The sequence below is a fragment of the Typopeltis vanoorti genome, chromosome 3, assembly GCF_054136105.1.
Source record: "Typopeltis vanoorti isolate ZY-2024b chromosome 3, IOZ_Tvanoo_1.0, whole genome shotgun sequence".
NCBI lineage: Eukaryota > Metazoa > Arthropoda > Arachnida > Uropygi > Thelyphonidae > Typopeltis > Typopeltis vanoorti.
The window spans coordinates 82,102,181-82,174,269 of record NC_143551.1 but is presented as its reverse complement, the minus strand read 5'-3'; the positions used below and the strand labels follow the sequence as shown (position 1 = coordinate 82,174,269).

General features: G+C 34.2%; 1 protein-coding gene across 1 annotated transcript; it reads right to left on the bottom strand.

The window, feature by feature from the left end:
- Positions 1-17,423: 17,423 nt before the first annotated feature.
- On the bottom strand, positions 17,424-64,579 carry LOC150108321 (uncharacterized). Its single transcript, XM_090390447.1, has 2 exons — positions 63,398-64,579; positions 17,424-18,181 (listed from the first exon to the last, which is right to left on the bottom strand). Exons 1-2 carry the CDS (start codon positions 64,452-64,454, stop codon positions 17,424-17,426), a joined length of 1,815 nt encoding a protein of 604 aa, XP_090246573.1. The 5' UTR covers positions 64,455-64,579.
- Between the last annotated feature and the right edge of the window lie 7,510 nt (positions 64,580-72,089).

Below are 72,089 nucleotides of genomic sequence, written 5' to 3'. Positions count from 1 at the left end.
ATTCTACTTTTTTTAAAAAAACAGTTGTAATTAATAATTCTTCCCATCCATTTTCATCGGCTGAAGAAAATGTACTTGCTAAAGGTCCCAATTTTGTTTTTGCTCCTACCTCTATACCTAAAGAATTATTCTTAACCAAGACAGAAAAAGCTGCATCCTTATTACCAAACCAAGAAGCTAACCTTCTTCGTATGGAAGCTATATTCACCATAAATCATGCAAGACCGCCTTCAGATAACATTTCTCATTCTGAAAGATCAGCCATTAAAAACTAAAGAAATAATAATGACATCATTATTCTCCCTGCAGACAATGGGAATGCCACTGTCATTTTAGACAAATCTGATTACCATAACAAAATTTTGGAACTACTAAACAGTGACACTTACTCTGAATTAAATAGTGACCCTACAATAGAACTGCATAATAGGACCAACAATTTACTGAAAACCACCTCAGAGTTACCAAGAAACATCCGTCTTTCTCTCAGATCGCTTCATCCACTAATCCCACGATTATATGGACTCCCTAAGATCCATAAATTAAACTCTCCGCTCAGACCAATCGTTGAAGGCATACACTCCCCTACTTACAACCTATCTAAATACCTCGCATCCCTTTTAAAAAGCCTATCTGGAACTTCCTCATCTCATATAAAAAATTCGGCTGATTTTGTATCAAAAATCAAAGACATAGAACTTAACAAATCAGATTTAATGGTAAGTTTTGATATAGTTTCTCTCTTCACGAATGTACCTACTCAAGAAGTCCTCCATCTTCTCCAGAACAGACTATCCAAGAAATTCTTTTCCTTACTGTCTCACTGTGTAAATTCAGGATACTTCAAATTCGAAAAAAAGATCTACAAACTAAACTTAGGATTGGATCTGGCAGTCCGCTATCTCTGATTCTTGCCGATATATTTCTTAAGGATTTTGAAGAAAAAGCAATTAATTCCTCTACTCTTAAACCAAAAATTTGGTATTTATATAGACGATATATTCCTCATCTGGGAACACAGTATCAACAACCTCAATTTATTTCTAAACCACCTCAAAACGTTTCATGAAAATATCATGAATCATGATATTTTCAAAAATCATGAATCCAACGACTATCTCTCCTTTCTGGACTTCAAACTTACCAAATGCGCTGAAAATATCAAAATCTCAATTTTTTAGAAAACCGACTCACACAGACAGATACCTTCATCCTTCTTCCCATCACTACCCTCCGCAAAAATTTGGTATTATTTCAACCCTGGCACATCGAGCCAGATCTTTACTTACAGATGAAACAGAAATTGAAAATGAACTCCATTTACTTAAAAGGACTTTTGTCAACAATAGTTTCTCTCTTAAACAGATTGATAAATTTTTCTCCTTCCATCGCATGAAGATTCTTCTCCCCAAAGAGTTTTTATTTCATTGCCATACATCAGCTCTCTCTCTCCCCAAACTAGCAAAAATTCTTAAGAAATTCAACATTAGAACTTGCTTCACTACGTTTCCAAACTTTGCTCCATACTAAGTAAACCTAAAGTGAAACATCTCCCTACTCAGTATCCAGGAGTCTACATGATTTTGTGTGAATGTGGAAAACCATATTACGGCCAGACAACTAAATCCATCCTTTTGCGTATGGAAGAACACCAGAGACACATTTCGTACAATTGGACCAGAGCCAGCGCTCTCTCTAGCCACGTTCTCTTCTCTATTAACATGGATGAAGGCCGCCAACACCTCGTAGACTGGCCAAAAACTTCTAATATCCATGAGTGTTATGATGAACTCGAAAGAAAGAAAGATCATCAAATCTAGAGAACTTTCACTAGATTCATCCCATATTAACACCAGCCTAAGCTTTCTTCTCTCTGACGCACACATTGCCTCTGTTCAGTATTGGCGCACTCGTGGCAGCTCACGCACGTAGTCAACTTTAATTGGAACTCAAGCTCGCATTCTTGTTTTTAAAATGTACTATTGTCTTTTATACTAGATCTGTTGATGTAATTTTATCATGTCTCTGTCATTTTTTTGTATAATTCTTTGCCTGTGATACCTGAAGAAGTTGAATCATTCAACGAAACTAGTTGTATCTTAATATTAAACCTTGTTGTTTTTCATTCTCGGTATATAGTCATTCAAACAAATTTTTTATAATATTTTCTACCGAGTAAAGATGTAACAATAATATATATATAATAAAATAAAACAGTGCCAGTCATGAAAAATGTAGTCTAATTAACATGGTTTTAGTAATAATGATAATAAATTTGATTATGTAAAAACAGTGCAATTCTATAAGAAGTATGTTTATTTTATTTTTTAAATAACATTTTTTAACTTCACATCATAGTTAGTTGTATAAATAATTTGTAACTCAGGTAGGTCAAAATTATTTTTCTGCGGCTGAGATCAGAGTCAAACATGCCTTTCGTCGTATTCTGTGATGAGGAAAAATATTGAAAAATGATTAAGAAATTCTGTTCTGATGTAATTGATTTTTTTTTGTAAGAATAAGGAAATGAATCACAGTAAATTTCAATTTAGCGTTTTATTCACTAAGAACTGTACATTTCTTTGTTCACATACACACAGTTTACAAATAGCATGCACATCTATAATAAAACAACTACAATATGTACACAAGTACAGAAACTTATAATTAAACTTAACCGGTTAAGAAAGTAAAGCATAATTTCAAGCTAAATGTAAGAAAAGTATCTCAAAATCTGTACATATTTATATTTTATTGCATACCTTTTATGAATATTCAACACATTACTGTGCATTTCTCATACAGAATCTATATTTCATAAGTAATGTTTGTTTGCTTTTTATGTATAAGTTGGCAAGACGTTCTGGCTTTACTTGCATTAACAACGGGCTGCAATTTATCCAGATCCTAAGTGCATTTGCCTTCTATCATTTTCCCTGTCATTTTATTCTTATTATATATATTTCATTTATGAATACATTAGTATAAAGATTCCTTTTATCTATAACGAATAATAGATATTAAAAATACTCAATCTGACTGGATGGCTTTGTATAATGAATAAAATTTTAAGAGTAAAAACATAGCACACGACTATATAAATAACCTGGATAATACATGAACTGAATGAATGTCAAGGGGAACAAAAGTTCTCCTTTTACTTCGCTTATAAATACAAGTATATTCCTATGGCAATGAAGTCCTGTTATTAAATAGGTATGCAATGATCAAGTCCCCATGACCACTGAACTGTTACAAACTTAAATAGGAAAAATAAAAATAAAATCAAAATTGGGAGGAACAAATATTGTGGTGAACAATTAAAACTTTTCTTGAAAGTGAGGAAAGAAATGCTTCAATCCATCAGTGTTTGTGTGTGTGTGGGGGGGGGGGTCCTATTTAGGAAGAATCTGATAGCCACTTCCTTGGGCACGATATGCGATGAAGCAATATTAGTATTTTAAATTACCCTGTCATATATATATATACATATATATATACATATGTATATATCTACGCCAATAATATGAGGTGGAAGAAATAAAAACAAAAATGAATATATACGTATAAAAATTTGTTTATACCTGATTTATCACTGAGAGGTAGCTAGATAGGCATGATGAGAACTTCAAAAAAAAAAAAAAGATAAAATTAATTATATTCTCCATTCACTGTTTTTCTTCTTTTGAAATGAAATCCAATATAATTCTCATCCATATTATTATATTTCTGTATATTTGTACTCTAATTATAGAAAATATGCTTATTTGTATTAGACTCTATCGTATATAAGTTAAATCGCAAAATGTAATACATAGGTTACCCGTCCAGTAATTCTCTTCATAGCATATTTGCAAAAAACACAACCGACTCAGAAAACCTCTGCAGTTTCACTTCGTTTTCGATACGGAGTGAAACGGGTAAAATTGTCTACTCGGCAGCTGCATTTCCAATATGTTCCTCGAATCCCCTTCCCCCCTCCCATAAAACCGGTAATTCTGACACAACTCCCACATTTAAAAAATAAATAAAATAAAACAAAGAATGCGGAAAAGATCTAGTGGGCAGCCAGTTGCAATTTGTAACAGACTGTTTCATTGCAATTTATATTCTTTTAAATTGTAAGTATAAATATATAAAGCATAAAATATTTCCTTTTATATGTAATACACCCATATAATTTCATTTTATCTGTAATACCTCAATATTATTTCAGCTCATTTCTAACGCTCTGATAGCCACTTCTTTCTGGAAACTGTTGTTCTAATATTCAGTGCAGGTTTCAGGAGAGGGTAAAAAACTGTTTGCCGAAACACAAATTGAAAAGGCCCACACTTTACACCAGTTTTACTCTATTTTTATTTTTATTTATTTTGTAAATGATTATTATTATTGATTATTATTTAGTTCAATGTGTAATTTAGTTTGGTTTCTTACTTCTGACAAATTATTATTATTATTATTATTATTATTATTATTATTATTATTATTATTATTATTATTATTATTAATGAGAGCGCTGTGTAGGCATACGAACGGGCGCACGGTGATATCGCCGCTCCAGTTTTTTATAGTTTTAAAGTGGTTCCAACTTTTGTTTTAAGTTGAAAGTGTTCCCAAGTAACCCTACTTATCACGCCGAATACAGTGATAAAAAATTCAATGAGATCGGCTAAGAAGAAACCAAATTTTAAAATATTGAAAAGTGAACAGAGAGGACCATGGTCAACAACGAGCGAAGAACAAAGGACGTCGCCATCTTTGCAATCACGCCATAGCTGCCCGAGGGAAGAAAGGTGAGTCATGAAGTGTATCAAAATGCCTGGAGGGATTTATCGTCCGACGGAAATAATATAAATTGTACGAAATGCAGTAGGATTCTACACTTAAAATGTGCCGGCTTTTCAGAAACAACCGGGCAACATAAATATAAATCCGATGTAACACGCGAGGAACGGAAGTGCGTATTCTGTAGGAAGAACAAAGAAACGCACCTAAAACAGCCATCTAGGACGCTGCCGATTACACCGGAGGAAAAATCAGACGACGAACTGAACAGACAAAAAAAAAAAAAAATGCAGGTGAGTCCTATAATTTCAACTCTTTAAATATACTAATAGAAAACGGTCTAGAGACCATAGAAGCCAGCTTAGTAGACCTTGTGCAAGAACTCTTTAATAAACAGAACGAACAAATAACAAAAAAATCTAGCGAATATGGAGATTTGGTAAAACATAATAATTTAGCAGTGATAGAAGTATTGCAAACGGTAAAAGACACTAAAATGAGCATTAACGCACTAAATGGGCAACACAATTTGATGAAAGAGACATCTGAACTCCGTCAAGAACATCATTCTCTAAAACTACAATACGAAACGTTTAAATCAGCAACAACATAAAGAAGATCTTGTCATAAACGGTCTTCCTGAAACAGCACCTACAGAAAACCTCAGAGACGTGGTTTTAAAATTAGGCCGTGCAATTGATATCCCCTACAGCTTAACAACATTCAGACTGTAAATCGGATTCCTAGGAAGAGCAAAAACCAAGACTTGCCACAACCTGCACCAGTCATAATTTGTCTTACGAGCAAGTCCACAAGAGACAATCTCATAAAAGCCAGCAGGCAGAAAAACCAGTTGCCAAGGACTTGAACGCACAGCAAGACAATACACCAATATTCCTATCCGAATATTTAACACCATTCAACCAGAATCTGTTGTACCAAGGAAGGAAAGCAAAAATAGAAAACAATTACCAATTTTTGTGGACCAGAGATGCCAAGATATTCATAAGAAAGTCACAAACTTGAAAGCCGATACAAATTAAAAGCTCAGAAGACATAGAATGGCTGCAACAGTGAAAAAAAAGCCTCCTAATTAGCTCAAAAAGAAGCCCACAATAAAAAAGAATGTGAACCATCAAGACAGATGCAATAATACAGGATATATCGTTGATCAGATCTTGCAGATCATTCATTTGACCCCCCAAACACCTACCTACTTATATATATATATATATATATATATATATATGTGTGTGTGTGTGTGTGTGTGTGTGTGTGTAATGAATACTTGTAGTAAACAGAAAATGTGATAGTAATACTTCAGTTATATATTTGTAAATAATTTGTGATGAGAATAATAAACTTTGCCATTGTACAAAAAAAAAAAATAAAAAAAATATTATGTGTATGTATATAATTTATCTGAGACATTATTATTATTATTTAGTATTGAAATATACAGTCTTATGAATACAGAATTGATTATACTGAATATAGGCTCTGTGCATTGGAGCTGTGGAATGTACTCTGAGCAGTGCACATGCTTGTCTAAACCCGATATGTGATTAGCATGGTGATATCTTTAGTATAACTATATCTAAAACAGAATCTGATGAATTTTATAAAAATAATTTCACACTGTTAATCTGTAAGTAAAAAATAATCACATATAAATACTTTCATCATATACAATTATAAGAAAAATCATATGCATAAAGTAAGATGCTTAAATGACTAAATGGAGTAGAATTTCATAAGAAGTAAAATTTGAGAAGGAAGGAAGAAAGGAGCTAAAGCTAAATAAATCTCGATAAACCTGAATGAATCCTTGGCTTTTGTCCTGGATATAAACATACCTAATCCTTCATTGTTTTGTAAAAGCATAATTTTTTTTTTTTTTCCATTGGAGTGGCAAAACTGTTATTAACATATGATCTCTGTTTCAGAAGCGATATAATAGATTTTAGGAGTATTACCAGAACTTAGAAATTCTACCTATTCTTTGAACAGTAGAAATTTTATACTATGAGTAACAGACTGTTTACGCACGCTTATAGTTATTATTCAATGGATCAGTCATATTCTTGTAATGTGAATTATGATTTTCATTTTCCAAAAATGTGAATATTTGTCCATAAGTACTTCTCAAGCTGTGAAATGACTTAGTCCATTTAAAACATTTAAACCATCCATATATTTAAAAAAAAAAGGGGGAAAACAAGAGATAAGCAATTTATAAACACTATGAAAAATGAGAAACCAATCAATTTTTTAAAAATATTTGGACTTTATTTTATTTAAATCTTCTCACAACGTATTTGTGGATATAAATAGATCAAACTGAGAAATATTATAAAGCAAAAATATCCACGCAAGTGTGAGGAATGTTTCGGATAAATAAACTGACTAGTTTTCCCTTTTATTTTTAAATTTTTAACTTATAAACTTTGAATAACTTCACAGATTAAAGAAATTATTGCTTTTTTTTTTACTATTTCATAAACCGCATTTATTTATTGTTGGTATTACGTTCTAACATCTTTTCCTGTAGGTGAAATAATTAAAAATGGTTTAATACTGCATAGAAAGTTCGCTCAAAAATGAGCAGAAGCTGTAGATCTGATTGAGACCTTTATAAGAGTTTTTGCTTTGTTTTTGAAGATGATTAGCCAGTCTCATAATGGAGGACGCAGGGATTTATCTCCCTTCGGTTTTTCATTCCGCAAAACAAGCAAACCATTTATACAGGCAATTTACTGTCATAATACATTGGCTTCATGGCATTAACTGTTAAACAGCAATAATTCTAAACAACCCACCAACCAACCGATGATTAATATTTTTTCCAGTTAAGAGACAGAAACAAATACTGTATTACAGTTTTAGTTTTTCTGCGAATTTCTTTAGTTGAATGATTTCTAATATCATCATTCTATTAAGATGGCCATGTAGTATTTAAGAAAAATAAATATAAAACATAAAACAATCAATAAATAATATTATATCAACCTCAGTACTAATGTTCTAGGCTCATTACCTTTCATGAGTGGAAGTCACCTAAAACGTGAGAAAAATAAGTCAGCAAATGCAATAAAGCTTGCCGTTTTACAAATGAAGTAGTGAAAAACGAAAGTATATTTGTAATGTCAGATGCTACTATGCATAGAAAGCATGAACATTAAGAAAGCTTTACCTAAAACGTTATTATTTTTATAGAGGTTTTCTTTAAGAGTAGTTTTGAAAAAAATAATAACAAAAAAAAAATAATAATGATTCCTCTCGTAACGATGAATCGAACTCAATCTCATTTTATTTTCTCAAATCTCATTTATGAAGACTTTTGTATTTCATCTTGCATTTCTCCGTAATACTGTTACTTCTCTATGAATCCTTAACGTAAATTTAATTTAAATAATAAAGTGTAGATATTTTTTTTAGTTATTTAAAATATGCATATAGATTCTGATATACTATAATAATGTAAACGTTTTGACTGAGTTTTAACAAATACATAAAAAATAATAATTTGTGTTAACACCAATTATTATTATTTATATTTATTGTGATTGTATGCAGCGCCTCATTGTGGACATTTGATCATATAATCGTCTGCAATCGTTTAGTTTGACTATATTTTTTATTAAATAATCGATCTTCGAATACATTAGAATTTTATGTTTAAGTCAAGATATATTACTAAACTTAAATATAAAAATATCACACCTATTATTCACGGCGATCTAAGAACTTTTCATGTGAAAACAACGAGGAATATTTGATGTAAAATTGGTATGTAAAATGGAACAGTTGCATTTGCGTTAATATTGTAAGTAGAATAATTACATTATTTCTGTATGTTGTTACTGTCATTATAATGATTATATTATTTCTATGTTATTAAGGTCAGTATGATAATTATATTCTCTATATGGTAAGCCAGTGTTGTGTAGCGTTATGATATTTTTTATGATACGAGTGCAAGCAGCTTAATAAAATTATAAAATAAAGAAATATATTAACGCATTTTCCATTTTTCAATAGGAGTAGGTCGTACTCTTTTACTTGACTATTTTGGAAATCGGAGTATTTCCAAATCTACCTCTCTACCTCTATCTCTACTCTACCTCTATCTCTACCTCTCTGTAAGTCGAATATGTATGTCTTCCTGTAAATAGAAGTTACTGAAGACTGAGCACGTGAAATTTAAAATTAACTGCGAACATTTTAATATTATATTGATATTTATATGATAAGCCAGTGCATTTTAGGATTTCGACACTTTTGTTTATCGGAATATATTTGACATAAATTAAAACTAATCGCGTCTTTATAGAAATTTATTAAATTATTGGAAAATACCAGATTTACAGAGACGATTGGGTGGAATTTGTTAGCGCTTGCTAATGGCTTTCATGAGTATCTTCCCGGTGATCACTAATGCCAAATGATTTTTATTTCTCTGTAAGATTGCTCAGCATTACGCGTAGAAAGGAGACTATTTTCGCTTAAGCTATGCATGATAAAACTTTTTACTACGAAATAGTACACTTTGGACAACCTAGAAATAATTGTAACCCCTCCTGCAGTAGAGGTCAAGTTGGTTCCAGCCTAATTGGTAACATCGTTACAGATCATTACATTCGTTGTTCTCAAACCTATGCATTTTAGCCTACAGCCATCGACCTTCAATCACTACTGTGATCAAACTGGCACCTTCTTTACTTGGTGTCAGGAGTTGCCATTTCATAATTTTAGATGAGTACTGTAGATCACTACTTTTTAGTGCGGTCGTGTATAGATTTATTACGAAAAGCACGGATCACTCTCGTTTCTGTTTTGCTGTACGTTGATAATTGAAAGGTTTAGCACACATCTCTAAATACTCTCACTTTAAGGCGATTGATTTTTGCACTGTGTAGTTTTATAATGATGGCATTAGTTTTAACCGATGTTTAATTTTTATTCTTTTAAATCTACATAATAATAAGAAGATGCGCGAACGTCTGATACTAAGTCAGAGGTCGGCAAAGCAGTGACTGCGACACCATTTCCCTTGCAGATATTTATCAGGCGCCTGAAGTCAGGAGGACATTATTGAGAAGTGAGAGTTAAGCATTAAGAAATCGAAAATGAAAGAAAAAAAAACCGAACAAAGTGCTTGCACTCTGCAATATTAGCTAAAATTCATTTGTGATGTCATGCATAGACAAAAACAATTGCACATCCTGCGTTTGGCTTGCTCTTCTGTAGTCTCTCGTCTCCTCATTGCAACTTATACTTTCGAAGGTTTCTTTTAAATTAATTTAGGACTATGGCATTTACGGCTGACCCTTCCCTGATCATCTGTTCTGGCACCTGTTGTCTAACAGAGGGTTAATTTATCTAATTTGTAAATTAACCCTATGTAAATTAACCACTGCACTACATGGAATAGTAAAATCATTCGAGACCCTAAAATACATTTTTACAGTGAATAATAATGTGATAACAATACTATCATATTTGCTATTTTTGTGTGATTCAGGTTTTTGGGTGTACAGTGCCACTAAACTGACATTATATTCATACTATATAGTGTAAATTTAGTGATTCATAATGAAACTATATTTTAAGCAGTAATTCAAGAAAAAGTGATAACTTGTTCTCTCTCTCTCTCTCTCTCTCTCTCTCTCTCTCTCTCTCTCTCTCTCTCTCTCACAGAAATACAATTCAAACCTTTGTCAGTTAAATTAGAGCATATCTTTCTGCGTAATGACTCTTGGTATATGCTGTTGTTAATTTAGCTATCGATGCTAATCCTTTGTCAGAACGTGTGGCCCTTGTTTCCATCCATCTCTACAATTATGGTTTTATTATCCGCAGTCATCAAATAATCTGATCCAACTGCAAAAGGAAATGGGTATGGGACGTCTAAGGAGAGATGACGAAATGATGAACAGAACTAAATATCATGTCACTGATGGTGAAATGCTGCACTCTTCGCTTCTTTTTACGGTCGAGTGCAAGTGAGTTGTATTGTTCCATCCATAAATTACCATTTAAATCATTACTATGGTCGAGGCACTGGTGTACTGGCATTATAAGCCGGCCTGGTTGGCCGAGTGGTTAGCGTACCCGCTCTCCAGCCAAAAGGTTGCGGGTTCGAATCCCCCCGTGGGCATGGATGTTTGTGAAAACAGTGGTCGTGATCGGTGGTAGATGGCGTTGGTGTAGTTGAAGGTAGTTGCGGTTGGTGGAGATGGAGAGTTGTAGAATAGGTACCCTCCCTCGATGAGTCTTTGGACTCCCTGGAGGTGTTACGTAATAATAATCTAATCAACATTTTAACCAGTGAAAGTGATATTTTATTACTGCGAAAGCACATAGCCTCGGAATGATATCTCTCTATATTATAAATTTTCAGTATCTAATTATGATAATAATCAAGGACTCCTGTTGGGGTAGTAACCCTGAACAGGTACTATGACTCTGAGCAGATGAGACGTCGTTAATCTCCATCTATAATGGAGATTAGACAATTGATCAACAGTAACAGTGTTTACACTTTTCACGCAGGCGAATAAAAAATATGTCCCAGAATTCTTTCATTTCCGTAATACTTTCATTTAAAGTTGATTTCATTTTCATGAAATCCTCAAAATTTCAGTCCTCTTGCCGAACGAAGAGGTGGCCAGGTAATGCATAAGAACATTTATTGTATGTTAAAAACTCTTTCAGCGACATCGAGCTGTCATTAATTGGTCAACTATACACTAGAACCCGGCCTCTCCGCCCATAATTGTTGCCATCACGATAAAATACAAATAATGCTATTGCATTCCTTCTCTCCATGAAGCGATCAAGTTTTGACATTGTTGGCAGACATCGTTATTACAAAACGTTAGTACAAAATGAAAGTCCCCTGAACTTGTATTAACAAGATTCTACTGTATTCTTATGGGTACCTCTAAAAGAGTAGAAATGCTAAAGGTAAATATTTAACCATTTCCGTAACATGGATTAGGAAGAAGTCTCTGAAATTACGTGTGATATCGCTTTGTGATTCAGAGGAAGGAGGTTTCAAAAGTCCCAAGAAAAGTGATATCATTTATGGATGAGCTTTGACACTCTGGAAGAGTATGTGGGGGAGGAGGAGGAGGAGGGGGGTGTAAAAAATGCTTTTATTTTATGTGTATATATATATATATATATAACTTTTGTAAAGTAGGAATAAATATCATTATTTTTCATTTGTCTTCGTTAAGCTGTAATTAATTTTTATTATATATAAAATAAGCTCTCCGCACACAAAAGTGTCTCTTCAAAAGTTCTCAAGTGGGTATATAATATTTTTTATTTCGCCGAATGTTAAATTTAGTTAAAGGTTAAAAAAGTAGTAGTTCCTTTTCAGCTGCGTTTGACAAAAGTACCTGTTAGCGTTGCTTTGTCCAGTTGATTGTCCTTCTTCTCGACTCATATAACTAACTTTTGACATTTCGGTGCATTTTGATATTTATGATCTTTACTAATATTTTTCGAGCTGTTTAACATGAAAGGGTACTTTAAATTAGAATTAAGACTGGAGTAAGACTCTATTTTTTTCTTTCCTGTTGTGATCGTTTTTATATTTAGTTATTGGCCTGATCCCAGTTCAAACGAATTAAAATTAAAAATTAAAATCTCAATTTCTTTCACTCTATTAAGGATCTTTGCTACTTTTAAAATAGATTGGTTTGAAAACGTTTTATTTTAAAATCTCAAAGTAGTAGACGAAGATTAATTATGAAACATAATGAAGCTTCGTCTATTACGAACTGATTTATAGAATTAATGGTGGAATTAGTATGAGTCCGCATTATGAGATTAGGTAGTCATCAAGGTATCATAAGTATACATACACTCAGTGATCAAACAGCGACAATAAAATATGCGACTAAGGACGTGAAAAAGATACCTTAGCATTTACGGCGGGGGGGGGATTTATAACATGAGCAATGGCTAAGAAAAATTGTAGAAGGGAAACTTGAAGAAGATAAAGCAGTTGTTTTAAAACAAATATATGGCGTGAATGGGGCATTATATCAAACCATACATAGCCTATATTCGAGCTGCAAGTCAGCAGTTAGAATTGAAGGAGATACAGGAAGATTGTTTGATGCATTCATATTTTTATTCATTATCTATATGAATCACATTATGAAGGAAAGTAGCATTAAATGTGATATAAAAATTGGAGATGTTAATCTCAGCGCTTCACTTTTTGCAGATGATGTTATTTTCTTAAATAAATCCAGTACAAGACTGCAAGATTCCCTAACTAAAATGAATAACTACTGTAATAAATTTGGTATGAAAATTTGTAATAAAAAAACAAAGACATTGAAAATTGGAAGAGATTTTGAAAATATCGTTTCTTCCAATTTTCAACGTCTTTGTAATAGAGAACTACAGAACAAGTAAAATATTTCATCTATTTAGACAAATTTTTAGTGAAGATGGCAATTATATATGGAAATAGAATTAGCAAAACTGGTATGGTGGAAGTCGACAGAATAAATTTATTTGGAATAAGAGAGAGAAATTAGTCAAGCACTTAAGTAGTTGTCTAGAAGACAGTGCTAAAACTAATTTTAACCTGTGTACCTGAAACGTGATTCAGAGATTGTGATCTGAGACAAGATTTAGAAATAAGACACTTTATCAAATATTGGAGACCATAGATATGAAAGTTTTGAGGAAAATTAGGGAAGTTAACAGATGGCATAAATTACAGAATCATATTGAAAACGAGGATATGAAAAAGGAAAACTTGATAAGTTGGCATTCAGGAATGTGTGAGTAGAATTAACCTTAAATGGTATGGTATGATATGGGCACTTAAACAGAATGGGGGAGGAAAGATTAGAAAAAAATTCATTTTTTATGCTAGGATGGCAGGAATAAACCCATAAGAAAACCAATATTTAGGTGGATTGATATAATAGGAAGTGTCTTAGAATACAGAAATATACGATCTTCTAATATTGGAGTCTTGACAGATAAAACAGATTAATTTGGAGAAAAATTATTGAAAAAAAGTTAGTAATGATGTAACCTTTTCATGTCGTATCATCATAATATCCTGTGCAACCCTCCCCCGGGGTGCATATCATAAATTCGATAGTTTTGTTTAACTGAAATCTAAGTGACCTGAATATTACATCATTAAAATTTATGAAAATCAAATTTAAACTACTAAATGTTCATTGTTTACTATCTACTTATCCTTGTACCAGAAAAATTGAAAGAGATCTCAGAGGGACAGAGAGAGCTGATATAAAGACCTTTACAACGAATGAAAATTATATTTTATATAAATGCTAGTATACTAATTTAACGCTGTTTTTGTTAGGTATGAGATCACTAGCTTATAACAGTTAATTGCATGTGTCCTGACTGGTTTGCCTGTTTTTTGGAATGTGAACCTGAGTTTCTGGGATGAATACCCTGCCACCTCCTTACTCAGAGGAAACTTACAGTCAGTTATTTTTGTACTGTTAAATCCAATATAATTTTCCTGTTTGGTGAGAGTACTTTTGTCTCTCATTATAATGCTTTTAAGATGATTTTACCATTTGGATTATCATTTCAAAATTAATGTTGTTGATCGGCAAGGGGAAAGTATTCTTAGAAATGGTGTGTCGATTCTGTTAGTATTAGCGACACTCAATGTATTGCAATTTTTTCAACTTATAAAAAGTGTGATCCACGTTATTACACAATACTGACTACATAATAGCTTATCAAATTAAGGAGTCATCAGAAAATCTCTAGGCCTGAAGAATTTTGGGTTTGATGGAGTTAAACATTAGTACTTAGTTCTCAGCATTCGATTTGACTCATCACGCTTATTAGATTCACAATAATAATAATAATAATCGCGTTATAAATGCTATTCTCTTGTCTAGAATTTCAAACAAACAAACAAAAATAAATCAGTAATAGAATTCCATCGTTCAAGATGGAAGAATACTTACGAATCTCGAAGGATTTCAATTTTTTCCCCCTCCCCTTTTCCTCCTCAAGAAACTGTTTATTATTTTATTTTCATGTAATTATTAGATGATTAGCACTATATGCTACATGATATGTACTGTATTGTACTTGTACTTTGTGATATTGCTCATTATATGCGAAAAGTAGTTTTGATGAAATATTTGTAAAATATCAGATAAATTAAAAATTTGTAAGTGCATCACGTTTTTGTTTACCAATTAATGCCTGCTTGATATATGAAAGATCTAATCATTAGTTTTTATTTGCATTTTTTAAAATGCATAAGGAATTTTTTTAAATGCATAAAATATGTAAGCTTCAATTCATTCACTTATCCGTACGCAATTTATTCCAATACAGAGATTATTAAAATTCGACGTTTGTAATTCCTACAAATATTTGCCGAAACATCTCGATTTTTGTTTCAATCGGACTATTTGCATATGTACAAAGGGGAAAAACATGCCAATATTTCATACTGAAGTAAGGTCTTTCTGGCTTGGTGGAATTTAATACAATTTAGATATTATATACACAAGGACATCCATGTAATTCTTTTTTTTTTGCGGGTGGGGGGAGGTTAATGCGACTATTTTTATTGGTAAAATTTAGTAAAACAATTCGAACTGATATTAATAATTCTTCCCTGGCTGAATGGTATTTAATGAAATGAGGCGTTTTATTATTATTAAGTGATCTCCAAGTAGTAAAAGGACTCATCGCGGAAGGGTACTCCACACCACACAACCTACGAGTCTACGAGAACATATGTCAACTATCTGCCATCTACGCACATATCACTTTTCGTCATCTACACAATGCACCATTTACCACCCAATAATAATAGTTTCCTGTTAACGGCGGATCTGTTTTAAATTTGTCGAGTCGGGTCAATTTTGATTTTAATCGGACCATTTATAATGGAAAAATTTGACAAAACAAAATCATGTGTCAATGTGCGTAAGCCAAAAACAGTCGCTCTTCCATAAATGCAATAACTCTGACACTCCTCAGATTTTTACAAAATGATCACCATTCGATGTTTCAGTCGTTTTCTCGATATCTATCGCAATGTTTGTGAGCAGTTTAAACTCAAAGAGTAACGTAATAGTTCTTAGGAAAAGTTTAACTTTAAACAACTCCAAACTTTACTGTAAGTAAACGATCCTATTATATAATGATTAAGCACGCACACGCACGCACGCACACACACACACACACACACACAAATAATAAAAGCTTGCTAAATCAATATGCATTTGGTTATATGAACATGTAATGCAATAATGTTCAAGAGTTCTTGATGAATGATATTTTTAAGTTATTATTTTTCGTTTTAATTCCTTGGCAAAATGAATTGAAGTAATAATTCCTCTTTGACTTAATAAAATTTAATGAATTTTGTATTTAGGATCGCTGTTAACATTTGTTTTCGTTCAACCATTCAATGAAACAATTAGGCAAATTCAAATTATGTTTACAATTTAACATATCCCCAAAATTGCTCTAGACATAGCTGTGTTAATGAACTGTGTCACTCTAAGTTTTATTATGTTTTATCTGTTTTATGATATCTACAATCATTTCTTTTACTTGTTTAGATATGAATTAGAAAAAAAAATTAGACAGACGAATGAAATGGTCGCCTCAGACCTAAGTGTTTAGGAACCTCAAATTCGTAATGTTCAGCTGGAATGAAATCGGAATGATGCACTAAAATAATAAACAAAACAGAAAACCACACACGGTAGATAATAAGAATAGCATCAATCCTTATAAAATTTAATAAAATATGTTATTCTATACCTTACCTTAAGTCTTCTCAAATTTGTTGATCAACTCTAAATGAAATTTGAAATCGGGAGTTATTTGACCATCTCGATCGAATTCTAAGAGAATGATAATTTTTATTTACCATTGTAATGAACCATATTCAATGTATCATCCGTCTTTTGCATTATATCGTTTGTTTTTAAGCCACGATAATTATAATTTGCAGTATTTTTCAATTGAGGTATAGGATGAAATAATTGAAAAATACTGGAAATTATAATTTAAAAATATGACATTTGCAATTTGTTCCCGAAAAGAACATAATATAATTTAGGCGCTTTCAAATTTTGCAACAGTACAGTTTAAAGTAATATTTTTGTTTTATTATAATAAACATTAAAAATTGAAGAAAGGCTAAAAAAAAAGAAGGCAGACGCAAACCTGATTGCAGTAGGCAGATATTTTTCTCATTTGATCGTTATTATTCTAATGCTCATCTGGATAAGGTTTCAGACCTTCCACATTTACAAGAAGCTGTCTTAGATTACTAGAGAAGGAACCAGTCTTAGGTATATTTCTTAAAGATGATGGTAAAATCAACTTGATATAAAAAATACTGTTAAGCTTCTAATAAGAGTTTATGTATAGTCAGTATAATCATACATGGTATGATACCTATAAATTTTATGTAAATTTCCCTCATTATAAAAACTTTGCACAAATAATAACGGTTCAATAGAGTCCTGGTTAGTTAATAATGCAGGGGAATAATGTACAAATATACGTACTGAAAAACAATAGTAAGTAAAATAAGAATCGATTTTCAAATATTAAATAACAATTTTAATCTATTTCTTGAAACCATATTCATCATCCGTATCGTAATAAGTCCTCCACTCTTTTTCCAAATAACTGGATATATTTCTCCTTTCTGTTTGATCCGAAAATAAAGAATATAAATTGTTTCTTTGCTTGGGACAATTTCTTAATGACCCAGATGAATATTTTTCTGTAGTATGTGAAGTTGAGGATGAGGATGATAGAAATCTTTGGTCTGGTGGTTGGCATTGCTTTTGTAGAAGCTTAACGGGACGAGCTGGCAGAGGAGGGGGTACATCTACTTTTTTTTTCGACACTGTGCATCCAAGAAGATCATAGTCGATTTCCTCGTACAGATGATATTCCGTGGAGTTAGAGAGGCTGCTTGAACTGGAGCTTGCTAAGTTCTTGCCATCTACAGAAGAGTATTCTTCCAAGAACCGGCTATGATATGTGGAATTCTGTAGTTCATCTTCTCTTTTAACTGAAGCACGCATTTCCCTTTCACTGGAATGCGTGTTTATGGAGTCACCGGATTTTACCTTTAACTGCTTGTGGTCTAAATATCGTTTGAAATGGAATTCTTCAACAATATGCAACATATATTTTACGATTTCTGTAAACCTGGACTTAGCTGCATTTCCTATAGATTTAGCACTTCTTCCCTGTAAAGACTTCTTGGAGTGAAAATGAATTTCGGATGGTTCATTTCCTTTGTTATTATCGGGGTATATTGATGATGCTGATTCTTCAGGAGTTGAATTATCGTTATCACTGCTTGCTTTATCTGCGAAGAAATATAAACAAAATTAGTTGACTTTTCTGTGACATACATTTATAAAGCAGCTGTGTTATATTTAAAAAAATCGGAAAAAATGAATTAACTAAACAGTACATAACTGCTCATACAGCTTGTAATCTTTTTTAAAGTAACTTTTATCACCTCTGCTCCATACCAATTAATTTGAACATCGATGCTCAAGTTTTGTTATTATTGTTGTTATTATTATTATTATTATTATTATTATTATTATTATTATTATTATTATTATTATTATTATTAGCAGTAGTAGTAGTAGTAGTATTGTACTAGGTTTTCACAAAGGAATGCTGGTATTTTAAGTGTAAATATTATCCAAACTGTCGATATTATCTAGACTAACATGGTCATTCATCTGCTTAAATAAGTTTTGCACATTCATTCCCCATCCCATTCTAATCATCAATTGTCAAGCTGGTGATAGATTTAAAAAAAATAAATAAATAAAGAGTCCGTTTTATGGAACCCAAAATTCGAGTCGCTAGTTCGCTGTAAAGAAGGATAAATCAATCTATCAGGAGAATGATAAATGTATAAATGTCTCAAGCAGTATGTGTATATAATCAGTTTAAGGAAACTGGCAATATTGAGCAGGATACTCAAGAACTTCTTTGTATCTTTCCTGGCTAAAACATATCCTGACCTTAAATTCTTCGAGTTTTTTTTTTCCCTATGGGATTATGTAGAAGATAAAGTATATGTGTCACTATAAGAGTTGAAAGACAAAAATAGAGAAATTAGACACACTTACTCAGAAACTGTTGGAACGCATGTGGCAAGAGCTGTATTATAAGTTATATATATGCCGAGACACTCATTGAACTCACATTGTTTATCCCCTCTCCGACTCTAAAACATGCTCTAGTTTAAATGTTTATTACTCCTGTATCTTTTCTTTAAAATAAATCTTTGCATTTAAATTATCGACATTTTTAAGGGAACTTCGTATAAGATGGAATATCCGTAACTGAACAGATGATTAAATGCTCGTGTGAATTTGAAAAGTAAAACAAGGTGCTTTTCACAAATCATTTCATTTCATACAGAAATTGGAATTTCCGATATCCAAAATTGCATTGCCATGACCGTGAAGAACGGTAACGAGAGTAAATAAATAATTATAATCACAGTCTAGATACTTGAGCCTCAGAAAGGAAACAATCTTATTACCATTCCAACATATGCATGATGCCAGAGAAACAAACTTTTTTAATTTCAGTATTAATTAAAATTTATTGTTTTGAAAAGTTTTACTCAGGAAAATTTAGCAGAAGAGATAAGTACTTAAAGAAATAGTAGATACTTAGGGAAAGAGAATGAGTAAAGATATGTTTGTTTTTAGAGTTTAGTGAACTATTAAATGACTTTTTCATAAGTGTTTTAGATCTAATCTCTCGTTCATCGTATTGCTCCATTAGATATTTTTATGCACTTTTTTGTTTCAAGCCTTTTTTTTTTCCTCTTTTTTTTTTGTACCCTAGTTCCGGCAGAAATGTTCTACTCTTTCGAGTAACAAAACCGGTTTTAAAATTGCCTTTGAAAATTCCTTAACTGCAAGTTTGCGTGTTGTAGACGGCATTCTCCTGTAATTGTTAGGTATTTCAGCCCGAAAACCTTGCAGTACAGGTTTCAAAGACAGTGACCATGATAATGATATCGTTCTTGTAAAAAACTTAAAAAAAGAAAAAAAAACGAAAAAAAAAACTCTTTCATTTCGAACGTGAGGCATTGAATAAGTGTTAATACACAATTTCTTTACAGTGAAAATTACACGAAAATACGTTTACAGCGATTATAAACGATGGTGGCCTTTAACTTTTATTGTAATTTTCACATCAATTTTATGCAAAAATTGAGGAAAGCCCTCTTCTGTTTATGTAATTCACATAAAAATACTTGACATTATCCACAATATTGCACAATAGTGTGCATTTTATTAATTATGCATCCAATCTAATTAATTATATATGAATGTGCCAGATAACATAATAATATGCATAGCGTCCAGTGGAGCAAATGGAAGTAGATAAATGGACCACTATGCCATTTATTAAATTTTTATATGTTCAGCTATCCGTTATGATTTTATAATAAAACTAAAGAGATAATTATTATCGCAGAGATACTGATTTAATTGAAAAATTGAAGCAAATGCAAATATTGTACAATAGAAATCGAAATGACCTATTTGCATTTATAATTTTTTTTAAAATCAATTTCTATATTATATCAATTTATAAGAAAAAAAATGAAGATATACTGCAATGCGCTTATAAATGCATTAAAGATACTTGGACAATGACCGCTGAAATCTTCAGTCCCAACTTCATACGATGACTGACAGAGGGTGTGAATGAAATATTATATTTGCATTGTATTTCTTACTTATCAAAATAATATAATTACGACATTTTGTCACACAAAAAGGAAACAGTCAATTTATTTTTGAAACATTTTCATTCATGTTTTAACACCAATACAATTGTCCTTGCGCTACTCTGGATATCCTTGTTTTAAAGGCAGGTGATTGAATACGATTGAAGAAGCGTTGAAAACAGTCTAACAGTCTTCTAAACTTAACTTCCCCTGCTCCCTCCCCGTTGCAACCGGTTTGATGCTCCACCATAATCAATTGGTTTCCCGTCCTGACCCTACGCTATGTCATTACAGCCTTTCTGTCAGTCTTTGCTGTCACTATGAGAGTGTAATGAACTATCTTTTCAACTAACAAAAGGGTAACATCTTACCAAGAACGTGCTTCCAACTAACTTCCTAGATCCTATGAAGTTACTTTTCGTATATTTTATTCTTGTTTGAAATTTGTGGTCAGCTGTTGGTAATAGATATTCATTTGGTGTCAGAAATTCTTAATAAACTTCGCTAGGTTTTGTAGATTGCATTTATTATTTTCTTTTGTTTCTGTTCTGTAAGTCCTGAAAATTTTGAATTCTCCCACTGAATATCCGTGAATTGGAAACAAATTTGGACTCTTGTTTCTTTTCAAAATAAACAAAATTAGACCACAGTCAGTTTCATTTTGAGGAAATATTTTGATAAACGAGCTCATAAATATTTTGTCCGCCTAGATTATATTTATATATGGGCAAATTTTTACATGGCAAATGCAATATTTTAATATTATAGGTAGTATATATGAGGAAAAACATTTCAAATTATTACTATCAAGCAATTTAATAAATATCAGCCATACTAGATTATATAAATATTTGATAATAACCATAACAGACTCTTTGCGTATATTTAAAAGAAAAAACGAGGTCGGAATTAAATGTGTTAATAAAGATGAAGAAATTAAACAAGAGTTGCAGAAGAAGAGAAAGCTGTTACGTGACAAATACAAAGAGTCGGACTTAGAGATTAGGAAAAGAGACTACCTAAACAATTTAATGAAACCCCAAAGTTTTTTATTTATTTTTATTTTTTTTTATTTACTATGTGGCTATCAAGAAAAAGAATAACTATCAGAGAATCACTTTGTTCGATGGAGTTGCTGGTAGAATGCAGAAGTTATAATGGATCTATTTTTAGTGATTATTTTATTAAGACATTTCATACTGATGGAAATTATTTTATTCCAAGAGACAGGGGTTGATGGATTAGAAGCAAATTAGCTGGAGGTGTTTTCAGGATTTTAAGTAATTGATATACATAAGGCGATTCCAGTAGAATAAATTTGTCCCCGTGTTATGAAATAATGTCCTAAGCAGCTGACAATGCCCGTTTGAATAGACCATTCGTGTGTAAGTAGACGAATGGAGACCTCGTTCAAACGGAGATAAATGTTTTTCCATTTTTCCCTGTCGAACTCCGGTACCGTATCACCAGTGTATTTTGGGTTAGTGGTAATTAGGGAGTTAAATGTCAAGGGACCTCACCGAAAGTGCTGCAGTGAATTGCTGTTATTTGGAAATGTGATAAAAACAACTAAGATTATGAGGCCAGTATATTTATTATGTCTGTTAATCGCATGCTGGTTTTATGCTTCCTGGCATGAAACCAGCTGACTTGCCTTCAATTGAATAAGCTCTCGTAAAGTTTGCTTCCTAGATGAGATTCTGACATAGCGCTTTTCAACCAAAGGGCAGGCGTGTAGATACCGGCTGATGCTAACTGAAATAAGAACATTTAAGTAGTAAGGAAGCGGTTATTCCTCTTATACAGCTTTGATTACACCGCATCTGAATTTAATGCATAAAATTTGGTCGCCTGGATGATTTCAAGGATATGGGCAGACATTAGGAAGAGTCCGGGGGTAGTAACAAACTCCGAATTATAGAATGTAGTATATAGTAGTATCAGAACTATAGAATGGCTGCTGTGAAGTTGATTAAGGAATGCAGTTTGCAGATGCGGTAATTAAACAGAGGAGAAGGAGGACGCTTCTCCTGACCAGCACATTTCAACAACTAGAATTTGTTTAAGGAACTGGTCAGATAGATATCTCAGATATTTTTCAAAGAATTGAAGAAGTACAGAAGATAAGGACGAGAAGCCATCACTGAAATCATAATGATGTGATAAATGAGTAGCGAAATAAATTTATCTGGAAATTTAATGGCAAATTCCTACAATAAAACAGCATTACTGTTTAAAGGATATTAACTTAACATCATATGACAAGAAGGTTACATGAAATTAAATCTCAAAAAAAAAGTATTAAATACTAATAAATAACTTTCATTATCATTACCGGAGAATTAACAAATGTCGCTAGGTGCTTTAACCAGCTTTATAAGAAACAGAAAGACTAATTTTTAGTACTGACTTATTCCCTAAGAATTCACTCCGTTGCTTTACATTATTTTTCAAATTCCATTTGTTCGAAAAACCAGACTTGTTTCAGTAATCTAATTACATTTTATAATAAGGTCACTACTGCGAATACGCATATACTGCGATATTTCAGAAATGTCACGTGATATTTCAACCATTATTTTAAATAATAATTGTCTACACTTATCTCAACACAAGTTTAATTAATCTGTATTGTCCTTTCTTTTAGCATTAGATTTTTTAAAAAAAGAACGATAATAATAAATAAATAAATAAACATTTTATAGAATTACAGAAAAAAAAAGCCGGAGAAGAGGATAAATTGAAGGCGGAGAAGAAATAAATTACTCCGGAGATGAAAATTTCGAGTTATACGAGTAATATAGCCTATTTAAAATATAATCTACAATTCTTTCCTTTAGTGTTACACGGTGATCAGCATTTATTTTAGATAAATTATGGACTCTACAACTGTGTTATAAATAACTATATTAATTTCCCGACGTTTCGACTGTCAACAAAATTCTCTATAAGACCTCACTAAAAAACAAAGATAAACTAGACTACAATAAAACTATAACCATTCCATACATTAAAAGGACATCAGATATTTTATGTGATGTATTTTAGTTTAAACATAATACTACAGAAATACAACCTTAAAGCCACCTTTAAACCTGCAAAATTAAAGAGCTTACTCAACTCATCTAAAGACCCATTCCCTCTTCTGGCCCACCCTGGAGTAACCGTATTTATTGCATCTGTAATAATCTACCCAATATAGGGGAAACAGGACTATCAGACAAAAGGAACATAAACGACACATTAAATATAATAACTATGGTGAAGCTGGCCTTTCTGATCATGCCCTGAACACTTTACGTAGAATTGACTGGAAAAGCACCAGTTGTTTACATCACACCAAAACATGGTATGAACGAATTTAAGGAAGCCTGTGAGATTCTTATCAACCACCCTAATCTTAACAATAATGATGGTCTAAAAATCCCAAGCATATGGCAAGCACATATTCTACCCACTTAACCTTTCTCCCTAAGAGTTAACTATAAATACGACTTTAAGTAATCCAAAATCTTAAACCTAATATAACGATTGTCATGTTAAATTAGGACATTATTGTTACTGTAAGAAAACTATCTATATGAAAGAATGTTTCTCTGATTTTTTCTTAAATAGAATATAGCTTTGATGTAGTTTTTAATTAATTAATTAATTAATTTTAATTTTAATTTGTATTTTTTATTTATTTATTTAATTTTTTAAAATATTCTCCTTTTACTAGAGGTCATGCCAGTAGAATAACCGTTGATCAAATCATTGTCTCTTTAGCATACTGTGTAAAATGTAATTCAGCTTGTGTCTGTATATATTGTATATACTCCAGATGATGACCTTCATATGAAGATCGAAACGTCGGGAAATTAAAACAGTTATTTATAACACGGTTGTAGAGTCCATAATTTATCTAAAATGAAAATAACTTACAATTGTTTCTTAATAAAATAAACTGGTAATTTCTACAGTAATTGGCGATTCAGAAATCCAGTGGTAAGTATAAACAATCCAGATATATACTCTACACCCTTTCTTTAATCAAATAGGAATAGCAAAATTTGGTAGGTGGTGGAAGATTCAATAGTTCTCTAACTATAACAAGAATTCATAAACTTGGGAGGATAAGAAATAAATTACCCCAGAGATCAAAAATTTGGATTATAATATAGCCTATGATCGTTTTTTATGTAAATTAACGAGTAGACTGCACGAAATTCGATAGTTAGTGAATCCATCAAATTTTGGTGAATTTACATTCTTGTGATACAGATTTGATATGGTATGACAAAAAAAAAAAAAAAACATTCACTTTTATTATTAAGTATATACACATTGAGTAGCCAGTTTATTAGAAATATCCACCGAAAGTACAAAAAACATATCTTAGACCATGATTCCGCTGCTACCAGCTTGCATTGTTGGAATGAAGCGTGACCGATCTTGACTTTGAGTAGTTGTTTCAATCCTCTTGTCCTTCCTTTCGCATGAAACAAACAAACAAACAAAAAAGGATTCATCACCCCATGATACCTTTCTCCAGTCTTCCTGTATCCGATACTGATATTTCTTCACCAACTTTAGTGTGGTACGAGTATATGTTCTTGGCAAATTATGGATGAAACTTCTAGTTATGAGATCAGCATACAGAACTGTACAGAAATAATACAGTAGAGCATTATTTCTGTCACTCACTTGGAAACTCCAGCAAGCTTTACAGGATGAAAACCATCGTATATCATAAAGAAACTCGGATTTAGATAGCTTCCTAAACGGTATTCGAGCTAACCGCAAGTCTTCCAGCCGAAGGAAACATGTCACGTCATCCTTCAGTTACGGTAGTGGCACAGTCATTTAATGAATTGCAGCAAGCTTCTTCTTCTCAGATCGGTCAGCTCTTTTCGGTCTACAGGCCTTCATGTGATATTTTCAATTTATTATATTATTCTGCGTATACCCAAGATATTGAAGCATGTTGCCATCCTAGAAGGGCAACGATTTTCGAGATGCTCAATACGGCTTGCTTCTCCTCCTTCGTAAAAAGTGACTCGGATCATCTTTATATATTATCACTTATCCCAAGCAGTCTTGCCGTTTTTCTATCGTACATTGTTATTTGCGTGTTACTTCGCGTGGATTCCGGTTAGCATAGGAATATCTCTAATAATTTGGTCACTTAGAGAGAACAGGGAGCTGTAAGATTTACCTCCTTAATCGGTTAATACTTCTCGCCTGCGCAATAGCATTCTATAAGCATAGCCAATGTGGATAACTTATTTTTGAAATCAGTATGTTAAATTCTTTTAAAAGTATGGAAATGAGTTTTCATGCTGATTTCAAAATATGGTTTCAAAAGTTGCATGATTGTAGTACATTTTCTCCTCTCAGGGTAGCTCACTAAGAGAGGTCGGATGAAAGGAAATAAAAATAATAATAAAATAAATAAATAAATAAATATATATATATATATATATATATATATATATATATAAGGAAGAATAGAATCAGGACACGACACAATTGATACTGAGCAATATTCCATGTCATAATTGCAAATAACTCTTTAAATACATATTTCTGTTTTATAATACTCCTTTGAAACTTTTTACCGGATTTTAGTGAATGCGTGGACCCGGTGAGTTTGGATAGCCTGTATGACCACCAACTAGAAAATGTTGCGTTTATTGTGTTAATGAACGATAATGTCAGTCAAGAACTTTTACTGTAATTAAGAAGAGTATACACTAAAGAAAAGTACACTAAACCTCCTCTTTTAACACCTGTTTTCCTAGAAAACCTTCGTTAAGTGGACCGTCATAAATCGAATAATTTTCCATAGGCTCGTATTGCCAAGAGTTTAGTTTACTTTCCTATAAATGCAGTTTAAACTGTATAATACCACGCCAAAAGGGCCACCAAACTAAAATATTCCACTTAAATAATAAAATGATAAATACATTTATTTAATTATGCAAACGTGAAAATGTTAACTGTTTTGAACTTAAATAAATCTACAGGTAGTTTCTTAACTAAGGGGTCTTTCTTCTCTCGATAAATTCCCCTGCAGCATGACAAAGCATTCCTGATCATCGCTAAGACGGAGTTCCATCCAAAATTTGGATTACTTTCAAAAATATTTTAAACCGATGTCAGTATTTTCCATTCTACATACACGTCTTTATAATGTAAAGGTAGGATTGGGATCTTTAATTTCTTCAATGGTTCATTATTCTACCATTTCAATAATGTTTCCATTGCTCTACCATTTCAATAAAGCTCCTAAACAGTAGGCTGCTTTTCATGCAAGAATAAGCGATTCATTTACAGCTTCAGTAGAGACTTTTAGAGCCAACTGATTTGCAATTTCAACCATGTTGTTCTTTCCAAAGGATCTTAAAAAGTCATCAATGAACAGCGGGCGGAGTTTCTTCCAAACTCCCATCAGCTCTGATTCATTGACTACTTCATTTCAAGCATCTTTAATTTTTTATAGCATTTAAAATGCTAAATTTCTCATAAACTCTTGGGTTCTTCGGCTAACTTCTGCACCTATTTCCTTTATCACCTTTTCAAGGGTTGGGCTGTAATTATACAGACTGGAGACTAATTTCCCCTTTTACTTATGAAGTGTTTCGGACAGAGCAACAGCGAGGATTTAAAAAAATTAAAAAAAAGCAAATATATACCTTTTGTGACGTAAAACCTTAGTTACTGAATAAAAATACACTATGTTCAGATTTTAGAAATCATTCTTATTGGTCAAATATTGTCGGTTGTATGCTGTGTATATATTGTCTGTCTCCGTCAGTCTTCACATTACTATTGAATAATACGTTTTGTAATCCAATTGCCTTCTGTGGCTCATCATTTCACAGGTCATAATTGAAAAATCTATATCAGTCGTAAAAGTGGGAAGCCGTAAAACGGGGTCTATTGTACTGAACAGGATGTCTTAATGGAATTTTCATAGGTAATATAGGAAAATATTTTTCTGGTCGATAAAAGTCACGTTTGACATTTCTTTTTTATTCGATCTTTACTGGTCATACTTTCGAAAACATTTTCTTCGAAATCCTTACTTATAATTAACATTTATTAGTGGATTCATCGATCTATCACATTGTTATTTCGCCATTTTTTGTTAGCAAATCACGAATTAAGGTACCAAACATTAAAAAAAAAGCCCGTTTTCTCTCTCGGTGTACAACTAAACATTGTCAAATGTTCGTAATTGGTTGCATGATTGATGAGCTTGAAAATCATTATTGTAAACATTAAAGTACTAGCACTTTCTCACTCAGAGTTCGCTATCGACAGATTACACACTTGGGGCTTCCTGTTATTAATTATTATGAGACAGAAATACCAAGTCGTATCATGCTCATTTCAAACTAAATTAAAAACAAAGTCCTTCTGTAAGAAAAAAAACAAAACAAAATGCTAACCATCTACTAATGTAGCGATAATAATAATGATTAACTGCTATCTCCATTATTAGCCAATTACGGGGTATTATACGCTGCCATGCTAATGAGAGCTGTTTTTATGTGATATTTTAGGAAAGCGAAAATACTTGAACGCTTAAAGGTATTACAGATCGTTATTTGAATTATGTTATACGCGTACAGTGCATGCAAGTTTCATTATATCTATACAACACGAATTGCAAATCTTAGTTGCCATCAGGATATTTTTCCACCTAAAAGAATGGCTGTTGGATCTATGGCGAGAAGACAATCAGATCAGCTGCTTTCTAGATGTTACCACGAAGTTCTTAGAGTTTTCTCATTTATCTGGGAAATATGCAGAGCCATCCTGTTTTAATCTTTGACCCTCTTTCTGGGAAGGAAATCTCGTGTCAATCTTCATTTTTTTTTTTTTATGAAGAATGGCTATTTGTTACACTACTAACACAGTGGTTACAAGGAGTATGGCATAGTTTGTTTTATTAGTTTCAATTAATTCTAATTCGTTTGCTTTTAAAACTTAATATAGCACTGTGTGATAATGTTACTCAAAACTATTCTTTGCAACAAATAAAAAAGTAAAATATTTATGTTAGAAATTTGCATAATTTCCATAAAATTGTTGCGATCTTTAAATGTGCTAAATTCAGATGAATATGTGTCGCAAGATTAAAATATTATCTGAATGACTTGTTTTATGAAAGTATTTCCAATAGTATCTCGACTTTGAATTCCAGCCAGAAGTCATCCCTTTTCCTTACTCTTCTATACAATGAAAAAAAAAAGTTTCGATTGTAGCAACAGATGGATGCCTCATGATAAATTATAGCTTCTGCTGTTAATATCCTATCTTTAAAATGCGTGCAGCCACTTCCCAACGCTGTGCTTTTGAGTGTCGAACTCGTGTCACAAATATTTTTTTGAACTGGGGAGGAAAAGGCTGTACTCAATATTAGAGATTTTTCAAGGTATCACCGTTCACTAGTATACTGTAAATGGAAGTAAATCTGTGAGAAGACCGAAAACTTTTCAACGTTAGTTTTGAACCTATATACATTGGGAATTTAGGAAACACACAAGAAAGAAATTATTCTAAAGAAGGGAATGAACAAAGAGAACGAAAAATTTGTTTGGATTTGCTGTATGTTATTTGGAATTAAACTATGAAGAAGCAGTAACTACAGCACTCCTCATAGCGATTTAAAACGAGTGGGAGAATTACTGATGATAATTTTTATGAACATGGACACCATGATAATATCTATACAAAATGCGCGCAACAGAACGTGAACATCTACATGAAAGTGAATCAGCAAGAACTGAGTCATTAAATTCGTGGAGATACCATTTCAGATGTGAAAACATTGCGTGAAAATATTATACAGTTCCAAGATAAAAACACGATGTTGAGGATGTATTTTCGATATGCATAGGGTTAATATTGATCAAAAGTTAACTAATGTTCAAAATTAGTGGTTGATCCCCGATCTTTAATTTTGGGATGAGGTAATTTACAAATATTAATTAATCCTCTCATACATAAATCTCAATTTATGTATGAGAGGATTGATAAATACTTATGGTTTTTTAATATAATGTTTCTTATTTAATGTAAGAAACGTAACTATGTATTTATGAAAGTGGATATGTTTCTGATGAATTCAGGAAGTCTGTCTCTATAAACATTCCAAAAAGCTTCTGCAGGCGAATGTAAAGACCGCATACCAGTAAGCCCAATGAGTCATGTAATAAAATTACTATTACGAATTATATTGGAAAGAATAAAATTAAAATCTGCAAATAAAATGAAGGACATCCAAAGTGGATTAATGAAAACTACAGGAATAAGATAGGGTATCTTCAATATCAGAATGATACTAGAAAGAAGCTGGAAATGAAAAAATGATGATCGATGTTTATCTTTGTTTTATAGATTATAAAAAAAATCATTATTTACCATATGAAATAATAGAAATATAGAAACATTAATAAAGAAAAGAGTAGACAAGAATAACATACGACCAATAATATATATATAACAATATATATAACAATATATATATATATATATATATATATATATATTGTTTATGGAAATATTTATATATTTCTATATTTGTTATATATATATATATATATAACAAATGTGTTATATATATATTGAACGGTCAGAAATATTCCAAAAACAAAAGTGGTTAGACAGAGATGGGTGTGCTTTCTCCTCTTTTGTTCAATCTTTACAGTGAGGAATGTTTGGAAGAACTGGAGTGTGTGTGAGTGGTGGTGGTGGTGGGGGGGGGGGGAATAGCAGGAAGAAATATAAATAACCTTCGTTATGCGGATAACACTGGATTGATTGGTGAAAAAATGCCGTTACATTGCTTTTAAAAAAAAACAACTAAATTTATGTAGTAGCAGAGAAAAATATACCCCGAAGTTAACAATAAAAGTAGAAACCAAATTATAGCACAAAAATCAAATTTTTAACTGATGAGTACTAAAATGCAGCTAATAAAGAACACAGAAAAGAAAAAATATCATATATAGATCATTTTAAATTAAGGGATATTACATCTCATATTGCTTCACAGCCGAAAAAGAAACTCAAAGAGTTTCATGCCGAATATAGAAACTATATATAAAGTTCGGCGAGTCCAAGCGTAAGCAAATACCTGGATAGTGCAACACATAACCCATTTGATAGTGCAACACATAACCCATTTGGTAGTGCAACACTGAGGCAAATCATAGTAAGGGTGGAGCAAGCTTCGATCACTATTCTTGGTATTTACCCATAATGTGAAACCCAGCTCCTAGGAGCTGTATTACTGTTCTACATTATGAGAGAAGGTCACTACCCAGACCGGTTTCAACCTTTATTAAGGTCTCATCAGTGAGTAACTAGACCTAGATAATACCAAATTTGTAGCGAACAGAGGCAATTCTTATAGCATACCCTACTATAAGAATTGCCAAGAAGGTGTCCTAATAAATTACTAAATATATGAAGAGCCAAAGGCTTCAATTCGGCGACGTAAATTTATTTTAAATTAAGGGATATTACATCCCATATTGTGGGATATAATATCCCTTAATTTAAAATAATTTTACGTCGCCGAATTGAAGCCTTTGGCTCTTCATATATTTAGTAATATATAGATCATATTGCAAGGGGTTGAAAGTCTTCGAAAAGATTTATTGAGAAAATAATTGAAGGTAAGCGAAAGAAAGGAAGACAGCTACACATATGGTCAAAAACAGAAAGGACTAGATGGTCCTGAATTATGCAGAAAGCAAGAGAGCAGCCCAGAAACATATGGAGATGACACTTAACAGGACAAGACCACTCCACTCTTCTTTCCCTTCTGGTTCAGCCACTACATAAGCAGAACAACAAAAACAAAATAAGTTTCTTGAATGCAGATACTTCTGATACGCTTATCTCAAGAAAAGAAATCTCGTCTTGCATTTGGTGTATTCAAAAATACAGGAATAAAGCAAACCCGAGTTTTGTCAGTTCTGAATTTAAAACTTGTTAGAACCTCAAGGAGGAATTGTTTCAAGATAAGTACTTAAGATTTGTGCTATAGTAGTAGTAGTAAATAGTCTAGACGTTTTATGTAGTGCAAGACTAGCTAAATAAGAAAGAAACGCAATGCAATATAACTTCGGATTACATGTGCAGTCAACTGGAGAAGATTGTCGATACAGAGTAATAGTTGAAAGAACTGGTATGTTATTTCACCATCATTTGCAAAGTTTGAGGATAAAGATCTGTGTACTATTACATATGATGGGTAATAAGATGGAAAACTAGCAACCGATTTGCAGCTATCGAAGCAACTGAGGCTTCGACTGAAGTTAGTGTATTATTAATGTTTACTGCGTGTGTTATGTGGCCAGTTTGCCTATTTTGTAAGATGGAAAACTCGGGTTTTTCCGAAGTAAAAGCCCTGTCATCTCCATCTGAGATTAGCTAACTCACTTTCGGTTAAGCTCTTATGGAAGACAAAAGACTGACCATAAGGTAGCTTACACTTACAGCTTAATAAATTTTTGTGGCAAACCCTGATCAAATGCCTCAGAGATGTAAAGAGCAATCATTTGGGTTTCTTCTAAGCTTTTCTGTAGTATTTGTCGAAAGCATTGTAGAGTTTTCCGAGGCATGCGCAGGTTTTCTCTCTCTCTCTCTCTGTGTGTGTGTATATGTGTGTGTGTGAGAGAGAGAGAGAGAAGAGAGAGAGAGAGAGAGAGAGAGAGAGAGAGAGAGAGAGAGAGAGAGAGAGGAGAGAGAGAGAATAACTGCAGCTAGTTAAGTGTGTACGTACTAGGAACATAATAATTATTACAAAATATTTTGGTATAGCGTTTTCCATGTCTACGAGTTTGAAACCTATTATTAACATTCTGATTAAAGTATTTAAGGGAAGTCTCTTCCAACCAAATTGTATGCATAATGAATTCAAAGATTTCATTTCAGTTTAATATTCAAGAAATCTATGTCACTTAGTTAATTACCTATTCTACGAAGTACGTTACACCCTAAAGCAGAAGTTCTTAATGGTATAGTGTACTAATAGAAGACTCAAAAGTATTAATTATATGAGGGGAAACTAAAGCTGTTTCAGCCATCTTCTTTCCATCAATAATAACAATATCCTTATAATGATAGACGAAAACGTATATAATTGAGCTACATTCATATTAATTTTAATGAAATTTTACAGTCTCATATCAGATGCACTGTATTTTAATACCAGTACTAGGTACAGTATTACAGCTGGTGTAGATATTAAAATAAAAGGGACCTAATAAGAGACACTGCTATTCAAGTTATCTCGTAACTAAAATGTAGTAAAGTGAGAAAGTGATAAAAAAGAAACATATTTGCTCACAAAACAACTTTTTTAATTCGCCTTAATTCATTTTTGCAGCAAATAGAATTGAAAATGAAAAAGGGCAACTTCAAAACAAAAATGCATTTTATTTTTGTTTTGAAGGTATATTATGTCTATTCTTATAATAATAATTACCGTTGTTAAGCTTACTGACTTTTAAATTCGCAATATTACATTCCATTTAAAAATTACTTTCGTCTGCTGAACATTGAATTCAGTTGCTTCATTTTTTCAGATATTTTTATTATTAGAATTATCAGAATTATCATGACACCTCCAGGGAGCCCAAATACTCATCGAGGGAGGGCACCTGCTCCACAATCCTCCGTCTCAACCACTCAATCCACCAACTACAACGAACCGCAGCATCTACACCAACGCCATCTACCGCCGACCACCATCACTAGTATTTTCACAGACAATCACAAACATCCATGCCCACGGTGGGATTCGAACCGGCAGCCTTTTGGCTGGACAACGGATACGCTAACCACTCTGCCCGCAAAATCCTAACGTCGAGGCGGATATTAACCACCGACCTATGGATATAAGTCGGTGGTTAATTCTACCATTCTAATAACAAAAATGAATGTAACAAATGATATTTTGAAAAAAAAATAATCAGTGTTTTTTATTGTTCTTGTTTTTATTTCTGTCCTTATTCTTATTATTCATTGACTTCTTCTTGGAATGGTTCTTACACAAAGGAAATATTCTCCAAACAATGAGAATTAACCTGGGACATATCATTACAAAATGTGGGATTTTAGGAGTACTTTTTTTTTTTTTCGTGACGAGTCGGATTTTGCATAATTTGTCAAGCTCTGGATATCTTTATGATTGAGTATATTTTCCATGATGAGTCTGAGGACCGCGTGGCGGTTTGTTGTATTAATAATTACGATTATTTGTTGTAAAATCTTCGCTTTCGATGAGTCGTTGAGTTATGTACACACTGGTGTACAAAACCTAAGGAAGAAAACTATTTTTGAAAGTTACAACCATAAATTCAGACGAATCCGCTTGTGATAGTTTGTATACTGACGATTTCGAGTAGAAAGCGGGTACACATTCAAATTTTCAAATCGTGCGCAAAGAGGTCAGTCATGTGGTAGCACTCAACAGGATAAAAGATAAAAGGATGCGCTAAGCGAATTGTGTTTGAAGGAAGCTCTTTTCGTGAATTAATAAAGTTCAAACTTGAATGGCTTGTAATATTTCAAAGACATCATCTAGATGATTTCATGTGGGAAAGAATTACTGGAAAGCTTGAAGAAGGCCACAGAATTACTTATATTCCCAGAGAGTTGAATCTCACATAACATTACATACAGGCCCTGGGCAGCATTTCTTACCCATGAAATGTGCTTCAGTCTTTCGCTAAGAGATCGTCCTCGCTCTGCCACGGAGCAGAAAGACAGATTTTTGATTATAATAGCAAAACATAATCGACACACCACGGCAAGTCGGCTCCATTCAAGCACAGGCACACGGATATCTCGACAAACTTTGGCAAGACTTCTGCGACAAGTAGGTCTATTCGCCCGAAGGCCTGCAGCCTGCGTCCATTTATCCATAGTTCATTGTAGAGCACAGTTTCAGTGGTGTTGTATCCATAAAAATTGGACAAGACGCCAATGGCTAATGTACCACCATTACAGAAATGTCATTTTAGTCTTTTCTCTGATTCTAGACGACACTTGAAAGTGGTACTGCTTACCGTCGTGCGAATGCTCTTGAAAGGGATAGATAGTACTGGAGTCATGATGCGGGGGGTATTATGCTTAAAGGAAGCACTGAGCTATACAATCTGGAAAAAGAGACTATGACTGGTGAACGATACTTCAACGAACTTCTTCAACATCGACTGATGCTGTAGGCGAATACATTTTTATGGGTGACAATGCCACACCACATCGTGCACAAGCAGTGGATACTTATGGAGATCGAGGATATTAACCGAATCGAGTGGCCAGCTCGATTCAATTAATATCCTCGCTCCCCAGATCTCAACCCTATAGAATACGTCCGTTTGAGACGCAATAGGAAGACGCATTGCTGCTCGAAATTCCCTTCCAGAAAAAAAGGGCCATATTCTTGCTCTGAAGGAAGAGGAGTGAGTCAGTTTACCTTAAGAACGCCTGAATCACTTGGTGTTAAACATACCACGGCGTTGTGAGAGCTGCATCGCAGTTCCGGGTAGAATTATTCCATACTGAAATGTCTCTCCGCATAGTTTTCTGTAAGCATCAGTGGCGGCTCTTCCATAAGGGTTGCAGGGCTGCATTGAATGCCGCCCTGCAACCCTTTGCCGATCAATTATTAGTGATACCATACTGCGATGGAAGCGCAGGGAGTCAATTGCAAGTTCTACCCGGAGTGGACGACCCACCACACTCACTGAATGCATTCAACTGGCTAGTATACTCAACACTGGAGCTTCATTCAATGCAGCCCTGCAACCCTTATGGACGAGCCGCCACAGGTAAGCACCGTATAAAATTTCCTAACTACGTCCTTAGGAAATTTGTGACTTTGGCCAAAAACGTATTGCAATTTAATTTGTACGAAATTTATAACACATTTTTGTATATAATATAATTTATTGGTATTACTATACTATTTATGTCCACATTTTGCTGTAGTCATGAATATTTTTTCATTTACAAGTAAAAATGTAGTTCGTCTTTTGCTTAAGATACCAATCTTAAGCAAAAGTTAGCCAGTTTAGAGCGTGGCCAGCAGGGTTTTTCCCTCAGTTTATCTGGGTTTTTCATCCTGCAATCAGGAAAACCGGCCGCATGAAGACACACGGATACAGCAGCAATACTTAAGACAATCCCTCCAGCCATAGGTCTGAATTAAGAGATTGAGGTGGTGCCCTACCTCCCCGTAAAAGGGGGCTCATGGCCGTTGAATCACCATACGAAATGAATGAACAAGTCTGAATATATATACATACACTGCTTGAAAGGACGTCAACGGACACCCATATGGGCAAGATACACCATGCATTTAACGAGTCACATGTTTGTAGCCGGTATAAATTGGAGGAATATGATGCTTCCAAATCGATGCAACTGTGTCCGGGTAAAATGGCTGCGAGAAGGGAAGGGACGGAGTTTGAAAGCGGCGTTGTGTAAAGAGGCCATGTTGTTGGCCTATGTGTTCTGCAAATTGTTGATAAATTGAGCCATTGCCGATGCATTATTAGTGAAGCGCAGGGAGTCAATTGGAAGTTCTACCCGGAGTGGACGACCCACCACACTCACTGAACGTGACCGTTGGATGCTATGAAGGATAATATGTAAAACCATCAGTTGTCAGCCGACAAGTTGAATGCGGAGCTCTGGAACACGAATCTGCATAAATATATTCAGAACCGAGGTTCACAACACAACACAACACGGATTCCATGGCAGGACTGCAATATGCAAGCTCCACATTACCCGAATCAACATGCAGCGTCGCCTTGTGTGCAAAGACCACACATATAGTGGGAGACGTGGAAGCTTGGAAAGGTGTGATATGGACCGAAAAATCAAGCTACACTCTCTACCGAACAGATGGACCGTTTGAATCTGGTGAATGCCCAGTGAACGTCTCTTACCAGAGTGCCTAACCCCAACTATGAAATTCGGATGTAGCGGTGTGATGGTATGGTTCTGTTCTTCCTCGTTTGGCCTCAGATCTCTTTATGGTACCATGAACATTGAATTCATAGAGGTATATGAACATTCTGGACAATGCCATCTTCCTACTTTGTAGCGTTTCTACGGAACTGACTATTGTCTCTTTCAGCAAGACAGTGCATCGTGTCATAAGGCTGCTGTTGCTGTAACTGTGTGGTTTGTGGACATGAACGTCATAACGCTTATCTGGCCTCCACAGAGCCATGATCTCAACTCTATTGAACATCTAGGTGAATGAAGTGAAGCGTCTGGTGAGATAAGGGACGTCCGCGCTACCACAGTCGAGGACCTCATTACATGCCTACAGGAAGAATGGTCCAAAATTCCCATCGATCGCTATCATACGTTTGTGGAAAGTATGCCCTGTAGGAATGCTGCAGTCAACACAGCGAAAGGAGGTCCTGCATCTTATTAACCTAGGCGCCATGTATGTTTATTCCTCACACTATGGTGTCTGTTGACGTTGACTTCTTTCCAAGCAGTGTGTGTGTGTGTGTGTGTGTGTGTGTGTGTGTGTGTGTGTGTGTGTGTGTGTGTGTGTGTGTGTGTGTGTGTGTGTGTGTGTGTGTGTGTGTGTGTGTGTGTTGGTTAGCGTGTAAAAGTGAATTCGCGTGCTCACTGACCTTTTTTGAAGGGGAGCTCGCACAGATCCTGTTTGTGTCCCTGTATTGCTTTAGGAAAGAACTTCATTGCGTTTTTTTTTTTTTTAAATAATTTACCTTTAATTTACCATCTCGCTATAATATCTGTAATAACAGCTACGATATCTAAAATATCTCATATCATACACCCTATACATACTGGTCACTGAATCAGAAACTTTTATTTAATACCGCGTTGGACCTCCTTTAACCCGAATTACAGCACATATGCGGTTTAGCTAGATTCAATAAGATGTCGGATTGCATCTACGTTTACAGCATACCAGGCCTTCACCAGACAGTTCTTTCACAAGTTCAGAATTGACGGAAGAGGACTTTGATCCCGGATCTGCTTTGCTAACATGTCCTATACATTCTCAATGGTGGTTCAGATCAGGGCTTTATGACGGCCAGGAAAAATAGTGTAAATCATTGACACTACCTCCAAAACCTTGACATTTCTTTACAAGGCAAGCTGAGTTGATTGCTTCATGGGGCTCCATCAAATTCTCTGCCTACCGTCGATCCAGAACAAGGTGTACTATGACTCGTCGGACTACGTGACTTTTTTTTTTCAGTCACGGTATTCCTGACATCACTGTAGAGACGAACTTTCCGGTTCTTCGCAGAAATCAGTGGTTTCTGTATAGACATGGACTGCCAATACCGATCATCTTCAATTCGCTCTATATAGTTCTGAGAGTGGGTCGGGAACAGTCTTCGTGGAATGTTTCGGTCAATTGCTGCACTCAGGAAGTTCTATTTGGCTTTACAAGCATTCTCAGCAATCTCTTTCCTGACGGACTGTCTTAGGACCACCGTTACACCTCTTAGAAAAACAATATGGATTATTTTTCAGCTGATTAGACATTCAGGATATCGCAGCTTTTGAGAAATCAGTCAGCTCTACTGTTTTCAAAATTGATGCTCCAGCCAGACTGCACTCACAATAAGTCCTTTATTGAAATCCGAAAGATCTTTTGTTTTTCACATTATGTTCAACACTACTGGCAATTAGTGACCAGCAGCATTCTTAAATAGTTGCCTAGAACATGTGGTGACGCGTGACGCGAAGTATTTTGCATAGACGCTACTCAAGTGACGTTTACGTACAACTGAATGAAGATTTCTAATTCAGTGGTCGCATGTGTAATATCAATAATAATAATAATAATAATAATAATAATAATAATAATAATAATAATAATAATAATAATAATAATAATAATCTGTTAAATTTGGGAGGAAATCCTTAGTGTTTTATTACTAACTGCAGATTAGTGTAGGTGAGAGCAGTCTCAGTATGGAAAAGTGATGTACTTAGCCTTAAGTGATGGTTAATTAAGTCACAGCTTTCACTTTTTTGTTTTGTGTGCACATGATACAGACATTCGGATTGAATTGATTTGGGACTATTTATTTGGCACTTTTACTAAAATTTATCACCTTGTTAAATCTTTATTTAAATTGGGTAGTTCTGGGCAAAAGTTTTCCTTTTTTACGATTATCTTTTCTATATTTGTTGAAATTAATACAACGAATAAATGACATAATTCTTTTATTCTATATTTTTGCATTCGCTTTTGTGAATACAAAATACCGAACAAAACTAAATATTTAATTTATTTTTGTTCGTAATTTTCATGAATCAGCCAATGGTCCTATATCTTAATAACGATACTTACCAGAGGAATTTCTAAACGAGAAAAGTCTTAAACTTTGTTGATGAAACCTCTTAGTGTAATAATTCGAAACCCGGATGAGCTTGGCAATTTTCAGTTAACCTGAACTCGTCAAATTCTGTAATTAGCATTTGTTTAAATAATCCGCCATCGGTTACCAATTGCTCTACCTCTAATCTCATTAAATATCTTATATTGAGTAATGTGGTAGATGTAGAGGTCACTACTAAAAAAATCCGGCAGGTTTTTATGATGGATTCTAATCCCTTTCTTAAAAGAACATTACTGAGCGTTTATGACTCTTTAGACGCCACTTGGAGATTAAAGATTGCAATCCTGTACACTTATGACAGTACTAATCCCTTCACAAATTATCCCTGTTATCTTCGTCTGCGAGTGCAGCTTATCTCCTGGCACATTTAGCATACTTCAGTTTATCAGTGGTTGACCTTTTGAAAGCAGGAGGATAGACATGTTTAGAAGACAGGATTATCTAATCGACTAGACAATAACAAGCGGGAAGAGGGGGGGGGGGAGTTCTTTGAGGGAAGCACATACGCGAATGTCCAGTACACAATAGCATTAGCACTTCCGGGATTTTAAGTGGCGGCTATTTTTTTATTTATTTATTTTTTTCTTAAATTTGCTCAGAATACTGCTGCTGCTGATACTACTGCACTAATAATAATAATAATAATATGGAAAATCGGCCCGACAAATAGACTCTTCACAGTTCGTATTTTCAGTCAGCACATCAAACTGGAATTTGGTTTAGATAAATGCGCAATTTTATCTATTAAACGAGGAAGAATTAATGACGCTAGCAATTTTAATTTTGATTAAGAGAAATATATAAAAGCAATTTAAACTGACGAACACTATAAATACCTAGGAATATTAGAAGTCAGTGACATTCTCCACTCGAAAGTGTTAAACAATAGGCAGCAGCAGAATACACCAAAAGAGTTAGAAATATTCTAAAAATAAAACTAAATGGATTAAACGCAATTAGAGCAATGAATTCTTGGGCTATACCAGTGTTCCGTGTCATGTTTACCGATACACAGCTGGCATAATAGACTGGACAAAAGAAGACCTGGACAAACTGGACCGCAAAACTAGAAAACTAATGATATGCATCATGCATTACATCCACGTAGTGATGTTGACCGGTTGTACCTACCAAGGAGAATATGTGGACGGGGTCTGCTACAAGTGAGACAGACTGTGGAAGAAGAAGAAATTAGCTTAAAAAGTTACATCGACAATAACTCTAAGCTAATGCTTCAAGCAGTTATACAAGAGGGTCTTCTGAAAGCAACAGGAAACAAATGCGAATTCAAAAAAAAACAGCAAAATAACCGATATGTGCGCTGGAAAAATAAATCTTTGCATGGGCAATTTCTTATAGATACTGAGGACAAAATTGACGTGAACAAGACGTGGCAATTGCTACAATATGGATATATTAAAAAAGAAACAGAAGGATTTATTCTAGCAGCTCAAGAGCAGGCATTACAAACTAATGCAATGAAAGCAATAATTTTGAACATCAATAATAACAGCAAATGCAGATTATGCGATCAGAAAGATGACTGTAGAATATCTAATCAGTGCCTGTAGCAGGATAGTTCAAACTGACTATAAATACCGCCATGATCAAAATGGCCAAGATCATTGGCATGTACGCAAAAAATATGGCTTCCCTACATCTGATAACTGGTGGCAGCATAAAATAGAGACAGAATTGTAAAACGAAAGAGCAAAAATTCTCTGGGACTTTCGAATACAAATTGATCAGCATTTGGAACAAAATAGACCTGACATCACAATTATCGAACATCGACAGGTTTTGGATTATCGATATCGCAGTACCCAGCGATAACAACATGTACTGGAAAAAATTACTAAATATCGAGATCTGGCAATCGAAGTTGGCCGACTGTGGTTTAAACACACCAAAGTTATCCCAATAATTATCGTTGCACTTGGCGCAATTTCGAAGAAGTTATCCAACTATTTACAGCAATTAAACATCAACGAAGTGACCCCATACACAGCATTACTTGGAACAGTCCATATTTTACGACGCTACTTGACAGACTATTCTTAGATTCTTGGGTAGAATCTTAATTGTTTTGTATCACCAGTCAAATTGTTGTTTAAATAATGTTGTTTAAATCTTGTTTTGACTGTGTATCAATTATGTGAATAATAATAATAATAATAATAATAATAATAATAATAATAGGCTTATGCTTTAACTGGACTGTTATTTCCTTTATTTAAAATATTTATAGCGATTTTGAACGATGATCGGAATTCATATATTTGAGAAATTCTTCATATAGGCATTCTGATGACAGCTGATTTGAAGAATACTTGCTAAATAATTACTCAATAAAAGAAAACTTTATTCCACTTCAGATAAACGATACTTATTTCTTCGTTTCAATTAATTGGCAACGTTTCGAAAAATGCCAATGACTATCTTATTACTAACAGCAAATTTTTTGCTGTTAGTGATAAGATAACCATTGGATGCATTTCCAAAATTTACTTTGGAAGAGGACGCTGTTCATCCACCATAACTTCAGCACCGGAATTATATTACGTCCTCGCAAAGTTTATTCATTTCTTATTTTTAAAGTAGAATATGATAAAAAAAAAGAGCGTGGCTAAATATAATAAATTTTATTAATAGGATTTAATGACATAATATGCACTCATGAGCCTAAACATTGTGACCACCCAGCCTGTTCCCGGCGGGTTGCACGTCCCGGAAACAAGTCGGTGGTGGCCGCTTCCTAGTATGGAGATCGCTCATGGACATCTCTGGGTTCGCGTTCTGTCATCCTCACTTAAAAAAACCTTTGCCGCCGATTAATTTTTACTTGAGGGATGCTTCGGACCAGATATTGCTCCACAGGAGACAATGTGGGCTGATGGATTTGGACTCATTCGAAAAGTAAGACAACGCCCTGTGTTAAATGGCTTGCATTGTGCAAGCATGATTCGAAGAGCATATCCAAGTATTCCGTGTTCTTCCCTGACCCTAATTCTCCTAATTTGAATCCCATCGAACATTCGTGGGACTATGTGGAACGTATTCACCAGTGCCTTGCTCAGTAGCTGACCTCTGGGACGTTATTCTGTCTAGTTTGATCCACAATACTTCAGGACACGTTATATGGTCTGTTGGAGTCAATACACTCATGAATATATGCGTACTGTACGTTATCGTTAAATCACAGTAACAAAATAAATCCTTAACTTGATTCTAGTTATCTACTCATCGTGATTGAGCATTCTCTCTTGTTTTTATTTTATTATAATTATTTTCCTACCTCCGTAATCTAGCACCTACACAAACACTATAACTCAAAAATTTCTTCACACGTTTGATCGAAAGAAGATCGTTCCAGAATTTTTATAAGAAAATGATAGGATACCTCACATATTTTTATGAAGAATAATCTGATATACCCAGACAAGGCAATTAATCAATTGCCTTGTCTGGGTATATCAGAATCTTAAAAATGATTTCTAATGTCTGGATTTCTTTTTTTTTTTTTTTTTTTTGGTATTCAGAATAGTATATTATATTATTTATAATCTTAATTATCAAGTTTATTCCGAAAAAAAAAAAAATCTGAAAATGAGCTTGTTGGTGAAGGGACTGACTACTGGTCTGACAACAGCATTGCTCTATGTTTTTGTAACTTCATCTGACGTATTAGGTAACATTTCAAACCTAATTAAAACATTAATGTTTCAATTAGGTTTGAAATTAATTACTACAAACAGTAATTAATTTGAACTAATCCAAGCATTAATGTTTGAATTAGGTTTCAAGTAAAATGTTTGCAAATTATTGTGTAAATGGTTGATCAATGGTAAATTACATTACATATATTTCTAGCTTTAGGTATTTTAAAATCTGCCTATATAATAACTTAAATTTTAATTGGTTTTCGTAATTATTCCGAAAAAATGTTCTTTTAATGGAACATCTTCCCGGAAGTCATATAATTCGAAACATTTAACAAATGATGAAATAAAGTCACTTCATCAAGTGTACTGGCACAGAATAACGACATTTTACTCAGACATCCACTATTACTACTTGAAGTGACTTTATTGCTAAATAATAAAGACGCAAGTTTTCTAGTTTCACCAGAAAACTAGCCCTTCATCTGTCTGAGCCGCAGGACATCGCATTTCTCAGAATTGTAATTTCCGTGTTTTATTAGTCTTTCAGAAACTATAATGACCTGACTATGTCGACATCAAAAACAGAAAGTTAATTCCTGCATCCATTTCCAACAGGACAGATATGATTGCTGGCTACCAAATTCTAATTTATGGTAATAAAACTTCTCTCTCTCTCTCTCTCTTCCTCCCCTTTGTGTGTGTGTGTGTGTGTGTGTGTGTGTGTGTGTGTGTGTGTGTGTGTGTGTGTGTGTGTGTGTGTGTGTGTGTGTGTGCGTGCGTGCGTGCGTGCGCGCGCGCGTGTGTTGTTATTTAACATTACGAAATATATAAGGCTATGAGGCCATTATATTATATTTGTGAATTGTGTGTTTTTTGCAGGAAAAACGAGTTTCCGGCAAGAAAACTCGAGACTGGCTAACTTGAATATGTGCCTGTCAGCTACTAGTTTTTTCAGTGTTCTGAATGTGTGAGAGATAGATGATTAACGCTTTTCTCATTTTGGAAGGTGAGAGAAGCGTTAATCGCATATCCAATCGCATATCCAATAATTTAACACATTAACTTAAAAAGAATTGTTAAAGTTATTTTTAACAAACTGTTTTGAAACAAAAGAGTAGTATTATTTTCTGAAAATATAAAATATTCAAAGCTTTTCTATTTCTTATATATGGAGTTAAAATCAAGCAGTCTAATAATTACTACGGACATTTGTTTTCTTGAAGAGCCTTGCGATATCTAGATTATTCTTTTGTTTTGTCGTTTGCTTTATCTTCAAAATAGTCTAATGAAACACATCACATTGATGTGTTTCATCAGACTATTTTGGTGTATTGTTAACCCACCTTTTTTTGAAAAAAAGTTCATATCATGATTGAGTTTTTTTTGCTAATATAATTTTAAAAATGCAAATTTTATTTATAAAATATGTAATATTTATTTCGAGCAATTATTTCATTAGAATTAGAAATTACAGAGAGAGAGAGAGAGAGAGAGAGAGAGAGAGAGAGACGAACCTATCCTTCTTTTTAGAATCTAAGGATTAATATTTTGTGCAAATTGACGCGTTTTTTTCAAGCCATTCATTTGTTTTACGGAGTCAAGTACTGCATTGTCCCAATGGAGAAACCTATTACCTCAATCTAAAATCGACTACCACTCGGTACTGATAGTTAGAAAAATTTTTGTAAGATATTTTTGAATTAAACAGAATTCGAATTTTCTTGCCTTTCAATGGATCAGACATCCCTTGATCGCCTAAGTTATGGAACCTATAATGTTAGAAAACTAATAAATACTAATGTTAGATGCAAGTAATGCTTACTGCCTCTCTCGGAAATCTGTAGCCATCTTGTTCAAAATATGATAATAATGAATCTAAAGATAACAATGTAGATAATGATGCGAAAAACTTTTAAAAACGTCTCCACTCATCTAAGACGCGATATTCAACCTCTTTCCGGTTATAGTGCAGGATCGATAGTTTCTCGCAAATCGAAACCTTCTTAAAGCTAAAATACATCGAATGAGACAAAATCAGATAAAATTCCTTAATTAGCAAAATTAAGATAATTAAAGCTAAACAAATTTAATTAAATAAGCAATCATGGACGACTAATGATCATAAAATATGTGTTACTGTACTGCTCTATCTATAAGAAAAATGATTATTTAAATCTCAACAGTTGTCAATCGCATTATTCAAATAGATAAAGAGGTTGTTTTATGATAATCCCATACATAATAACCTATAGTACGTTAGTACCGTGGATAGGTGAGAAGAAAGTGTTAACATTTAGTTTGAAGAGTTGTGGATTGTATTCCGTGGGAAACTCTTCCAGAAGGCAGCAGTTGATGGGGAAGAGGAGGAGGAGGAGTAGAAATTTGTACTGTCGGTTTGGAGTTGAACTGTAAAGTGGTGTTACTGCAAGCTTCAATCGATTTAACAGAAGACAGGAATTATTGCTGCCGGTTCAGATGAACATCAGCCGTGAGAATTTATAGAGAGACGGATCATTAATCAACTTAATTGCTTTCTTTTGTATTGAGCCAAGTGTTTTTACGGAGCTCTTAGAAACACCGCCCCCAGATGTGAAAACATAATTCAATGGGTTGGCGGATTCGAAATTTGTATAGGGTTAGTAGCTATCCAGAGGTAAAGTAACACTTTGACCGTAAGATAAATCCTAATTTTTTGAATGTCAATGAAGCAATAGTTGTAATGCACTTATGCCAGGAGAGATTTGCTAATAAAGTAATGGAAAGACGGAAAAGAAGTATATCAAATGTCCTTAGTAAATCAGCATCTTCTCTGACAGAATAAAATGTATGAAAACGAAAGAGTGTGTAAAAGTGGCTAAATTAAAGTCATCAGAAGACCTTGGTAAGAATATGGAAGATATAATAACAGGAAAGTGGCAAAATGTTTTGTAGGCTGCTGAAAAAGTTTAGAAATGGAAGAAAGAGTACTGTACGAGAAACCAAAGGTGGTAATCGTGCCCTTAAAACTGAAGATAAAGATATTTCAGATGTCTGGAGTAATTACGTTGTTAGATTACTGAATGACACAAGAAGTGATAGAAAAACGGAAGAAAAATATTCAAGAAAGATGCAGTAATCAATCAATTGAAAGAAACGATATCTTGAGAGATAAAATTACATTAAAAACTTGAAGTGTGAAACTGTGGCTGGAATGGATGATATTTGACAAGAAGTGCTCCATTGTGGAAGTATAAAGTTTTACATTGGCTGCATGGCATTATTCAGATAGCCTGATGAGATGGCAGAATTCCAGATGATTAGAGTAAAGCACTCAATAATACCCATCCCTAAAATGAGAAATATGAATGTTCCAGGTAAGATTTAAACAACCATATGCGAGAAGAGGCTAAAGAATATAGCGGGAGAGAAACTTTGAGAACAAGCTGGGTTCAGGTAAAATAGCAGTTGTCAGATTCACATTTTCACTTTAAGACAGATAGTTCAGCAATTATGGAATATAGCAAGGATTTGTGTGTAAGTTTTGTAGGTATGGAAAAGGCATACACAAATGCCAAGAGAAAAAAGCATATTGAAAAAAGCTATTCAATATGCTACTTAATTTACTCTCCATTCTAACAGCTGTTTACTTAATTTGTAAACAGCTGTTAGAATGGAGAGTAATGTAAAATCAGGTATAAGACAAAGACGTACTCTATTTCCACTGTTCATTTATTATCTGTGGATTCATTATGAAAAAAAAAAGTGGCACTAAACCTTATATCGAAATTGGAGATCTTAATCTCAGCTCTTTATGTAGATAATATTAAACTCGAAAATAAATCCTGTATAATTCTGCAGGATTCCTTAACTAAACGGAATAATTGCTATAACAAATTTGGTATGAAAATCAGCAATAAAACGGCAAACGCTATGAAAATAAACAGGAACAAGGAAAACATCGTCTGTGTCCTGAATGGCGAAGAACCTGTAGAAGAAGTAAAATATTTCACCTATTTAAGCACAGCTTTTAATGAAGATGGCAAATTATATATGGAAATAGACAAGAGAGTTAGCAAAGCTACTAAAGTAGGAAATCAACTGAATGAATGTATGATATATACTCGTAAGATAGAAATTAGTCAAAACATTAAAGTAGCCTTATAGAAGGCAATGTTCGAAACAATTTTAACTTATGGACCTGAGGAGCTAAGTTAGAAATAAAACACTTGATCACACATCGGAGACCACAGATATGAGAGTTCTGAGAAAAATTAGGAAAACGAACAGAATGCATCAATGACAGAATCGTAATGAAAATGAAGATATTAGAAAAGAATTTGACATTGTTATCAGTCAGGAACAGTTAGTGGAGCTAGTGCTAAACTAAGGCGACTTAAATAGAATGGAATAGAAAAAGAATAGAAAAGGAGATGTTTGATGCTAGGATGACAGGAACTAGACTTAGGTTGGGGGGAAAATCGATGTAGTTTGAAGATGCTTTGAAGACACAAATTTAAGGTCTGACAATATTAATCTTGACAGATGGCAGACTAGTTTTAAGAAAATTATCGATTGAACTTAGTAATAATGTAAACCTATCATGTAGCGCCATCGTAGTATCCTGTATACCCCTAGAGGGTATATATGAGGAATTTGATGATGATGATGAAAGTTCCTGCATCATTTTAGGTTATCTAAAAAAAAAAAAAAAAAAAAAAAAAGATGAACTGGTATTCACTGTATTGAAATGTTCATAAAGGATAGCTTAAAAGCAGATAACATAGAAAACGTAGAATAAAACAGACTTCTATTTTATTTATTTATTTATTATTATTTTTTTTTTGAAGTGCGCTGCATATATATTCAGTTTTATAAACTCACATGGGAAACCTTTTTTTCTAAACAGAACAAGTATTTGATTTATTTTCTCTGGTATTATCTTATTTAAGTCTTAGAATCTTACTTATTTTATTGCATATATTTTTGTAATAGTTTGCATTTATAACAGCAAGATGTACTTCAATGACCTTCTCTCAAAATTCCGAAAATTTATTCATCTACATCTACAGATATCTCTTGTGGGAAACCGTCTAATTTACTTTTTTTTTTTCAAGTCAGTAGTCGATAAATTCAATATGTATCAGAAAGAACTGCTTTCTAAATATATTTGCTTTTCAAGTTGTTCATGCGAGAGTTAGTATGAACAGCATATGCTATTTTTATACGTAAATAACGCACTTAAAAAAAAGTTCAGAGTTAAGAATTTGAGCAGCGCATAGGGTGGCAACAAGGTCCAGGTTAAATTTCTTGGTGCCGTCGGCTCTCCTGGAGAATACAAATATGGCAGAAAGCTGGCAGGTGACCCACGGATGACTAATGGCTATCACATAAACCTTGTCTTTGGCTGTTATTTGCGTAGGGTTAATTATCCCATCAGATAATATATTGTGTCTGCTCGAGCTGGAGGCAATGACAGTGGAATTAGGAGGAACAGAGTCTAATGACTCTGAACTCGTATACGGCCATCCGGAGGGTTCAAGTATTTTGGATTCAATTACTTCTAATATGAGAGTTTTGTGGCTGAAGTCTTTATGGTGCAAGTGCCTGTTTTCTAAACTGTTAGTTGAAAACGAAATATAAATTAATTAGGGTATAACCTAATTCTTGGTAAAATCGTAAGAGGAGATTTATTAAAGATGCGAAAATTCCCTATTTATAAAACGTTCCATTTGCAGATTTCATATAACCATATGAAATTATAAAATAAAAATTTTAAGAAATTGTTATAGAGTGAAAATAATGTAATTAAGTATTCTCTAGTTTCCAAGTGGACTATCGTTTGGTGTAACACCGCTACCACCTTCATTAGTTGGAGGTTAAGCGTTGAACGGCATAAAACCAAGCTTGATTCCAGAAAGAGGGTTTAATAAAAATAAAAAATAAAATAAAAGTTAAAATAAATAAAAATAAAAAGAACGAGTTTAATTTTTATTTATTTATTTTTTAATGTTAGACTTATACACAAGAGTTAGTTGGTCAAATTACTACAATACAGTAGTACTGTGTATGGGAAAATTATATCAAGATATAACAATAACGATACTACGGTTCAAAAGAATTTAATATTTTAACGATATATATTCATTCATCGTTTCTAAAATGAAAGTATTATGATAAAAACAAAAATAGTGGCTTAGGGTCATTTCCGACTGCAGTCGCATTTGCTACTGAATCTTACCAGCAAAATAAATTTATCAAGTTTGTAAACAATAAGGACTATTCTTGCAGTTAAAGCACTCTATGGTACCATGAAGGTCTTCATCCCTCCATATGGCGGGATGAGGAAATGTCTTTCAAGTGCACTGTATAGAATTCAAGTCTGACCAGCACTAAGCCTTGCTAAAGCAGACTTTTTTTTTCTTATGGAAATTCTTCAACTACATCACCAGAACTCTACGAGGGTGGTCTGAAAAGTTATCGGCCTAACAATGAAAGAACGAATTTATAATTTCAAAATTATTTTTATTTTTCGATATAATCTCCCTTAAGACTAATACATTTATTCCAGCGATGTTCCAGCGCAATTATCCCGACCCTTCAGTGGTTCTCAGTAAGATCTGCAAAATATCCTTCTACAACTGCAATCACCTTGATTCGAATAAAAATGCTGACCAGCGTTTTTTCTTCAGAAGAGATAGAAGTCAGAATGAGCCAAATCTGGGGAATTGGGTGGATGGTCCAACAATTCATAGTGCAAATCCCTTAATTTTCCCATTGCCAAAACACCTTAGCGGTGCATAGTCCTAATGAAAGATGAGTTTTTTCTTCTACAAACTAGGTGTTTCCTCACGAATTTTTTCGTCTTGTCTGGTTAAAAGATCGGAATAATATTCCCTGGTTATTGTTTTACCCTTTTCAAGATAATTAATAAACAAAATGCCTTTAGCATCCCAAAACACCGAGGCCATGACCTTTCCTGCTGATGGAACCGACATTGTCTTCTTTGGCGTTAAACAACCGGCTTCTGTCCACTGTTTGGATTCTGGTGTGTAATGGTGAATCCAAGTCTCATCCATAGTTATAAATCGACGCACAAAATCAGTTTTATTCTTGTTAAAATGCTCCAAGTACTGTTCAGAGATTTTCATGCGAGTGCTTTTTTGATCTGCTGTGAGCAACATCTTGAGCAAAGTTTTTTCATTTGCAATTCTTCATGCAAAATATATCCTATACGTTCTTCTGAAATGCCTATAGTCTCATCAATTTCACGCACTTCGATTTGCCGGTCATCCAATACCATATCGTGCACTGATCAAGTTAAGATGATCCTTCACGTGGATCATCTTCAAGGCTGGTACAGCCACGTTTAAACTCGGCAGCCCATTTCTTAATTGTCGAAAACGAAGGAGAAGAGTGTCCATAAAAATTTCACACAGCAATACTAGTTAGGATTAGAAACTGGAGATAACAACAGTTGTTTGTGATATCCTTTTAAGCTTTCATTTTTGGAAACAAGCTAGAGATTTCTAATGTTTCTGCATTTACAAATGTGGAGACTGACTGCCAAATATTCCCCCCCCCAAAAAAAAAAGGATAACACAAGATGGTGCTGCTCACTTCTTTTTGGGAATGTAATGGGATAGATTTTATTTATTTTTATTCGTTGTCTGTAACATGCGTCATGCGTGTCCTTTATACCCCCTCATCCCCTTCTCCAAACCCAAAATCATATACGCCATCTTCTTTCCGATCTTCGACCCTTTTATTCTAGTTTATTTCTTAATACTTCACTCCCCCCGTTCTCCTTTAATCATCATTCCCTCACTATACTTCTCCAGTTTATTCAACCAATGCATCACTTCAAAAAGTGTATTCCTTGTTAGCACATCTACCCAATGCTAAGTTGTATTGAAAAATAGTAATAGGTTATTATTTCATGTATATCTTGTACAATCTATCTGTGCTTTGCTATCAACATATGATTGATAGCAAACTCCAAGTCTTCTTGCGGATTGAATTTCACGGATATTCATTATACATCTCGGCAATTGTCTGCTGTTACTCTCTCTTTCTCCCAACAACTCCATTGCATGGATCACCATCTTAATCCCTTTATAACTAGAACATCTCCTTTGTTTTCACCTAGAGATTTCTTCTTTTCTCTGTTCATCCGCATTTTGACATCAGTGATCCAATTAAACAGACCAAATAACAAGTCGATTCCGTAGTTACCCCATTCTAGCTGATCACTGCTTATACTACTATTCATCATAATAATATAAGGTAGAATAGCAGCAATGTTGCTCAGTGAACTATACAATAAATGCCAAATGTGGTTGGTTGTTCATTTTCCTCCCATTTATTCTTGTAGCCTCTACTTTGCCGTTGTGATTTTTATCTTTTAGTGCCTGTTTATATTTCCTGAAAACCGTTAGGAATTCGTGATCTTCTTGGATTTGCACACCGAACCATATTAATATAAATAGCACTTTATTAATAAACACATGTGAGTTGTACTATGTAAGAGACAGTTTGTTTAATTTCTAGACTTTGTTTATTTAAATAGTATGCTATTTTACTTATTATTGAAGGTTGAATATTAAGCATCTCCTGTACGATAGCTGTATTTTCTCTAGATTATTTAATTTGTTTATTTCCACCAACAAAATTGTTTGTAATTAAATAAAAGTATCTCTAGCTGACCAAATTTCATATGAACAAATAGAAGTTGCCCATGCAGCAGTTTTTCTCCTTCACTGCATAAGGTGAAAGAGAGAGAGAGAGAGAGAGAGAGAGAGAGAGAGACAATAGAAAGTACCTGTTTTAAAGCAATAAGAATCTACTATATAGTACTTTCTGCGTTAAATGCAATTCCAGGAACCAGCTAGCGACCCCACCAGCAGACACCTTAACAATACCCTTAACAATCTTTCTGCAGATATTATAAACAGATGCCCAACTCCCATTCGTGTGCCGTCTCCTATCTGGAAGGTTGACTACGATGATGTGACTCATGGTTAACTACGGACGTAACGACATGTAGTGAAGACCATATCTCTTTCACATATTGTCGCGAGTATTCATGGCTGTAAATCCGCGTGTGTTCACGGAGCTGGTTTGCCTGTTCTAAGGGACTAAAAATCCAAGATTCCGGGTGAAAAAAAAAACCCTCTATATCCGTATGAGACCGGTTAACTCACCTTTAGTCAAAACAGACCAGATAAAGGTTCCTCACGTGATGGACGGGAATCGAACACAGATCTTTCTGACAAAAGGGTTTCGTCTATACCGACTGACTACGGATGGAGGCTCTATAAACAGATGAGATACCCTAACAATAACATTATGCGATATGGTTAAATGATATTCAGAATCACGATGTTAAAAATATTTTTAGATCTATTTTTTCCGGTATAAAACCACAAACAAAAATGTCAAATGGACTCTATGTTTTTATTTCGACCAGTTAAATATGTTAATCTATGACCTACCCGGATCAGTTTTCGTAACAGTAATTTTAGCATAGAGTAGTTAGTCTTATGCGTAAGTAGATATTTTTGTGCGGAAATTGAATATGCTTTAATGGCCGGTTTTGCTTCGTTGCGGGATTTTCCGAGATGAAAACCTACCTCCAACCTATGAGACTAACTCGCCTCCATTGAAAACCCTGCTGAAGGTTTTTCGCGTTCTTAGATGGAATTTGAACACAGGTCTTCCTAGCGGGTCTTTGCCGAAACCGACTGAGCTACGGAGACTTTTATATTAATGTCACCTTAAATTATGGCACACGCATCATGCGATAGGATTAAGTAGCAATATGTAACAATAGCGTTTCTATTAACTCTGATACAAACCATCTCTTTAATCCTTTTTTCTGGATGATTGTGTATAATAATGAAGCTGTAAATATATGGATGAAGTTATTTAAAATCTTATTATTATTACTATTCAATTGGTTTTGTATAATAAAAGTAAATAGAAATACAAAAGTGCGTTTACTCTTTATATATTCTGTCATCATGTAAAAGTAAACGCAAATTCTGGGGCACACATAATCAGAGTTTATAACATTATTCTTCTCTTCCTTTTGATAATAACATTTTCTCGAGGAGGGGGGGATTTCGAATTACGTGAGGATTATTGGAAAGACACCTATTCAAGTCAAGAAAGACGGAAGCTTTTAAAGTTGATCTTAAATAGCTTAGTTGTAGTTATTAAGGAACCGTGTGAAGGAAGTTGTTTTTGAGCGACCGCAACCTTTTTTTTTGAGTGAAGAGCCATTTTTGATCTAATTAAAAAAAAATTGGAAGATCCCTACCTCAGCTCCAGCTGAGAAGAAAGAAGGTGGGGGGGGGTAATTTAATCGCGTTGGAAAATGTGCTTTATTTTTAAAAATATTTCTTTTTGAAATATTATTTATTAATACTGAAAAAAACATAACAAACATCTATTTAGGTACGAATTAATTAATTCGATGTTTGCTGCTGAACTTCTTAAGCAAGTCTCTCAACATCAGGCAAGTATAGCGTAATTTTCATCCTTAAATATGATGAGAACTTTCTATTGTTCAGACGATTTCTTGATTTTATTTTTAATATAGTTCACTTTCGAAATATTTGCTAGCCGAAATATGACGAACCAAAAACTGAGTAACATCCAAAAGCAAATATTTTCAAATTTATATAAGTGTACTGTAACCTGCTCCACGCATCGAACACACATATATTATTTTGTGCCTGTTTAAAGGCACAACATAATATTTTGTGCCTTTAACACGTTCATTGCCAATCACGCGATATCGCGCGATGCGAACCCTCACCAAACGGCCGATCACGCGTTATCGCGCGATGCGAACCCTCACCAAACGGCCGATCACGCGTTATCGCGTGAACATCGCGAATTAAATGAAAGGATAAAAAAAAAAAATTGGCCATCACACGAAATTCCAATTTTCAGCTTGGCAATGAAAGTGTTAACAAGCACAGAATATTATATACTCGCCACCCACCTTCGACACCTTCCAGTGCGTGTGCTCTGCTCGCGATGCTCAGGCAACCTAAACTGAGAAGTGTTTGCGGAGTATGCTTGTCGTACATAAAGACTGAAAGTTAGAGCCGCAGTTATATGTTCAAAGAGCCGCATGCGGATCGCGAACTACACATTACTGACCCATGTTTGAAAGGGTAGTGATAGACGTAATTGAGAAATTAAGAAAGAGAGAGAGAGAGAGAGAGAGAGCCTAATCTTATAGATATTCAGGAGGCGATTTTTGTAATATATTTATGCTAAATATATATATATGAGATTCATGCAATCCCAAGAAGAGGAATCGCACCTCGTCTAAACATTTGGATGTTGTCAAAAGAGACTGGAAGAAATAAAGAAATTTTTGCGAAAAATAAAGCAGAATAAAGCAATGTAGGAGTTTATATTCTGAAACCCGGGTGATTTGCAGTGCAAGACTTATCAAATGAAGAAGAGTGATGCAGTGTATTGTCGTCAGCAAACTCTGTATTGGTTTTACAGTCAACTAGAGAAGGTCATTGAATAGACGGAAGAGAGTAGGTGAAAGAACAAAGCCCTTTGGAACACTAGCATTAGTTGCAAAGTGGATGGATCAGACATCACACGTATTTGCGCGCATACAAAAAGCTAGTTGCGGATGTCAAAAGACAGATACACTATATCACGGTAATCTTGCTCAATAGGCGTTTCCCAAATTCATTTAAATGCTTCAGAGATATAAAAAAAATCCAACTGAGATTCCTCGAATTTTCCATCGTGTTTATCCGATGATGGATAACACAAACAAGAAAAGGTCTTCTGTTGACCAGGCGGAATTCATATTAGAGATTGTTTATTAATTGAGAGTATTCAAATAGCATAAACGTTGAGTGTTAATGGTTTTCTGCATTACTTTAGAAAGACTGAAGTTATTGAAGTTGAACCTAATTAGATAGCAAAAAAGTGTAACCTTTCATGGATTGGGTTGGATTCAATATGGGCTAATTTCCAGACTAAAGGATAGATACCGGCAGAGCAGAAGAGAATAAAAACGCGGCCGAATAGAAGAAAATAAAAACGCGACATAGAACAGGTGATATTGCTGGAGCACAAATCTTCAGAACATTCGGGAAAATGTCATCACGACCAGGAGACATTTTGGCATCCAGTTTAGACAAGATTTTTCTGATCTCTTTCTAGCAAAAAATGAAAGGAGGAATTGATATTGTGTTTGGAATTGTTGGAGGACATTTAACAAACTTATCTATGCAAAAATTAGATTTAAAAAAAAAATGCTTTCCATGAGCGATGCAATGGAACTATCTAAGTGCAATTAGAGGTGGAAGCATAGTCGAACAACGTTGCAACCAATAGCATTGGCAAGAGACAATAAGCATGACTGTCATTTGAACATGATATAAGTTTTTTGCTTTGGCGTATTTAGAATCAGCTTGGATGTGTTAATGGTTTGCTTGTAGCTGTTTCGGACTTTGGCATAAACAGAAAAGGAAGATGAAGAGTTTGATGAGTAATAATTGCTGCATGCCTCGTTCTTTTCTTGTACAGTACTGACGCACTTCTTAGAAAACCAATGCTTATTATAAGAAATTAGAATTTCAGATAGATTTAGTAATACATGTCTCCATACTAATAAGAATCACTTCAATGATACATTCATGCCAAGTTTGAATCAGAAGCTGAAAACAGTAATCCAATTATAGAAATAAGGCACAGAACTAAAGATCATGCCGTTTGACTTTGTTTTATAATGCCAGACAACGTAAAAGAGAGCGCCTGTATGAGAGCTGCTCCGTGAAAGAACTCAACACTAAATTGTGGTCTCAGTTGCCTAGGGAACAAACATCCAGAGTATAATGAGAAAGAGATCTTGTAGAGTGGTCTGGGTTATTTAGTTTTCTGACACATGTGAACAACTTGTGTAAGATCATCGATGATAGGAAAATTTCTCAACATCTCCGTCTGCTTGATCTGTATAGTTGAAAAAGAAAAAGTTGCAGTAGTGAACATTAAAATCTTCACGAAAGATGAACTCACTGTTAGGAAATTTGTAGTAGAGAAAATCAACGTTTAAAGAAAGAGAGTCAAAGAGCTCAGAATTATGTGGCATGAAGAGAAATATATATACAACCAGTGAATGTGATAGAACAAGACTGAGTTAGCTAGATCAAAAAGAGGTGATTCTGAGTTGGAGAAATGATATATTAGAGCGACTATATTTGCAAATTCCACCTGGGATACGGAAAAAAAGTCAAAGACAGTATTTAGTATCATTGACATTTCAGCTTGAAGAAGCTGAAATTTGAGTTTCTATTAGGAAAATTATTGTAGTTTTGCAGAACTAGATGTGGAAATAAACATTTCACAATACATCTATCGATTCTTTACTAAACCTACACTTTTTCATATTTACAGAGAAGGTGCGTGAACAATTTCATCCACCTCTTCTGCAAATATTGAACTCTGCAATGCCTCCTCCCACTTCATCTTTCATGAAGATTTTAATAATCACTACTAAAACTTTTTTTTTTTAACTATATAGATCAGGCAGACAGAGATGTTGAGAAATTTTCCTATCGTCAATGATCTTACACAAACTGTTCACATGACCGTTCAGAATACCAGATAACCCAGATCACTCTTCAAAGTCGTCGAATATTGCAAGTATGTTTAGGAAGTGCATTACCAAGTGTTAGAACCGAATTATAAAGTTTGGTAAATTTGAAATTTTATAGAGTTAGCAACTGTTGAGGTGAAAAGTAAAGTTTGAGCAGAAGATACCAATTTATTTTTTGATGTCCTTTTCCTCAAGGTTTTTTTTTTTTTTTTTGAAATTGTGGAGGTGTGTATTTTTTCAAGAAAGGTTAGAATCAACCCATGAAGAGAAATCTGAGCTCAGATCTCCATGGAATATCTGAGATCAGGGAGGTAAAGGAGGCGAGGTAAGGGTTTTTTCTTGAGAGCAACACAACAACATGTGTGTGTTTTAGTATCATTTATATTAATAGGGTTGTTATTGCTCCATTGATAAATAGCGAAGAGTCCCGTGTTTAAGCCTTAGTTATGGAAGATATCGAGGTTTGGAATATTAGAGAACGACTAACCTACAAGTATGGTCGAATAAAGTAGAGGAATGTGGCTGGTATGCCGTAATTCGCAAACCTCTGGATAGCATTTGAGAGCGGCGAGAAAAGATCATCTGTGCATAAGAATAAGACCATAGGCAAAAACACAGAGTCCTTGGGTATTCCGGTTTTGTTGGGGAAATCTGAGAAGAGGAAAGCGTCCACCATGACTCGTAATGAACAACCAAAGAGAGAGGTAGACAGAGACAACTGGAGTTGGATATTATTTTTCTCATTCCATTGTAGAATAGCAAAGAAACTGGTGTTTAAGACATTGATTATAGAATATCTCGAAGCTTGACATATTTGAGAATTACAGAGTTAGTCGATTGAAGACAAGAAATGGAGTGTACTGTGATTAGCACTATGGATGGGATTATTTCAGGTTACTGACAGTCATTTTATATCTAGGAACATAAAATGATTTATATCTGTACTTTTACATGAGTAACAGTACAGATCCCTAAGATACTCAGATATTGGCGGTAAAATCTACGGATAGGAGGTAGTCTAGCATGACACGAACAGAGATTAAGTTGGAAACGCAGTTGCAAAGAGTAGAAAGCAAACTAAAAGATCGTAGTTTTCTGATTAGGTCTATGTGCCGCACTTGATGAGATGCTCTATAAATATCAACCGACCATATGAGCTTCTCCATACCTTTTCATGGCTTGTGTTCAAGATGTAATGTTCGTGAGAAGATCTGTTGTGGATCAAAAGTGGCAGGATCCTTATTGATTGTCAGTAATTAATTGGTGGGAATCCAGATGGTGGACAAGTTAGTGACTTCCATCAGCATTTTCATGAGAGTTGGTATGTCCAATGGGATGATAGTAACATAGATGATTTATCTGTTTATCTCCTTCTTTGGAATGGGCTGAATATGTGGACTGAATAGACTTGCTTTCATGCTGTTTGGTAGATTATGGTTGAGTCTGAATTGTAAAGACAATATAGGATAGATATTACGTATGAACTAAAATTTTTAGCTTATTTGGGAGGGATATAATTAGAACTGAAAGGCTAGTTGGTATCCAAGCTGTTCGGAATTCTTGAGATCTTTCTGCCATACGATTAGAGGAAGCATGCATCGAGCTGTATGATATAGTGAGATGTTATTTACTTTGTTATTATGTATAAGCTAGAGAGGACGCATGGTGCTAGGAGGTCAACTTCGACTTCAGTAATGTTACAATGGTATCATTTGATGTGTGAGAAAGACAGAGGCATGGAGGAGCAGCAGTTGATCTGAAAGGTCAGCTATTGTTTGAAATATTAGCAAGTTTTCTACACTATATTTAGCTCTTTCAAAATCGAATTTGGATTAGTGGTTTTTCTTACAACTGCTGAGAGTTGCGGTACAAGTTCACTTAGCGGTTTTTCTCTTGAGCCACCTCTGATATATATTTTTTTTTCTGGACTGTATTGGCACATTTGCTGGAAAAGAAGGCCTGCTTGCATAGATTAGGTTTCTACTGTAATTATGATGAAGACCAGGATTAGGATGAATAGCCATAATAATAATTATTTCAGCAATCCAGTCAAAGCTAGTGTTTGGATCAGGTGAAGAGAAACATGTATAATCATGAACAAAAGAACGGCAAAATAACAGAAACAATGTAAAATATATTATACATTATTTATAAAAAGGCCAGTGTAGCCCTGTAAAAATGCCGTTTCCATGCATAGTGCTAGGCTTCCAAAAAAAAAAAAGAGACTGTTCTCAGTTCGATTTTCTACTCTCTGACTTTTTGTAATAACTGTTTCTTTGACCGGATCCTGTGTTAGTCTATCTCTGACTCAAGTAAATTGAATCTTTTCTCATGGAAACTCGGTTTTTTCATGCCATAAATGCAAGAAAATTGACAATAAAACTCTCACTATTTCAGACAATAATATATATTGTTAGGGACCAAAAGATAGCGACAGTTATCTATGGTACTCTCCTTCCTGAAATGTCAATTAAAATCACTTGGACCTTGGATAGCCTTGGACGAGTTATTCTGTGATTGCTAAAGATGGAGCCTAGCTGCTCACTAGTCTTCTAAACAGTACTACATGGCCTTGCTAATTCCCTTTCAGGAATAAATGGCATTAGTTGATTATTATTACTATTATTATTATTATTATAGTCTGGAAACTTTGTCTAGAAAACCAAACATGGAATTTATTCAAGATACTTTAGGCCTCCAATAAGCAGGACAGTGGTCTCTGATCCAGGACGATTGAATTCATTTTTCTCCTGAAGAATATCATAAACATTCAATCGTCCTGGATCAGAGACCACTGATCCAGAGTACCTACAAAGGTTTTTCCCGTTCTAAGCGGAATTCGAATCGAAGGGCATAGTTGATATCGACTGAACTAAGGAGGCTTGCATTTAGTTGCATTATTTTAATAATTCACTTATAAGACTCCTTAGTTCAGTCGATATCGACTATGCCCTTCGATTTGAATTCCGCTTAGAACGGGAAAAACCTTTGTAGGTACTTTTTAACTGAAGGTGAACTACCTAATCTCATAAGAAAGTGGCAGGAATTTTCCTCTCGAAAACTCAGTTTTCATCTCACAAAACGGGTATAGCAGCCAGAGATGATGTACTACAGTAACATAATATACTATCCCAGTCTTAGTTCTGTCGGCAGTAAGGAAATCAAAGCAATGCAACAACAACCAAATGCAAGTCTAAATTTGACTTTCAAATTAAAATTATGACTAAAATTTGACTGTCAAACATAATGTGTGCGATTCACTATCTGGCCATTTAGTACTGTATATTATGCAACATAATACGCTGTTCAAGTAAAATCAGTTGATTGACATATTTTAGATATACCATGTGTAAGTAATTAGTGATATGTTCGGATTCTTCTTCTTTTAATGGCAGTTTGCCCATTCTAAACTTATAGCACAATGATGCTAACAGACACAAGAACTCTGCTCTAGAGACCAGACATAACTTTTAAAAATCACTTCGGATCTTCAGCTGTCCAGCACCAGGGATGAAAATCATCTCCTATCTGAAGACATTCGCTAACACCTACAGTACTGTAAAACTGTATATTGTTTATATTTAAAACAGACATCTCGTTGGGTGAAGAATGGATACATTATCTAATCTGCCAATGCGAATGTTGAAATGAATTTCGATCAATTAAAATAGAAATTCATGAAATAAAAAAATATATATCGTATTTATATACATAAAATGTATTGTATCGTAAAAAATTATACAAAAATATATAAATAGATACTCGAATTTATATATATATATATATATATGTAAAAGCCCAAATATATATTTGTTTAAAACTTATTAAATCATCCTACGTGTCTCATTTCGATTTCCAATCGAAAACAAACCATTGAATATTGGTTTGTTTTCGATTGGAAAGTAAATAACAACATCAAATAAAAACTAGTTCAGATAATTTTCATTGCCTGGTGTGACAACTCCACCTTACTCATTGACGACCTCTGAAGTAGCTTTTTGGATTCTATAGCAGATTTCTAGCTTGTATAACTCTCCGGTGGTCGATTTAGGATGTGCATGCCTAAGCTGGAGTTTCAGAAGTCAAAACTTTCAAGATGCATCCCAAGTCTTGCAGTTATGTCTCTAATGACCACATCCACTTTTTTTTTTAAGCCGGAAATTTCTGAGATATACATGATAAATCAAAACTTATGCAATTTAGCAAATAAAGTGAAAAGAATGGTTGACCTTGCTAAACTGCTGATGGGTCACTTGTTTGATGAAAGTTTTAGATCTCTATTCTAAGCCATTTACGAGAAGAGTCCATCATTTCTGAAAACTTACGGCTAATTTTATGGGAAAAAGGTATCAAATTACACTTTTTTGTATACAAAAATGTACACGAAGTGAATATTTATTTAACTAATTATTGCAGAAATCAATTTTCTCGTCGCTACCCATTTTCAAAGAATTCTTTCATTATCTTTGTCTATTTCGCTTGATTTTTCGAAAACAGCACTTTTATTCCTTTTAAAGCTCTTGATTCAGATATGTTATGATTTTCCATATTTAAAATATACATATAATCAGGTTATGATGATAAATAGCCTTCCTAGCTCAGTTGGTATACGAGAAGTTCCAATCTTTTTACGGGCTTACATTCAAATCCCGTCCTTGATGTGAAGAACCTTTCTCAGGTGGTTTCAATCAAATGGTGAATTAGCCGGTCTCATATGAAGTGTTTCTTTCTTTTTTTCTTTCTTCTTTTCTTACTTGGAAACTCGGGTTTTTCGTCCAAACAAGCAAACACTGCACACACACACACACACACACACACACACACACACACACACACACACACACACACACACACACACACACACACACACACACACACACACACACACACACACACACACACACACACACACACACACACACACACAGCTCTACAGATATAAATACTTGCCCTTAGGAGATGCAGCAGAGGAATGACAAGTTGTATCTCAGGTCTCTCAATATCTCCGAGTTATTCGAATTACATTTCAGAATAACGGTGCAAATAGAGTCAGCTTAGATAACGACAAATTTGGATAGCAATACCCATAGGCTATGGAACTTCCTAGCTCACCATAATCATTTCCCCAACACAGAAAACTCTCCTGTTTATATTCGACGAGCTTCTACCTCGCCCAAATCTGCTAGCTTCAGAAATTTCATATAATTTTATAATGAAATCTATGAGTTAAAAGGTTTCGTTCTTTATTCCTTTTACCTTTCGCGATGAACTGCACTCACAGCATTAATTAGGTTTAGTTTAATATGCAACCTAAGAGCCAAATGAGTACTTGTGAAGGCAGTTCATCCTACCTTCATAGTCGTCGGTGAATTGCACATAATCTCTGGCAGTTTATCCAGCAAGAGAATACGTGCAGGCGGAACCCTGCCGGCTCCGTATGCGATTTTCATATTTTAATCAAAACCCCGTAATGGAGTGAACAGGGTTCTCCTGCCTCCCAGAATTTCCGCGAGGTAACTCTGCCACTGTATGAGACGAAGTAGCCTAATTTAAATTGAAACGACCTTATAATTTTGTTTTTCCAGCTTTTAACCTTAAATCATGAAATCCATGAGTTAAAAGTTTTATTTCATTATTGTATATCATGATGTATATTAACATTTCGAGTACATGTTGGCTTCTCTGTGTTGAACCTTCTCGCTCACTTGGGCAATTTCCTCTCCTTTCTTCCCCATTGATAAATTAATTTTAGGCGTGAGAATTTAAGCTGGCTACAGATCGCCTAGCTAAATACGGTACTGTGTGTGTGTGTGTGTGTGTGTGTGTGTGTGTGTGTGTGTGTGGTGTGTGTGTGTGTGTGTGTGTGTGTGTGTGTGTGTGTGTGTGTGTGTGTGTGTGTGTGTGTGTGAATCACGCTATTTTGTGTTTAATAGTCGATTTTTTTAAGGTTAATCTGAATTGAAATTATACAATAATTGATTAGGAACAGTTTTTGTAATGGAGTGAGTATTACATAATGGATATTACAAGAATCTCTCAAGTTCAACGCTTCGCATGCAGGAGCAAATTTTGTTTTGCATCACCGGTGGTCGTACGAATAGTCTCCAATTTACCAACAGTAAGACAAACTTTGTTCAAATTCCACGATGGCATGGTTGCTTATAAAAAATTTCAGGATGGGTAGGTAATTTTCATTATTGGGTCTGACACTCTACCTTTGTTACTGGAGAACTGAAGTCGCTTACAAAAATAATGTTTAGTGTGCAGCGTATGGTTCTTGGCACACCGAATTCTTGTCTCCTTGGACAGTGCTAATATATCATGTCCAGGGAGATGTGTTATTGACATTTTGTGTATGAGATTTAACATTCATGTCAAAATAAGTATGATATGTTAATTAACCTGTTAGCTACGGATAGATTTACTTTTCACTAAGAATAGCCATCATTGTTTGCTTAGAGTATAGCCATTGCTGATCCGCAGTACTACATTAATTATGTTGAATTAAGAGACTTGAGGATCACAAAACTTATTTGTGATTAATACATATTTATGAATCTCAGTGATGTTTTTTTTTTAAAATCACCGTCGATTTTATCAGAGCAAAATGGAACTAAAGATCCGTACTTCGAAATACTGAATACTTAGTTATTGTGGAATAGTATTTTGGAGCATTAAGCAGTTACAGAAACGTGTAGAAAATGGATAAAATGATTAAGTTCAAATAAGAATTAAGTATTCATGAATTTAATTTTTTGCGATGATTGGCTTAAGAAATATAATTGCCTCATCTTTTGTCCCCTGACGTTGTGCTAATTAATTAATGAACAAACATGAATTTTTATTAAAACGAAACTTTGCTTAATTCTTTATGAAATAGCTCATTGAAGATATAACCTACCTCGTTAAATACTGTTCAGTATAAGATGTTTCAGTATCATTCTATATTCACAATACAGAAATATTCACTACATAATTTATCCATTAATAGTGTTTACACTTTTGCTTTTAGTTGCCTGTAATTATCTGGCGAACACCATGCCAATAATATCATTTAGTATTTACCGTAGAAAACTTGAACAACTGAAAGAGTTTGCTCGCTTACCTTTTAGTTTTCTCACCTTAGCGACGCTTGATCTTCCGCAGCGATATTTTTCTTCAATCATTGTAACGTAACTGCAAGGAACGTCTTCCACGCTCTCAATGTCACCGTATTTGGTTTTTCCATAGAGCAATGTATCAATTTCTTCTTCTAATGTACATTTTTTTACATCTCCTGGTTCTGATGTCAAATGTGCCATCAAGTGGGCCATAAGAGGATCTTTCAGTATTGATTTTGAATGTTTATCGTTGGGGGATTTTGGTTTTTTATATGGCAGCGTATTACTGCCATTAGTTTCGAACCGTACAGTTTTATGGTTAGAAGGGATTGGATTCATAACTGAATCGCAGACAGATTTTTTGGGTTTCCAGCATCCATGAGACAGTTGTTTGCTTTCTGGGATATCAGCGCTACACGTTTCAGAACATTTCTCTGCACAGCGATCACACTTCATGCAGCACATATCACGATGCCTGTTTAACAAAGTTCTACTCTCTGCAGATGAACACCCAAATCGCTGAATGGCACTCAAGAGGGAATTTCTCAGGTAAATCAAATAATCTAGACTTGTGTCATAGAAACCTGCATCAGAATTCCTAGAAACGTCGGTAGACTTTGATATTTGATGAGCACCGCTGGATTTAGAATTCACGCTTTGATAAGAACATGATCGTGAAAGGGATGACACAGATCGGGTGTCGGCTGTACAATGAGGAGTTTTGTTATCATAGTTGGAAGAATACGGAATTTCTGGCGTTGGGCATGAGCTTTTATAACCGCTGTCTATTGAGTTGCAACCAGCATACTCCGCTCCATCCTCCCATTCAATTTCATCTAACTGACAATTAGAATAGATTGACGTCACTGACTTGGTTTCCATTTTTGACGGTTCTGAAGTGTGATAGATGGTAGTAGACTCACAGGGATCGTCTTCTGAAGAGTCGAAGGGATCACACGTTACCATATTAATTGTGTCAAGAAGCGAGTTTATGGGCTGCTTCGACTTCGCCTGCGGGTGTTGACTGTAGTTATCTTGATATTCGCAATAGTTTGTGCTCATCTCTTTGCAGTCTTCTTGGCAACTGTAAGGTGGTAATATCTCACCCTAGTAATCTCCAGAAATTTCATTTGAGATGGATCTTTCCGGTCGACCCATCCTTAGTCAAATACTTTTACAACTGCATGATAAAGTGATATTTATTGAATCGACCTAAGAGAAGAGAAAACAGACTTTAGCCAAATTTTCTTAAATTATTAAAACTATTACAGAGAAACAATCTCAGTCCTTAAACTTTGTTAGACAAGAGAAAGGGATAATGTTATAAAAGCGGTATTCTCTCTTGGTTTAATCTAAAGAAAGCATTTTACTTAATGCAAAACAACACTAAAAAGCAATAATACAACTAGCTAAATGAAAATGAAAACTTTTTAAGGAACTGTAAACCGAATATTTCTAATTCTATGATAGTTAATGCAGACAGCAACGAAAATAGTTTTGATTAAATGTTCAGTTTTAAGATTAATATTTTAAAGATTAGTTCTAAAATGGTTTACGGACTAACTGGATGTTTGGAAGCAATTTAAATCTTCTTCCAATGGAAGTCTTTTAAAAACAAGCCATGAGTATGGTGCAGCATATTTTCTTCATAATAATAAAATAAATCTTTGTCGAGGCATTGTATTGCCATAGACCAACATGTAGATCATTGAGAGTTTCAGCCAGAAGGGAACAGCATTCTGCTTAATGGTTTTTAGGCGGTACCACGCAATCGTCCGTCGACCTTAACCTGATCGTCACCGCCCCTGAAGGATATACGACTACATAGATATACACCATAATGGAATGATGTTTTCTAAAGTCCTTGATGGACAGCATAAGTTGTGAGTCCCCCTTTCTTTCTCTTTATACACAAAAGTAGAGTGACAGAGATAGATCTGTAGCTGCTAAAAGTCCAAACTTTGCATTTTTTGTATCCCACAATGCAAAGCACACTCTTCTCGGGCGTGTATAATGCCATGCATTATGGTGAGCAACTACCGAGTCCATTTTCAACCTTTATTGAGGTGGCAATTTGTTGAAAAATCTCTCACTAGGGTTTAAAAAACTGTCATTGTTCTAACAGCCCCCCCTCAGTGAGTGATCTGAAAATCTCTCTTTTGCTGCCTGGAAAATGGGGTCTCTTTAGTTCTACTGCGAGGAAAAACTGTGTAGAAATTTGCCATATAGATGTCTCCGGCATTCCATAAGGTATTCTGAAAATTCATTCCAATGAATCTAAAACACGGGAGATGGGAATTATGAAAGAGGGTTCTCTTCCGCCCTGGGTACTTCTCCAAGTCATCTCGTTAAATCAAATTCCATTAACTTTGTAATGTCGTTTTTTTTTGTTGTTGTTGCTTTTTTTAGATTACTCGTGAACCTCCTAGTAAATTCAGCCTAAAATAATTGGGTGTGGGGGGTATTGTTGGTAAGAGGCACCACTTCCTACTCAGACACCAGCCACATCGGTCGACTTCGCTGAATTAGAAATGTGGTTATTACTTACATTCTTTAAAGTCTTCTGACAATTTCTGAAGAGCTGGATCAAAATGGATAGCAGGACTGTAGAGAGCGGAGAGAGAAAGAGAGAGGTTTGTTATAGATACCATTAAAGTCCTCATTGTTCAACCGATTTTGACAAATTATTATATGTCGGGGATGGACGCTATTACTTGCAGGAGGTTGTCTGCAATTGAGAAGTAACTACCTGGCTGACATTATTGTTTTGATTGTTGAGAATATAACATTTCTCTCCAAACTTCGAATTCTAGCAATTCCAATAACAACTATAGTAGCAATATCTGTATTTATCAAAAAGAAATAATATCGATAAATGACCTGCTTCTAAACTTCAACCAAGCTCTTTCTTGGGCAACTTTTTTTAATGTCAGAAAATTGCTTCATGATTAATTTCAAGAAATTGATAGTTTATTCATTTCACGAATTTATTGAAAATTAAGGGTCGTAAACCAGCCTTTTGCTTATTCCAAAATTTCTTCGAGAAGTGGTACTCTTCTGATATGGAGGAAGGAATTGTCATTTTCCTGAAACAAACAGTCGGATGGTTAAAAAAAATGTACTGCACCGTTTTTCGTGCACGTTTTAATAAAAGTACCACGAGTACTTTTCTTTTTTTTTTCTTTCCTTACACTTGTTAATATTGTCGTTATTATACATCACGAAATATCACCCCCCCCTTTCCGTTGTTTTAAACAGGAGCTCATGAAGTGCTAAACTTTAAAACTTCCGTAATGTTAAGAACCTTGTTCGAACGAAAAATTGCTGCGTAAACACCTGCTGTTTAAATTCGTGTGCACGTGCTTCAGGCCGGAGATGTCCTTGACACGGTCATGGTTGCCTCAGACAGACGCTATGTGGCCGGAGAAAGGAATACAGCAAAAAAGCAGTGAAGTGTTACTGTAAAGCTACGTATTGGGACGAGAGCTGCCTGGAGCTGACGAAGCAGAGAGGGTTAAGAGGGTCTCTCTCTCTCTCTCCTTTTTTCTTTTTACTTAAATTTTTCTACTTAGATAGAGTGAAATGCTTGTTCTACTTTAAAAATATGCCACATGTCCTCAGTGAAGTAGTAAATACTGGTTAATAAAACAGTTTAAGAGCGTGTATGATGCTTCTTTGGTGTTTCTATATCTGTTCTATGATAACAGAAGCATTCTTGATCTATACACGATATTTCCAATGATCTGGGAATAAGGAGAGACTTTTGAGGAAGGTTATTCAGTTGAAAGTAGTTGCGTCACAAGTGACTTTCTGAATCGTCGTAGAGCCCAGCTTCAAAATAAGAAAAATAAAATAAATTCTTGTTTTAGGTTAACGTCACGTATACTTAAAAAAGTGTATTGTGGACAAGTTTCAGGTCACGACACTGCACTTTTTCAGGACATGCCACTGATTTAAAATATGCTACTTGAGTTACTACTAATAATAATATCATTATTATTATGAACTCAGAATTATTATTATTATTATTATTATTATTATTATTATTATTATTATTATTATTCTGAATCAAACCATATATGTGATATGAAATATCAGAAATAGGATATCAAATAGTACGTGAATTTGATATGAAAAGAGAAAAGTAGCCGTGCGAAATGCTTTCCATATTCTAAATGTTGACTTACATTCTTTAAGTTTTAATTAACATGCAACTTGATGCTAAGGTTCTGCTTTAAACTACTTCAACTGTCGCAATAAAGTCGGGCCAACATGACCTATTCACACGAAGTTTTTGAGACCTCACTCTTCAGCAATGTGTGCATCAACATCAGCTAAACGACTAATTTCGCTCTTTATTTCCAAGTTGTAAGTTGCAAGTGAAAAGAATAGCTTGCATTGCTTCTCACTAACGTGATTGTGACCTTTAAGATTTCTTCTCCATAGAATTATGGAGACGAAATTAAAAAAAATGGATGACTTTAAAGAACAGCGCGTACGCATCAAATTTTACTTCAAAGAAGAGCAGTAAAAATCTTTGATATGTTTGAACTTGCTTCGGAAGAGGAAACAGCGAGTTGAATACAAAACATGTGATTAATTTTTGAAATTCGAAAATGGAATGACTTACATTGATGGTTCTGCTGTACTTCTTGCCTGATTCATAAATGGGTAATTCTATTATTTTAGAGGGAAAAAATACAATTTAGAAACGTGTTGATCACTTTATTATTATTCACTGTAGGCATTATAGCCATTAAATTGTGTTGTTCTCTTTCTGCTGCTTGAATAACTGGAAATCTAGTCTTATGCAAATGTTGCTTTGTTGAAATCATAGCAAAACAAAATCATAAAAGTAATCCTAAAGAAAAGCCTCAGTAGACTCTTCGTTTGGAGATTGAGTAGCAGGCCATAATTTTACGTCTTAAAGTGCATCTAATATGGCTGGCATTGTACCAACTATTTAAAATCTCCTTGTAATTAGATGGCACAAACCTGATGCTGCTATTTATTATAATGAATCTCTTATTTATTAATAATTGAACAACATAAATCTTGAACTATATAAATTTCATTAAAATTTTAAAATACATAAGTCCGATGACTTAAAAAAAATCATAACCTGTGCTATCTACCACATTTTCTCACTTACCGATTAGGTCTGATGTTTTTTGCTTCTCTGCATAGACAGTTACCTGTGAAAGTTCTGGACTTTAAAACACTATCATCTCTGCTGTAATTTAAACCCATCCCGCATCTGTCTTACAGGAAGACCAAGTTCATAATCAATTAATCCTTCCCTTCCTCAAAAATCGATTATAAAAAAAAAGGGTTTGATATTAAAATATTGTCTTCAATTGCTTTCACGAAATTTCAAAAATCAGCTTGTGAGGATGTGGTCTGTTGACTCACCAGATAAGTAATTTTTATGATTTCTTGAGGGATATAAGACAAGACTGTTTTGTTAGCTTCGATGCTACAAAATTCTTATCCCAAATTTCCGACCAAGTTAATACTGTATCTGGAAAGGATTCACCAAAAGCTTTCCTATTTTTTTTTCTTGTATATTCCTAAAAATGATTGAAGCTGTCTAGGAAAAAAGTGGCTATGAGAATGAACCAAGAGAATGAAGATATACCTAAGATAACTTGCCGATCTTGTCCTTAGTTAATGATATAATCGTTTCTGGATTGTGACTTCCGCAGTAAAAGGAAATTCAATCTCAATGCTTGTCCTCTACTTGTTTCTGCTGCGACTGCATTTATCTTAAGTGGATGTCCGCCTAATGTAACCATTTTATTCACTTTTATGATAATTGCATCTGTGAGTTCAGTAACCATCTCTAATACTTGCTGTGCGCTCCTCTTGTTCAACAAAATACCTATGTAGAAGTGGACTATCGTTTTCGATTCATTCAGGCTATAATTAAGATGGGAATACGATTTCAGGTGATTACTAAATTACGAATACTTCTTTTGAATTAAGATACTTATTTCAAATAATAATATTTCGAATTATTTGAAATAACTATTTCTGTTGAAAACATTCGCCTGTCTAGTTGGCCGATTGGTTAACGTATCTGTTTTTCAACCAACAGTCTACAGGCTTGAACTCCCACCATGGGCAAAGATGTTTGTAATTGGCTTTAGATGTATTTTACCGCCCGGTATGGGATCACCGCCCCACTCACGAAAGACCTGAAGTCTTCCGTGAGTGGGGCGGTGAAACAGGGAACTTCTTCTTTTTTTTTTTTTTTGAAACAGAGAACTTCAAAAAGTTCCAAAAATTCTAGAGCAGGGTTTCTGGACTCTAAAATTAACAGATCAAAAATTTCAAAGCAATTATAAAAATAAATCCTTAGCCTGAACCATTCAAATGTTCTGTAGGTTTATAACCTTTCAAAGGTAAGAAACACGTAAAAAATAATATTGTTCAGTCGATGCTTTGTGATTTTTAATTTGATAGTGTGTGTAGTTTTCATTCCTTGCTGTGTGCGCGTGTGTACACACAGTTATATATTTTTAAATCCCTTTTTTTTATTATAACATAACTAAAGGCAAACACTCAACTCTGTTCATTTGACTAGCTCTTTCTCTGACATGCGTCATCTCATGATCCACTGCGTTTTTAAGATATAGAAAAGAGACTACAGAACCGAAGTGAGAGTTATTTTGAGAGTTCAGCGTTATTTAAGGTAGCAGTGGAACAATCATATAGCATGCTGAAATTTCTTGCTGTTCTTGAGTTTCCTTATAAACACACACACTTACCAAGAACTTCTTTCTCATACTGAGACCTTATTTCAAGACAAGAAAAGTATTAGTTTTCGATATTCTTTCCACTCTTTGATGAGAAATGAGATAAATAAAAATAAAAATAAAAAACTAAGGGATATAACTGAAAATGATTTTTTTTCTTTACAGAAAAACACGTATTCTTAAAAAATATATCGAATTCTTACAAAGAAATATTTAAATAAACTTATATGAATATTTAATCTCCTTACACTAATATGCATTTCAGCAGAATTATTAAGCGGAATAGTGATTGCTATTCACAACCCTGATTTACATGTTCATGTGCTCAAGTAGACTTAATGAATTATCAAAGTTGTCGTTGTTAAGATTAAACCAAGTATACGAGTGTAATATGCATGTCAACTGCATACATGCATTCTTCCTACCGCTTTGTCTGTTTTGAAGGTAAGGGAAGGACAGAGTTTCCGAGAATTGAAAAACCTTGTTATTCTATATAAAGAAAAGACTAACTCATCTTCAATCGCAAAGGCTTGTGTAAATACTCCTTGCTTTCTAGAAGGAATTCAAGTTCATGTCTATGCAACTTAAAACACACACACGTTTTCCCGACAGCATTACCGAGGCGCAGTTTTGATAATAAAGTATATGTATCAAGGAATAGTCAGGGCGGTTAGCCTAGTGGCTATGTGTTTCGAAACCATATGCCTGGGGGAAGGAGTGTCCTAGGTTCGATTCCCGTCGACGACGTGAGGAGCTTAAGGATTTTCCTCAGCCATAGCCAAGTTAGCCGGTCTTGGGCGTGGACAGCACGGTTTTCTACACCAGTTTATCTGGGGTTTTTCATCCCGCAAGCATGCAAACCGGCCCCGTGAACACACAGACTACAGTCATAGGATATAGTACGGCAAGGAAGGCAACTGGGAACCACCTTGCTCATAATCATTTCCCTAGATGGTGGCATATATAGCTACCCCCAAACAGCCGTAAGGCTAAATACTATCAATGAATCAATCAAGGAATAATCGAATACGCGATTTCTTTAACGAAATGGATATAATTCATCGAACTGCATAAATATTTTATTATATTATTAATACACACGAAAATAGAAAACAGCAGTATGTTCGAAGCTTATTTGTATCATTGTTATAATTGATCTATTGCTAGTCAGTGACCGTTAAAGTCGATATGGATATCGGTTTACTAATATGTCTTTATTGAATTATTTTGAATATAATCAGTGTTTCTGGTATACTATTCCTTATAGTAGCAGAAAACTGATTTCTATAATTTACTGTGAATTGTCTGCCATGATTTATATTAAAAGGCTTATTTAAAGCTCCAGCTCTTTAAAACTTGCTTCCGTTAACATATATTTCAGCTTCATTATCACATTTCACAAAAACATTTTTGTAACAGCTGCATTAAATAATTAACTTATTACTGTAACTATCCTTTTGCTTCTATATATACCATCTAGACACAAATAATATTCGATTATTCATAAATATGACTATTCTGTTGCCATTAAGATTCTCTCTGTGAGTATCAATAAAGATTAAATTATCTCTATTTCAAAATCGTATGTTATTTCGCAAAAATATTTACTCTTACCTGTTAAATAATAATCTAATGAGAAAAGTAGTAACAACCATGCAAACCGAAGAAAGAATGTAGTCCTCTGGTTGCCTCTTGGTGATCAGTAGACAGAAGCAGCAATATCATTTAAAATCCTTACCACTCGAAAGTATCAATTATAGTGCAGAAAAACGCTAGTTAGGACGTGCTGAACCGGAACAGACTATTTGTCGACACGCACACACACATACACACACACAACACTACTGTACTTGATGTCCCGAATATAGAGGTCATTACTGTCCGGTGGTAGCCCCTGATATGGATCACTAGAGCAACCAAGCTCGCTTCTTGCACCGTT

Bases quoted from the DNA above. Each gene is read 5' to 3' on its own strand.
- LOC150108321 (XM_090390447.1), bottom strand. From the start codon at position 64,454: ATGAGCACAAACTATTGCGAATATCAAGATAACTACAGTCAACACCCG. The intron at 18,182-63,397 runs GTAAGCGAGCAA...ATTTCTTCGCAG, and splicing joins TAAGGTGAGAAAACTAAAAG to ATAAAGCAAGCAGTGATAAC.